Source organism: Salmo salar, chromosome 20, assembly GCF_965601325.2.
Source record: "Salmo salar chromosome 20, fSalSal1, whole genome shotgun sequence".
In the NCBI taxonomy this organism is placed as follows: Eukaryota; Metazoa; Chordata; class Actinopteri; order Salmoniformes; family Salmonidae; genus Salmo; species Salmo salar.
Genome location: NC_138310.1, coordinates 65007974 through 65078672, shown reverse-complemented (window position 1 = coordinate 65078672; position 70699 = coordinate 65007974). Strand labels below are relative to the sequence as shown.

The 70699-nt window shown below is 42.6% G+C and overlaps 5 protein-coding genes and 1 long non-coding RNA gene across 9 annotated transcripts in view; 1 reads left to right on the top strand and 5 right to left on the bottom strand.

Annotated features, from left to right (window-relative positions):
• The window catches only part of LOC106581160 (suppressor of cytokine signaling 5), a 6735-nt gene extending 662 nt beyond the window's left edge, over positions 1-6073 (bottom strand). The window contains exons 1-2 of the mRNA XM_014163031.3: positions 5816-6073; positions 1-1452 (exon numbers count right to left, since the gene is read on the bottom strand). The exon at positions 1-1452 is cut by the window's left edge and continues 662 nt beyond it. Of these exons, the coding sequence (XP_014018506.1) occupies positions 1-1284 (1284 nt within the window). The 5' untranslated portion in view covers positions 1285-1452; positions 5816-6073. The remainder of the gene's footprint in view (positions 1453-5815) is intronic.
• A 1559-nt stretch (positions 6074-7632) lies between these two features.
• Positions 7633-33393, bottom strand: LOC106581162 (protein Smaug homolog 2). Of its 3 annotated transcripts, XM_045703795.2 has the most exons (14): positions 32635-33393; positions 29253-29395; positions 26414-26890; positions 25761-26237; positions 25262-25492; positions 23667-23797; positions 23290-23376; positions 22724-22988; positions 13316-13401; positions 12874-12989; positions 12491-12692; positions 11914-12040; positions 11369-11452; positions 7633-11150 (listed from the first exon to the last, which is right to left on the bottom strand). In XM_045703795.2, the coding sequence occupies exons 3-14, from the start codon at positions 26607-26609 to the stop codon at positions 11122-11124; spliced, it is 2031 nt and encodes a 676-aa protein (XP_045559751.1). In that variant the 5' UTR covers positions 26610-26890; positions 29253-29395; positions 32635-33393; the 3' UTR covers positions 7633-11121. The 3 variants fall into 3 exon arrangements, with proteins under 3 accessions (XP_045559751.1, XP_014018507.1, XP_014018509.1); XM_014163032.3 differs by lacking the exon at positions 29253-29395; XM_014163034.3 differs by lacking the exon at positions 29253-29395 and having other exon boundaries at positions 23688-23797.
• An 874-nt stretch (positions 33394-34267) lies between these two features.
• On the top strand, positions 34268-36229 carry LOC106581164 (glia maturation factor gamma). Its single transcript, XM_082966646.1, has 7 exons — positions 34268-34533; positions 34988-35084; positions 35215-35264; positions 35382-35433; positions 35558-35638; positions 35852-35925; positions 36079-36229. Exons 1-7 carry the CDS (start codon positions 34531-34533, stop codon positions 36148-36150), a joined length of 429 nt encoding a protein of 142 aa, XP_082822772.1. The 5' UTR covers positions 34268-34530; the 3' UTR covers positions 36151-36229.
• Positions 36230-36662: 433 nt separating this feature from the next.
• Positions 36663-41939, bottom strand: LOC106581163 (RNA polymerase II-associated factor 1 homolog). The gene is made up of 14 exons (XM_014163037.3): positions 41548-41939; positions 41316-41345; positions 40728-40820; positions 40426-40547; positions 40244-40310; positions 40028-40129; positions 39807-39912; positions 39326-39394; positions 39016-39119; positions 38787-38903; positions 38420-38548; positions 38081-38186; positions 37764-37845; positions 36663-37642 (listed from the first exon to the last, which is right to left on the bottom strand). Exons 1-14 carry the CDS (start codon positions 41595-41597, stop codon positions 37209-37211), a joined length of 1611 nt encoding a protein of 536 aa, XP_014018512.3. The 5' UTR covers positions 41598-41939; the 3' UTR covers positions 36663-37208.
• A 149-nt stretch (positions 41940-42088) lies between these two features.
• On the bottom strand, positions 42089-44609 carry LOC106581165 (uncharacterized). The gene is made up of 4 exons (XR_001323026.3): positions 44073-44609; positions 43572-43709; positions 43414-43458; positions 42089-43197 (listed from the first exon to the last, which is right to left on the bottom strand). It is a non-coding gene; the product is annotated as an uncharacterized LOC106581165 (long non-coding RNA).
• Positions 44610-45134: 525 nt separating this feature from the next.
• Positions 45135-70375, bottom strand: LOC106581166 (serine/threonine-protein kinase TAO1). 2 transcript variants are annotated; one of them, XM_014163040.3, is made up of 20 exons: positions 69966-70375; positions 65261-65517; positions 65085-65156; positions 60885-60986; positions 60723-60768; positions 60514-60610; positions 60265-60378; positions 60020-60111; positions 59656-59749; positions 59451-59532; positions 56461-56631; positions 55757-55957; positions 54410-54550; positions 53636-53872; positions 53370-53498; positions 52677-52880; positions 52188-52427; positions 51646-51858; positions 51062-51244; positions 45135-50783 (listed from the first exon to the last, which is right to left on the bottom strand). In XM_014163040.3, exons 2-20 carry the CDS (start codon positions 65390-65392, stop codon positions 50250-50252), a joined length of 3084 nt encoding a protein of 1027 aa, XP_014018515.2. In that variant the 5' UTR covers positions 65393-65517; positions 69966-70375; the 3' UTR covers positions 45135-50249. The 2 variants fall into 2 exon arrangements, with proteins under 2 accessions (XP_014018515.2, XP_014018514.2); XM_014163039.3 differs by having other exon boundaries at positions 69852-70374.
• Between the last annotated feature and the right edge of the window lie 324 nt (positions 70376-70699).

The window sequence follows — 70699 nt, the reverse complement described above, 5'->3', positions numbered from 1 at the left end:
CTGGGCTGAGTCGCGGAGGAGGAAGGTGCCCTCTGGCTTGCCCTCCAGCAGAGTCTCGGCCTCATAGCGGTCCATCACACCCCAGTAGCAGGGTAGGTTAGTGATCTGCAGCAGGTCAGGCACCAGACAGTGGATGTAGTCGATCTGGGTGTGGATGCGATAGCCGTCCTGAGTAGGGGGACCCTCAGCCTGGGACACAACAATTTCGGTTGGCTGGAGACTGGCTGTGACCTCAGGGTCAACCATGGGGTCAGGCACAGAAGTAGCCTCACAGACAGGGACCAAGGCAGATGCTGAGGCAGAAGAGGAGGCGGCCACGGCCACCACCTCATCCAGAGTGTCCAGACAGCTCTGCAGCAGGAGCTGGTGCTGCTGCTGCCTCTGGAGAAGCAGCTGCTGTTGCTGGTGAATGGTAGCCCTGTCGTCCCCTGCCAGCTCATTCATACCATGGGCCAGTTTGGGCCCCAGCTTGTACAGAGGGTTGATCTGGGCCGTCACCTCAAACGTGTGGATCTCTGCGTTGGGTGGCGGCTCCACGCCTTGCTCGATGCTGATGCGCCTGCGCTCTCGCAACCGGTCATCCACATCCTCCACCACGGCGGCCATGTTTGAGGCAGAGGCACTAGTGCTGACCACCAAGGTGTCCACTACGGGAGGTGTGGAGATGGGGGCTGTGTGCTGCTTGATGAGGTACCACTTCTGAGCCAGCTCGGTGCCTGCAGCGAAGGGACAGTCGTCCAGCATGAGTTCAGTAAGGTGGATCTTGCGGCGCGAGGAGGACCCAGCCCCGGCAGCAGCAGCTTGTGGCATAAAGACCTGCTGAGTGGAACTGGACGACGATGGAGTGTTGGTCTTTATGGGGAAACACTGCCCCATTGCATCCTGGATCTTTTGGCGGAGTGTGCGACTGCCACCTGCCCCCCTGCCCTCAGCCTCACTGGTTGATGGCTCAGCTGTCCCCTGTGCCAGCCTGGCTGTCCCCCTGTCCTGGCTGAGTGAAGTGACCCCCTCCAGGCCCTGCCATCTCCTGCCCTCCTTCAGGGGAGAGGAGGAGCAGCGGTCCCTGGGCTCCAGACCAGTCAGTAGGTCCCCATACTCAAACCCATCGCTGACAGGCCGCTCCCCAGCTTGCTCATGGGACGTCTGGCCTTTCTTTTTTCCTCTTCGTCCCTTTTGCCCCCCGCCGGCATCTCTTCTCTCCTCAGACCGGCTGTGTCTCACCTTGGGACGGGCGCCCCGCTCCCTGTCTTTCCCACGATCACCCGACTCCTTCGGTTCAGACATGACAGGTTAATTATGGGCTGGAATAATGGTAGTTGCAGTCGGGGTCAGCTGCAGGGAAAAGGTGATTTGTGGCTGTAGTCAGTTCTCAGCAGCAAGCCCTCCCATTCAGAATCTTCCCAAAGGCTGTCAATAGCATGTCCCATGAATCACTGACACAGTCACTTGGGGCTACAAGATAAAAAATAAAAAACAGAGTTTCTCTTAGCTGCAGCAATTAGGGGCAAACGATCATATATATACATTAAATATAACTAAGGCCTATAAGCAAGATTGTTTTAAAGCATGCCAGAAAACAATACATTATATAGAGGATAATAAACCATAAGACAACGTTATACAACACAATTTTTTGATCACACTAGACTTGTCAACTGATTTCTACAAGAATGAGGGGATGTCATTTTTCTTTAAACTAGGATAAAATTCAGAAAATGTCTTTAAATTAACAAAACATGATGTCAACTTTTTTCAAACATTGAAAAAGTATTTTTGCTGCACCCTGACAGCAAAGACTATCGATTGGTACAGTCAATAAACTATATTCATTGTCAATAACCCATCTAGTAGATCAGGGGTTCTCAAAGTGGGGTCCGGGACCAGATCTGAAATGAATATTACTCACAGATTAAATACATTTGGCCAAGGATCAGTGGAATAAGTTGAGAGGGTGTGATATTTTTTGCTTTGTAATTTCATTCCACTATTACTGTAGATTTAGTATAAGGTCATTTCCTGGAACTACAATGCAAAATGTTTACATTTAGCTCCTTTAATCTACAATTTATGTTCTTAACGTTGGGCAACATGGGCCTGGAAGGCTCACAGGGATATTGGTATCCACAGTACTCCACCATTTATACATTTTTCAACACTTCTTGTATTCCCCTTAAAATGTTTTTGAAAAATGTTTTTGAACATAAACGCACTAGAATACCTCACACTCAAATGCCGACTGTCCCAAGAGAATTCTCTTCGGTTATAGCCACAGCCGTGTATATTCCCCCTCAAGCCAATACCGTGACGGCATTCAAGGAACTACACTGGACTTTGTGCTAACAAGAAACCACAAATCCTGAGGCCACATTTATTGTAGCTGGGGATTTTAACAAATCAAATTGAAGGAAAACGCTACCGAAGTCCTATCAACACATTGTCCGTAGAAATCGCGCTTCAAAAACTCTAGACCATTGTTACTCTACCTTCCGGGATGGCTACAAGGCCCTCCCTCGCCCTCCCGTCGGCAAATCAGATCAGGACTCCATTCTGCTCCTCCCTTCCTAAAGGCAGAAACTCCAACAGGAAGTACCCGTGCTAAGGTCTATCAATGCTCGTCTGACCAATCGAAATCCACGCTTCAATATTGTTTTGATCACGCGGCTGGGATATGTTCCGGTTGCCTCTGAGAATTACATTGACACTGAGTTCATCAGGAAGTGTATATGGGATGTTGTTCCCACTGTGACTATTAAAACCTACCCAAACCAAAAACCTTGGATAGATGGCAGCATTCGTGCAAATGCGAACTGCCGCATTTAACCACGGCAAGGTGACTGGGAATAAGGTTGAATACAAACAGTGTGGTTATTCCCTCTGTAAGGCAATCAAACTGGCAAAACGTCAGTACAGAGACAAAGTCGAGTCGCATTTCAACGGCTTAGACATGAGACATATGTGGTAGGGTCTACAGACAATCACGGATTACAAAGGGAAAACCAGCCACGCTGCGGACACCGACGTCATGCAACCGCGGACTGGGATATGTTCCGGGTTGCCTCTGAGAATAACATTGACGTATACACGGACACTGAGTTCATCAGGAAGTGTATAGGGAACGTTGGTCTCACTGTGACTATTAAAACCTACCCAAACCAAAAACTGTGGATAGATGGCAGCATTCGCGCAAATGCGAACCGCTGCATTAACCACGGCAAGGTGCTGGGAATATGGTTGAATACAAACAGTGTGGTTATTCCCTCTGTAAGGCAATCACGCCCGCATTGAGGATAACACAGTGCCACCGACGCGACCCACTCCCAAGGACTGTGGGCTCTCGTTCTCCGTGGCCGACGTGAGTAAAACATTTAAGCGTTAACCCTTGCAAGGCTCCCGGCCCAGACGGCATCCCTAGCCACGTCCTCAGAGCATGCGAAGAACAGCTGGGTGGAGCGTTTACGGACATATTCAATCTCTCCCTATCGCAGTCTGCTGTCCCCACTTGCTTTAAGATGTCCACCATTGTTCCTGTACCCAAGAAAGCAAAGGTAACTGAACTAAATGACTATCACATTGTAGCACTCACATCTGTCATCATGAAGTGCTTTGAGAGACTAGCTAAGGATCATTTGACCTCCACTTTACCTGACACCCTAGACTCACTGCAATTTGCACCCCAATAGAGCCACAGATGATGCAATCACCATCGTACTGCACACTGCCCTATCCCATCTGGACAAGAGGAATACCTATGTAAAAATGCTGTTCTTTGACTATAGCTCAGCCTTCAACACCAATGTACCCTGCAAGCTCAATCATTAAGCTTGGGCCCTGGGTCTGACCCCCGCCCTGTGCAACTGGGTTCTGGACTTCCTGACGGGCTGCCCCCAGGTGGTGAAGGTAGGAAACAACATCTCCACTATGCTGATCCTGATCAACTTTGCAGACGACAAAAGTAGTAGCCCGATTATCAACAATGACGAGACAGCCAACAGCGAGGAGGTAAGGTCCCTGACGGAGTGGTGCCAGGAAAATAATCTCTCCCTCAACAAAACGAAAGAGCTGATCGTGGACAGCAGAGGGAGCACACCCCTATCCAGATCGACGAGACCGCAGTGGAGAAGGTGAAATGCTTCAAGTTCCTCTGTGTACACATCACTGACAATCTGAAATGGTCCACCCACACAGTGTGGTGAAGAAGGCACAATAGTGCTTCTTCAACCTTAGGAGGCTGAAGAAATTCAGCTTGGCTCCTAAGACCCTCACAAACTTTTATAGATGCACAATTGAGAGCATCCTGTCGGGCTGTATCACTGCCTGGTACGGCAACTGCATCACCTGCAACCGCAGGACTCTCCAGAGGGTGGTGCGGTCTGCCCAACGCATCCCCGGGGGCACACTGCCTGCCCTCTAGGACACCTACAGCACCCGATATCACAGGAAGGCCACAAAGATCATCAAGGACATCAACCACCGAGCCACGGCCTGTTCACCCCGCTATCATCCAGGGGTCGAGGTCCATATAGGTGCATCAAAGCTGAGACCGAGAGACTGAAAAACAGCTTCTATCTCAAGGCCATCAGACTGTTAAATAGCCATCACTAGCCAGCTGCCACCCGATTACTCAACACTTCACCTTAGAGGCTGCTGCTCTATGTACATAGAATCACTTATCACTTTAATAATGTTTAGATACTGTTTTACTAATTTCATATGTATATACTGTATTTTAGTCAGTCACTCTGACATTGCTCATCCTAATATTTATATATTTCTTAATTCCATTATTTTACTTTTAGATTTATGTGTATTGTTAGATACACCACTGTTGGAGCTAGGAACAGAAGCATTTCGCTACACCTGCAATAACATCTGCTAAATATGTGTATGTGACCAATAAAATGTTCATTGTAATTCAAGCTTTAAAACTGCAACTTTTGCCATGAGACTGCCTCCTGGCAAAATGTGTAGAATTTCTGGATTTGAGGTTTAAAGCTGCAACAACAAAAAGTCGCTCCGCTCTATGACAAAATATGTAGGATTGCAGAAAATGTGCTTTAAGCATGGAAAACGTGTTAATGTTTAAAAATAAAACTGCTAAAAAAAGTTCCTTCCCAGGGGCCGAGACTTGGTTCGTCCGAACATACAATGCCAAAGTCAAAGTAAAACCCATAGTATGCTATTTTTTCTCACTCCAGTTGTGTTCTGATTATGTGGCGGTTCCTGATGAATTTGCTATCACAAATGGGGTTCCCGGCTCCAAAATGCTTGAGAACCCAAGTAGATAACTAACTGACTTACTCCCTTCCTCCCTTCCTTCCATCCATCCATCCATCCATCCATCCATCCATCCATCCATCCATCCATCCTTCCTTCCTTCCTTCCTTCCTAACGGAGATGACGCAAACGTTCTTTTATAGCTGGATGCGATTGAAGCGGTACCTCTAGCTAGCCAGTTAACATTAGCTAGCTAAATGGCTATGTAGCATTAGCCTAGCATCTCCTGAAACATCTAAGGAATCACTCTTTTCTTTAGCAAGATGCGTTAGCTTACTTAAACCTTACACAAAAACAATATCATATATTTGTTTCATAACAAAAACCCTTTGACAATGTGCTAAAAACGAACTAAACTGGTTAATGATAACGGAAGCACGTTTGCTAGTTGAGCTAACACAGAAGGCAACATCAAAGGGAAAAAAAAGGTTGTCACTCAAAAGTATTACACAGGAATGTTCGTGAAGTCTCTCCTTATTTGACCGTACTCTTATACTGTAATGGAAATGTGATATAATGTTGATCAGATCAATTTACTTACCATAAAAACTTCGTTGTTGCTCTCTCCAAAAGCTAGCGAATAAAACCAGGAAAAGGAAACGTTCACAACCCGGAAGTAAAAAAAATCAACAACAAAAAAAAATCAAAGTAACTCGATGTAATCTAGAACATACGACATTTCAAAGCAAACTTATTAAAAATGTATAGGTGGATTATCCAGACGAAATGTATGAATGTACAGACAGTTCATATATTGTAGTTTGTAAATATTGACTTACTGAGTCTCCTGATGTTGTTGACTAACTGACAAGGCATGTAGTGGTGTACTGGAATGGAATGTACTGATGGCACCATTACATGCAAAACATACACACTTGTAATCCATACTCATAGGTATGATACATCAGAATGACCTATGATAAGACTGTATGTAACTGTTGCAAAGTTTCTTATATAATACAGTTGAAGTCAGAAGTTTACATACACCTTAGCCAAATACATTTAAACTCAGTTTTCACAATTCCTGACATTTAATCCTAGTAAAAATTCCCTGTTTTGGGTCAGCTAGGATCACCACTTTATTTTAAGAATGTGAAATGTCAAAATAATAGTAGAGAGAATGACTTATTTCAGCTTTTATTTCTTTCATCACATTCCCAGTGGGTCAGAAGTTTACATACACTCAATTAGTATTTGGTAGCATTGCCTTTAAATGGTTTAACTTGGGTCAAACGTTTCGGGTAGCCTTCCACAAGCTTCCCACAATAAGTTGGGTGAATTTTGGCCCATTCCTCCTGACAGAGCAGGTGTAACGGAGTCAGGTTTGTAGGCCTCCTTGCTCGCACACGCCTTTTCAGTTCTGCCCACAAATTTTCTATAGATTTGAGGTCAGGGCTTTGTGATGGCCACCCCAATACCTTGGCTTTGTTGTCCTTAAGCCATTTTGCCACAACTTTGGAAGTATGCTTGGGGTCATTGTCCATTTGGAAGACCCATTTGCGACCAAGCTTTAACTTCCTGACTGATGTCTTAAGATGTTGCTTCAATATATCTACATCATTATCCTCCCTCATGATGCCATCTATTTTGTGAAGTGCACCAGTCCTTCCTGCAGCAAAGCGCACCCACAACATGATGCTGCCACCCCCGTGCTTCACGGTTGGGATGGTGTTCTTCAGCTTGCAAGTCTCCCCATTTTTCATCCAAACATAACAATAGTCATTATGGCCAAACAGTTCTATTTTTGTTTCATCAGACCAGAGGACATTTCTCCAAAAAGTACGATCTTTGTCCCCATGTGCAGTTGCAAACCGTAGTGTGGCTTTTTTATGGCGGTTTTGGACCAGTGGCTTCTTCCTTGCTGAGCGGCCTCTCAGGTTGTCAATATAGGACTCGTTTTACTGTGGATATAGATACTTTTGTACCTGTTTCCTCCAGCATCTTCACAAGGTCCTTGGCTGTTCTGGGATTGATTTGTACTTTTCGCACCAAAGTACATTCATCTCTTGGACAGAACGCGTCTCCTTCCTGAGCGGTATGACGGCTGCGTGGTCCCATGGTGTTTATACTTGCGTACTATTGTTTGTACAGATGAACGTGGTACCTTCAGGCGTTTGGTTCATCCTTGGGAGCAATTTCCAGACTTGTGGAGGTCTACATTTTTTTCTGAGGTCTTGGCTGATTTCTTTTGATATAGTTAATGAAGAAATTTGTGGAGTGGTTGAAAAATGAATTTTAATGACTCTGACCTAAGTGTATGTAAACTTCCGACTTAAACTGTATGTGATTATATATATATATATATATATATGCAATACTGTGAATAAAAGAAAACACTGATGATACCACAAACATGAGTCACGTAGCAAAAAAATGTAACTCCTTTATTTGGACTGTCTATCTGATCAATGTTGTAGTTCAGATGATTCAAACAATGTGTGACAGTAAAAAAGTAGAGTGTGTAAGCATGGGATGCAAAATGTTCATTCATAAAACATTAGAAAAATGTTTGGGGAGTCAGAATTAAATATAAATTGTACAAGACAGAGATGCAAAAAAAAAGCCTACAACGTACTGCTTATTTATTATGCCAGGCAGGGACATTGACCACATCTGACAGACCACTGGAGAGGAGGAGTCTCATGTATGACAGGCTGGCTATGTACCTCATAATTCTGCTTGGCATGTGAAAATAATGCCAGACTCATGAAGTGCACTTTCTAACCCATTTCACTGGAATGTAAACATGGGGGTAAACATATTCCTTGGCCAGTTGTTAGTGTTAGGCTAGACTCAAACTCACACATTATGGCTCAGATTGGCCATTTCATCCCCCTCTGCATCCTAAAACCCTGGCATGAACAGACTCAGTTTAGCCTGGCCTAAAGAACTAAGCCTTTTCTACAAGTGGACTGGCTACCTCCTACATGGAGGACTTACTTCAGGTGCCATTGTATGCATTGAGAGAAATTACAACCTGAGCCATATTACATGTCATGCTAGTATGAATGTATTATCAGTTTAATAGCTTAGATTGAGATCATTGGTTGCCTATCTGAATCTGAAATTTGTGAACATTTTTTAAACCATTTGACTCTCTTAGTGAGCATGAATCTATTCATAAAGTCAGATCTATCCAAGAGCCAGCTCAGAGGAAAACCATGACGACTAGGACACTACTCTGGCTCAATAGCCAATCAGAGAGAGAGAGCGGAAGCTGTCACTGTGCATTTCAGGTGACATCAACGGTCTATCAGCCTGTTGCATCTGACAGTTCAAATACACAAGGCCAGGCTATATCAGTCTTCTCTTGTCACTCAAAAACTTCAGGAGCACAGAGCAGAGGGTACACAACATACCCTCATACAGGTCTCACTCACTAGACAGTATCTAGTCTAGTGAGAATGATGATTACAGCAAGTAGATAAGCAGCTGAGGGGGTAAAAGGCATCTGTCATTCTCTACCCAGCTAGCTCGTGTTAGAAGGCTTAGCTACGCGCTTTAGGCCTTACATATTGAGGAGACAGTATATTAATGAGCACTGAAGTGCCAACAGTCATTTTCAGACCCATCATTAGACATCACAGAACATGAAATGGGCACTCCCAGAGGGAGGTAAACAGTGCTATTAGGAGGTATCAACATTGAACTCCAGTCCCATCATCTCTGCTCTCTGGTGGATTTGGAGACATTGAGCACTACTGTGACTGTGCAACACTGCCCTCTCTCAATATCTACAACAATCGTTCAATTAGTGTGGGGGAAAACATGCAATTATAGGAAAAAAGGACAAGTTATTAATATGAAGGGAGAGTAGTAAAAAAAAGTGGAAAAGTTAAGCTTGTAAATAACCATGTTTACTAAACAAATAGACCAGCCATGGCTCTGCAGAAATAAAATGCGAATGGATATCCCTGCCTCGTGATGCAACCAAAAGGTGATCCAAACGTTAAGACCATATACATACATGCACCTCCGCTCTGCCACATTCAAAGACAGAGGTTGTATAGGAGTTTCTGATTCAACACTGATACCACTAAATAAATGTTAGGGTTTTACAATTGGAACACAAAGAGATCCAAACAGGACATATTTCAAGCACCTTAGAAAGTTAGCCAGAATACATTCCCACCCTACGCTTTCTTACAGCTGCACTGGGGTGGGACAGGCTTCCTGTTTAGATGAAGACACTGCGGAGCCGGTGTGAGATGTTGCTCAGAAAACGTACCTCAATCCAGGGATGAGAAATGCGTTGTACACCGAATTGTCCCATTATCCCAACTGTTACAACGAGAATATTGAACCACTGCTAGTTTTGTCCTCGTGGTAGGTAGCAGAAGCCACATCAGCCATTTTGGAATGGCAGTGTCAGCCAATCAGCTCCATTGTTGTTCAACGCGACATGCCAGTCCATAATGGCTGTTGTGGCTATTGAGGGCGAAAACGGCAGTTTACTTAAAAACTAGCAGTCGTTCAATATTCTAGCTGTAACATTTGAGATAATGGGCCAATTCGTAGTACAAACGCATTTCTCATCCCTGGATTGAGGTACGTTTTCCGAGCCATAGCTCACGATGTCTTAATCTGTAATCTTAAACTGTAAGTAAGCGTAGGGCCGAATCTATTCTGGCTACTTAAAAATTATGATTCATCAAATCTCTACACTGGCCATGTTGAGGAGAGGGCAGGGTGAGGAGGTGGGTACTGGTTCATTCTGAGAGGCAGAGACAGCGCTTCTTTTGCATTTTTCAGAGCCAATCATAAATGGGACCTCAGGGTAGAAACGGAATTCATTAAGGTTCCTCACACAGCATAACATAGTGAGGTAACTACTTGAAAACAGATGCACCAACAGCTCCCCTCTTGGAATTGTTTCTTTCATTACCAATGCAATTTCTCACTCAGGCCCCACATAGAACAAACCTCATCAGCCCTTATTCAACCCTATGGGGTTTGCCTCGGCGCTTAACTTGCAAATGAGATTCATCATCATTTTTGTAGTAGGGAACAAAATATCAATGCAGACAAGTTCCAGCCGACACCTTACCGTCAAACCGCCATTCTTTTAACAATTACCATGTATACTGTTGCATTGGCCACTCCAAAAATCATTCTAACATAGGGATTCACACAGAGCCCTTCTCTTTGGCCTAGTAGAGGTGGAGAGGTGTCAGAGCCAGTAATACCCATGTTGGGGGTCAACCCATGCTGGGTACGTGAGGGGAATTAGCCAGGGTGTTGGGTGTCTCTACGTATAGGGCTTAACTAGCTCTGGCTGTAGCTGGGTAGGGTGGTTGTGTAGACAGCTGTAGTTGTGTTTTAGGATCAGAACAGCGCTACAGGCTGGTTGTGTGTGATTAATCGCTGTTCTAGTTCCCAATTCCACAGAGTGTGTGGGAGGCCAAGTGCCTTACTCCTAGTCGGGACACCCTGGCCCTACAGTATCTGGGGGTGAGAGGCGTGTCTCTGGGAGGAAAAGGGGAGAAACATGTAAGATAGAACGCCCTTAAGACAGCACCAATCCTCCATTTTTCTCTCAAAGCTCAACAATCTGAGCCTCATTCTGCTCGTTTTAATGTCACAGTCCTGCAGAAGACATTGAGCATGTTGCACAAGTAACCTCTTCTCCCTCCTGTAATATAATAGTCATCTGTATTCCATTTATAATAAACTTAGTTAAGTATAATAAAGTAGAAAAATATCAGAGAACATATACAGTTGTCGTTTTGTAGTGACCATTTTGCTTTGTTTTTTAAGCATATATTTTTGTGCTGGGCAAGAGAAACTGAACAGGCCTCAGTTGAAGTGAAGTGTCGGTTTGGTTTCTTCTTTTCACTGCTTTTATTTTCAAATTGTTGATGTTCGGTCAATTCCATCTACAGGAAGGAGGATTGGGAAGAAATGATTAATAAATACAAAATGTATTATTTTTTCATTTTGATTTCATATCGTAACTTTATTTCACTCTCTGCCAAATTAAACTATTCAACAACATCAGAAAATTCCAGTTAACCTAAATGTGGTTTTAAATATCAGTGTCATAACACTTCCAAGAAGTTGGATGTGGGAGTGTAAAGCGTGTGTTTTGACTCACCTCCTAAGGCATGCTCTGTCATACTGAGGCACAGTGACTCCAGCGTGGGGTTGATCTCCAGGTCTGCACCTGGAACTTGGCATTCTGGGAGAGACGAGACACAGGTCACTCAGTTATCCCGCTTGTGTGTGTACCATATCTGGACCATAAATCACACTTTTAAAAACACTGACAGATGCATTAGATATGGAGCCGTGTGAATGCGGTTTTTGTAGGGCGATGTGTGTGGGATGTGTAAGCTGCTGTAAAATTGGGTTTAGAAGGCTATGTGGGTGAAATGCATAAAGACCATGTATGATTGGGTTTGGAAGGAGATATCGCTGGGATATAAAAGGAAATGTGAATGAAGGTTGTAGTGAGACATGCACGTGTATGTGTAAAAAGACAGTGGGAATAGAGATTGGAGCAAGGTGTGGCTAGTATGTGTAAAAAGACAGTGGGAATAGAGATTGGAGCAAGGTGTGGATGGTATGTGTAAGACAGTGTATATGATGTTTACAAGTGGTTGGGGTAATGTTTGGGGGAAGGGGGTGCTAGGATCTTACCTTGCTGCTGGAACAGGAGCATGGTTTGCGGGGAGGTGTGGACAGGGAGTGAGTGGGTCCGTTGCACGGAGCTGCGACTCTGGCTTGGCATGCTGTTGCTGCCCCCAGGGTTGGCAAACCACAGGTTCTACAGGGACAACAGAACATCTCTCATCACAAACATGCCACTCATCCTATATGTTCTACACCATGTTAGTCTTCCCAGCACGATGACTACAAAGAGACTTTTCCAGCTATGATAATGAACCAATGCATATCAAAATGCAGTGCTTAACCCACGTGTTGCCCTGGGTATTGCATTGATTAAACTGTCAGCACTTCCTGTGGTTGCACTTGTAAATCTGTCAAAACAAATGTTGTCTAAGGATAGTTCATCACCCTGTGGGTATAATAATGTGTAGTTCAATAGAACAATGTTAAATCTAATGTTGGCTAACTAGCTGAAACCCTCAATGAAAAATACTTCTTAGAAAATAATTTATCTTGTGAATGAATCTGACTTTCCTATAAATTAACTTCAGTGGGTGAATCCCATGCCAACAGGCTATATGACATATGATCCCATTCTATGACTGACCTGTCTGCCCTGGCCTGGCAGTGTGGGGCTGGTGAGGGTGTGGCGTGGGGAGGCAACCCCGATGCCACCTGGACTCAGGAGCCCCATGCGCCCGGCAGGGAGGCCACGAGGGGGCATCTGGAATGCCCTCTGCCCCCTACGTGCCAGACCCCCAGCACTCACAGAGCCTGCTGTGGGGAGGGAGTTGGAACCATATGCCCAGCTAGAGGCAGAGAGAACAGTTGTCAGACAGAGCCCTGGGGGAAATGCAGCTAGAGGAGGCAGAGAGAGAGAACCTGGACAAACTGCATACTAAAGTAGCAGAGAGAGCATGGCACAAAAACTCAGCTGCCATGACAGGAGAGTGATAGATCAAAAGGAGAAGAGAAGTTCAGTGGTCTCACCCTTTCTGTCGGTACACAGGCATGTCCAGCATGGCTTTCCTTGGGAACAAGCGGAGCAGCTTGAGAACCTGCTGCTTCCAGGAGACCAGCCTCTTCCTCTGAGTCTCTGTGAAAGCCTGAGAGACAAGAGAAAATGGTAAGAGACAGACAGAGATAGTGATAGAGAGAGGGTGAGAGATGGTGAGCGAGAGAGAGAGGTAAAAGAGGGAGAGGTAAGAGAGAGTGAGCGGTAGAGAGCACATAGCAGCAAAAAAACAAACAAAAAACAATTCCATTACTTTCTAAGTGCAGTGAAAGTTATCTTTACAACATACAGTTGAGAGGAGCATTACATGTTGTTACACGTCGTTTGCAGCCTTGTCACATTTTAAACCACCAGCTGGCTGAATGTGAAAAAGTTTAAATGTATTTATTTTATAGATGTGGTTTTGCGCGATCTCACCTCATGTGTCAGACATTTCTCAATGAGCTGCAGGTAACAGCTGATATTCTCCTCGTCCGGCCTGGACACCAGTAGCTGAGTGCACACTGCAACACATGGACAGGACAGGAGGTTCACACAATGCTACACAACAAACACACACAAACCTTCCAAAACTCATTCCAAACAAAACACACATCTCCCATCCACAACAACCAAGTGCAACAATTGTCCAAATGCACGATATACAGTGCATTCGGAAAGTATTCAGACTCCTTTACTTTTTCCACATTTTGTTACGTTACAGCCTTATTCTAAAATGGATAACATGTTTTTTCCCCCCTCAATCTAAACAAAATATCCCATAATGACAAAGCAAAAACAGGTTTAGAAATCTAAGCAAAATTATGAAGTAGAGGTCGGCCGATTAATCGGAATGGCCGATTAATTAGGGCCGATTTCAAGTTTTCATAACAATCGGTAATTGGTATTTTTGGCCACCGATTTGCCGTTTTTTTATTTTTTAGTAACTAGAAGCACAAGTCAACTAGGCGAGTCAGATTAATATTAATTAATGAATTAATTATTATTTTCAATGACGGCCTAGGAACGGGGGTTAACCTGTTGGGGATAGGGGGCAGTATTTGCACGGCCGGATAAAAAACGTACCGGATTTAATCTGGTTACTACTCCTGCCCAGTAACTAGAAAATGCATATAATTGTTTGATTTGGATAGAAAACACCCTAAAGTTTCTAAAACTGTTTGAATGGTGTCTGTGAGTATAACAGAACTCATTTGGCAGGCCAAAACCTGAGAAGATTCCAAACAGGAAGCGCTCTCTCTGACTATTTCTTGGCCTTCTTGATCATCTCTAACCAAAACAGGGGATCTCTGGCATAACGTGACATTTTCTAACGCTCCCATAGGCTCTCAGAAGGCGGCAGAACGGTGAATGATGCCTTTGCAGGGCCAGGCTAAAAAACAGTAGCGCATTTGGATAGTGGTCGATCTGAGAACAATGAGACTGGGGCGCGTGCACGAGCCGACACCATGTTTTTATTCTTTCGTCTTTGAACGAAAACAGGGTTTCCCGGTCGGAATATTATCGCTTTTTTACGAGAAAAAAATAAATAATAAAATCGCATAAAAATTGATTTTAAACAGCGTTTGACATGCTTCGATGTACGGTAATGGAATATTTTGAATTTTTTGCTCACGAAACGCGTCGGGCGCGTCACCCTTCGGATAGTGTCTTGAACGCACGAACAAAACGCCGCTATTTGGATATAACTATGGATTATTTGGAACCAAACCAACATTTGTTATTGAAGTAGAAGTCCTGGGAGTGCATTCTGACGAAGAACAGCAAAGGTAATCCAATTTTTCTAATAGTAATTCTGAGTTTGGTGAGTACCACACTTGGTGGGTGTCAAAATAGCTAGCCTGTGATGGCCGGGCTATCTACTCAGAATATTGCAAAATGTGCTTTCACCGAAAAGCTATTTTAAAATCGGACATAGCGATTGCATAAAGGAGTTCTGTATCTATAATTCTTAAAATAATTGTTATGTTTTTTGTGAACGTTTATCGTGAGTAATTTAGTAAATTCACCGGAAGTGTTCGGTGGGAATGCTAGTCACATGCTAGTCACATGCTAATGTAAAAAGCTGGTTTTTGATATAAATATGAACTTGATTTAACAAAACATGCATATAATGTCCTAGGAGTGTCATCTGATGAAGATCATCAAAGGTTACTGCTGCATTTAGCTGTGGTTTTGGTTTTTGTGACATTATATGCTAGCTTGAAAAATGGGTGTCTGATTATTTCTGGCTGGGTACTCTGCTGACATAATCTAATGTTTTGCTTTCGTTGTAAAGCCTTTTTGAAATCGGACAGTGTGGTTAGATTAACGAGAGTCTTGTCTTTAAAATGGTGTAAAATAGTCATATGTTTGAGAAATTGAAGTAATAGCATTTCTAAGGTATTTGAATATCGCGCCACGGGATTCCACTGGCTGTTGAGTAGGTGGGACGCAAGCGTCCCACCTAGCCCATAGAGGTTAACTGCCTTGTTCAGGGGGGATTCGGGGATTTGTTTTTGCAACCTTCTGGTTACTAGTCCAACGCTCTAACCACCTGCCTTACATTGCACTCCACGAGGAGCCTGCATGGCAGGCTGACTACCTGTTACGCGAGGGCAGCAAGAAGCCAAGATAAGTTGCTAGCTAGCATTAAACTTATCTTATAAAAAAACTATCAATCTTAACATAATCACTATTTAACTACACATGGTTGATGATATTACTAGTTTATCTAACGTGTCCTGCGTTGCATATAATCGATGCGGTGCCTGTTAATTTCTCATCAAATCACAGCATACTTCGATAAACGGGTGGTGATTTAACAAGCGCATTTGCGAAAAAAGCACTGTCGTTGCACCAATGTACCTAACCATAAACATCAATGCCTTTCTTTAAAATCAATACACAAGTATATATTTTTAAACCTGCTTATTTAGTTAATATTGCCTGCTAACATGAAATTGTGTCACTGCTCTTGTGTTCATTGCCTGGCTCGTTGCGAACTAATTTGCCAGAATTTTACGTAATTATGACATAACATTGAAGGTTGTGCAATGTAACAGGAATATTTAGACTTAGGGATGTCACCCGTTAGATAAAATACGGACCGGTTTTGTTTTCGAGATGATAGTTTCTGGATTCGCCCATATTAATAACCTAAGGCTCGTATTTCTGTGTGTTTATTATATTATAATTAAGTCTATGATTTGATAGAGCAGTCTGACTGAGCGGTGGTAGGCACCAGCAGGCTAGTAAGCATTCATTCAAACAGCACTTTCGTGCGGTTTGCCAGCAGCTCTTCACAATGCATTGCGCCGTTTATGACTTCAAGCCTGTCAACTCCCAAGATTAGGCTGGTGTAACTGATGTGAAATGGCTAGCTAGTTAGTGGGTGCGCGCTAATAGCGTTTCAAACGTCACTCGCTCTGAGACTTGGAGTAGTTGTTCCCCTTGCTCTACATGGGTAACGCTGCTTAGAGGGTGGCTGTTGTCGATGTGTTCCTGGTTCGAGCCCAGGTAGGAGCGAGGAGAGGGACGGAAGCTATACTGGTAATACTAAAGTGCCTATAAGAACATCCAATAGTCAAATGCATATGAAATACAAATCGTATAGAGAGAAATAGTCCGATAATTCCTATAATAACTACAACCTAAAACTTCTTACCTAGGAATATTGAAGACTCATGTTAAAAGGAACCATCAGCTTTCATATGTTGTCATGTTTTGAGCAAGGAACTTAAACGTTAGCTTTTTTACATGGCACATATTGCACTTTTACTTTCTTCTCCAACACTTTGTTTTTGCATTATTTAAACCAAATTGAACATGTTTCATTATTTATTTGAGGCTAAATAGATTTTATTGATGTATTATATTAAGTTAAAATAAGTGTTGATTCAGTATTGTTGTAACTGTCATTATTACAAAAAAAAAAAAAAAAAAAGGAAAAATTGTCAGATTAATCGGCATCGGCTTTTTTTTGGTCCTCCAATAATCGGTATCGGTGTTGAAAAATCATAAATCGGTCGACCTCTACTATGAAGCCCCCCCCCCCCCCCCCCCCCAAAAAACAATATTACATTTACATACAGTTGAAGTCAGAAGAATACATACACTTAGGTTGGAGTCAAAAACTCGTTTTTCAATCACTCCACAAATTTCTTGTTAACCTGTTGGGTCTAGGGGGCAGCATTTGCACGTCTGGATAAAAAAAATGTACCCGATTTAATCTGGTTACTAATCCTACCCAGTAACTAGAATATGCATATACTTATTATATATGGATAGAAAACACTCTAAAGTTTCTAAAACTGTTTGAATGGTGTCTGTGAGTATAACAGAACTCATTTGGCAGGCAAAACCCTGAGACATTTTCTGACAGGAAGTGGATACCTGATGTGTTGTATTGACTTTAAACCTATCCCATTGAAAAACACAGGGGCTTAGGAATATTTTGGCACTTCCTATTGCTTCCACTAGATGTCACCAGCCTTTACAAAGTGTTTTGAGTCTTCTGGAGGGAGATCTGACCGAACAAGAGCCATGGAACGATGATGTCCCATTAGACACCTGGCGCGCGAGTTCATGTTGGGTACCCTCGTTCCAATACGTTATAAAAGAGTATGCATTCATCCACCTTGAATATTATTCATGTTCTGGTTAAAAAAGGCCCTAATGATTTATGCTATACAACGTTTGACATGTTTGAACGAACGGAAATATATTTTTTCCCCTCGTTCATGACGAGAAGTCCGGCTGGCTTACATCATGTGCTAACGAGACGGAGATTTTTGGACATAAATGATGAGCTTTTTTGAACAAAACTACATTCGTTATGGACCTGTGATACCTGGAAGTGACATCTGATGAAGAGAATCAAAGGTAATGGATTATTTACATAGTATTTTCGATTTTAGATCTCCCCAACATGACGTCTAGTCTGTATCGCAACGCGTATTTTTCTGGGCGCAGTGCTCAGATTATTGCAAAGTGTGATTTCCCAGTAAGGTTATTTTTAAATCTGGCAAGTTGATTGAGTTCAAGAGATGTAAATCTATAATTCTTTAAATGACAATATAATATTTTACCAATGTTTTCTAATTTTAATTATTTAATTTGTGACGCTGACTTGACTGCCGGTTATTGGAGGGAAACGATTTCCTCAACATCAATGCCATAGTAAAACGCTGTTTTTGGATATAAATATGAACTTGATAGAACTAAAAATGCATGCATTGTCTAACATAATGTCCTAGGAGTGTCATCTGATGGAGATTGTAAAAGGTTAGTGCATAATTTTAGCTGGTTTTATGGTTTTGGTGACCCTGTCTGACTTGACAAAACATTACACACAACTCTTGTAAATGTACTGTCCTAACATACTCTAAATTTATGCTTTCGCCGTAAAACCTTTTTGAAATCGTAAAACGTGGTTAGATTAAGGAGATGTTTATCTTTCAAATGGTGTAAAATAGTTGTATTTTTTGAAAAATTTGAATTTTGACATTTATTTGGATTCAAATTTGCCGCTCTTGAAATGCACCTGCTGTTGATGGAGTGCACCACGGGTGGCACGCTAGCGTCCCACCTAGCCCCAAGAGGTTAACAATCTATAGTCTTGGCAAGTTGGTTAGGACATCTAGTTTGTGCATGACACAAGTAATTTTTCAAACAATTGAACAATTGTTTACAGACAGATTATTTCACTATCACAAATCCAGTGGGTCAGAAGTTTACATACACTAACTTGACTGTGCCTTTAAACAGCTTGGAAAATTCCAGAAAAGGATGTCATGGCTTTAGAAGCTTCTGATAGGCTAATTGACATAATTTGAGTCAATTGGAGGTGTACCTGTGAATGTATTTCAAGGCCTACCTTAAAAACTCAGTGCCTCCTTGCTTGACATCATTGAAAAATCTAAAGAAATCAGCCAAGACCTCAGAAAAAAATTGTAGACCTCCACAAGTCTGGAAATTGCTCCCAAGGATGAACCAAACGCCTGAAGGTACCACGTTCATCTGTACAAACAATAGTGCGCAAGTATAAACACCATGGGACCACGCAGCCGTCATACCGCTAAGGAAGGAGACGCGTTCTGTCTCCTAGAGATGAACGTACTTTGGTGCGAAAAGTGCAAATCAATCCCAGAACAACAGCAAAGGACCTTGTGACGATGCTCGAAGGAACCGGTACAAAAGTATCTATATCCACAGTAAAACGGGTCCTATATTGACATAACCTGAAAGGCCGCTCAGCAAGGAAGAAGCCACTGCTCCAAAACCGCCCTAAAAAAGCCAGACTACGGTTTGAAACTGCACATGGGGACAAAGATCGTACTTTTTGGAGAAATGTCCTCTGGTCTGATGAAACAAAAATAGAACTGTTTGGCCATAATGACCATCGTTATGTTTGGAGTAAAAAAGGGGAGACTTGCAAGCCGAGGAACAACATCCCAACCGTGAAGCACGGGGGTGGCAGCATCATGTTGTGGGGGTGCTTTGCTGCAGGAGGGACTGGTGCACTTCACAAAATAGATGGCATCATGAGGGAAGAAAATTATGTGGATATATTGAAGAAACACCTCATGACAACAGTCAGGAAGTTAAAGCTTGGTCGCAAAAAGGTCTTCCAAATGGACAATGATCCCAAGCATACTCACAAAGTTATGGCAAAATGGCTTACGGACAACAAAGTCAAGGTATTGGGGTGGCCATCACAAAGCCCTGACCTCAATCCTATATAAGATTTGTGGGCAGAACTGAAAAAGTGTGTGCGAGCAAGGAGGCCTACAAACCTGACTCAGTTACACCTGCTCTGTCAGGAGGAATGGGCCAAAATTCAGCCAACTTATTGTGGGAAGCTTGTGGAAGGCTACCCAAAACATTTGACCTAAGTTAAACAATTTAAAAGGCAATGCTACCAAATACTAATTGAGTGTATGTAAACTTCTGACACACTGGGAATGTGATGAAAGAAATAAAAGCTGAAATAAATAATTCTCTCTACTATTATTCTGACATTTCACATTCTTAAAATAAATTGGTGATCCTAGCTGACCTAAGACAGGGAATTTTTACTAGGATTAAACGTCAGGAATTGTGAAAAACTGAGTTTAAATGTATTTGGCCAAGGTGTATGTAAACTTCCGACTTCAACTGTAAGTAGTCAAACCCTTTCCTCAGTACTTTGTTGAAGCACCTTTGGCAGCGATTACAGCCTCGAGTCTTCTTGGGTATGACGCTACAAGCCTGGCACACCTGTATTTGGGGAGTTTCTTCAATTCTTCCCTGCAGATCCTCCCAAGCTCTGTCAGGTTGGATGGGAAGCGTCGCTGCAAAACTATTTTCAGGTCTCTCCAGATGTTCGATCGGGCACAAGTCCGGGCTCTGGCTGGGCCACTCAAGGACATTCAGAGACTTGTCCCGAAGCCACTCCTGCGTTGTCTTGGCTGTGTGCTTAGGGTTGTTGTCCTGTTGGAAGGTGAACCTTCGCCCCAGTCTGAGGTCTTGAGCAGGTTTTCATCAAGGATCTCTGTACTTTGCTCCGTTCATTTTCCCCCTCAATCCTGACTAGTCTCCCAGTCCCTGCCGCTGAAAAACATTGCCACAGCATGATGCTGCCACCACCATGGTGGCTGCCAGCTCTAGGAAGAGTCTTGGTTGTTCTACACTTCTTCCATTTAAGAATGATGGAAGCCAATGTGTTCTTGGGAACCTTCAATGCGGCAGACATTTTTTTGGAACCCTTCTCCAGATCTGTGCCTCGAAACAATCCTGTCTCAGAGCTCTATGGACAATTCCTTCGACCTCATGGCTTAGTTTTTGCTCTGACATACACTCTCAACTGTGGGACCTTATACAGACAGGTGTGTGCCTTTCCAAATCATGTTCAATCAATTCAATTTACCAATCAAGCTGTAGAAACATCTCAAGGATGATCAATGGCAACAGGATGCACCTGAGCTCAATTTCGAGTCTCATAAAGGGTCTGAATACTGATGTAAATATGGTATATGTTTTTTTATTTTTAATACATTTGCTAAAACTTATAAAAACCTATTTTTGCTTTGGGGTATTGTGTGTAGATTGATGAGGAACATTTTTATATCATCAATTTTAGAATAAGGATGTAACGTAACGTCTGCTGCCTCAGTTTGTATGATGGCAATTTGCATATACTCCAGAATGTTATGAAGAGTGATCAGATGAATTGCAATTAATTGCAAAGTCCCTCTTTGCCATGCCAATGAACTGAATCCCCAAAAAACATGTCCACTGCATTTAAGTCCTGCCACAAAAGGACCAGCTGACATCATGTCAGTGATTCTCTCGTTAACACAGGTGTGAGTGTTGACGAGGACAAGGCTGGAGATCACTCTGTCATGCTGATTGAGTTCAAATAACAGACTGGAAGCTTTAAAAGGAGGGTGGTGCTTGGAATCATTGTTCTTCCTCTGTCAACCATGGTTACCTGCAAGGAAACACGTGCCATCATCATTGCTTTGCAGAAAAAGGGCTTCACAGGCAAGGATATTGCTGCCAGTAAGATTGCACCTAAATCAACCATTTATCGGATCATCAAGAACTTCAAGGAGAGCGGTTCAATTGTTGGGAAGAAGGCTTCAGGGCGCACAAGAAAGTCCAGCAAGCGCCAGGACCGTCTCCTAAAGTTGGTTCAGCTGCGGGATCTGGGCACCACCAGTACAGAGCTTGCTCAGGAATGGCAGCAGGCAGGTGTAAGCAGAGGGCACGCACAGTGAGGCAAAGACTTTTGGAGGATGGCCTGGTGACAAGAAGGGCAGCAAAGAAGCCTTCCCTGTGGCTCAGTTGGTAGAGCATGGTGTGTGCAACGCCAGGGTTGTGGGTTCGATTCCCACGGGGGGCCAGTACAAAAAAATGCATGAAATGTATGCATTCATTACTGTAAGTCGCTCTGGATAAGAGCGTCTGCTAAATGACTAAAATGTAAATGTAAGCCACTTCTCTCCAGGAAAAACATCAGGGACAGACTGATATTCTGCAAAAGGTACAGGGATTGGACTGCTGAGAACTGGGGTAGTCATTTTCTCTGATGAATCCCCTTTCCGATTGCTTGGGGCATCCGGAAAAAAGCTTGTCCGTAGAAGACAAGGTGAGCGCTACCATCAGTCCTGTGTCATGCCAACAGTAAAGCATCCTGAGACCATTCATGTGTGGGGTTGCTTCTCAGCCAAGGGAGTGGGCTCACTCACACTTTTGTGAGTGAGCTATGAATAAAGAATGGTACCAACACATCCTCAGAGAGCAACTTCTCCCAACCATCCAGGAACAGTTTGGTGACAAACAATGTATTTTCCAGCATGACGGAGCACCTTGCCATAAGGCAAAAGTGATAACTAAGTGGCTCGGGGAACAAAACATCAATATTTTGGGTCCATGGCCAGGAAACTCCCCAGACCTTAATCCCATTGAGAACTTGTGGTCAATCCTCAAGAGGCGGGTAGACAAACTAAAACCCACAAATTCTGACAAACTCCAAGCATTGATTATGCAAGAATGGGCTGCCATCAGTCAGGATGTGGCCCAGAAGTTAATTGACAGCATGCCAGGGCGGATTGCAAAGGTCTTGAAAAAGAAGGGTCAACACTGCAAATATTGACTCTTTGCATCAACTTCATGTAATTGTCAATAAAAGCCTTTGACACTTGTGAAATGCTTGTAATTATACTTCAGTATTCCATAGTACAATTTGACACTGAAGCAGTAAACTTTGTGGAAATTAATATTTGTGTCATTCTCAAAACTTTTGGCCATGAATGTACATGTAAACCTACTCAGCCCTGTAAAAGCCTTGTCCTCTCTTACCTTTACCCATGACACGCGTGAACTGGCCAGCAATGTCGCCGTCTGAGATGGGTGTGGCTGAGGACTCTCCGTCGCAGGGAGGGGGGTTGTGGGGCTGGAAGCCCTCCTGGGCCAGGTCCTTGTCCTCTCCAGGGTTGGTGTGGTCTGAGGGGGATCCTCTGTGGGAAACACTGGGAGGACTGTAGCTGTAGACCTTGATAGGGGTGATGATAATCTGCTGTAGTTCCTGTAGGGCGTTACGCAGGTTGCCCCCCTCCAATATATCCTGTTGGATCAATCATAGCATTATCTTATTAGCAAAGCGGTCTTGAAGTATGACAGGAAATTTTCACGGAACTTGCTGGTTAACTTTTAATTGAAAAAAAATGTGAGTCGTATCATATCTAAAATATTGGTGATTATTATAGTGGATATTTTCATTCACATTTAATTGGATTTCTCCATATAAGCCACAGGGATCCAAATGGAAACTAACAGTTAAGTTGTTCAGAACAGCATGCCTATCATAAGATAAAAATGAATCTGAAATGCTTTTAAAATAATAGTGATGACAGCATGTGATTTACCTTCTCTAAAGACTTGAGAACGCTTGGCCTCTCTCGTAGCTTCTGGACACTCAGGGCTATCTTGTGCCGCGCACCTTTGGTCACATTCTGGAAGAAGACGACAAAGAGTTAACAAAAGGAGGAATCATTGCTCACAGAAACATGGACATCCAGATATCCAGTTACTAAATAACACTTCTGATCACCATCTGTTTCATTAAAGCTATGGAGCAGAGCCAAGACATTTATCTGTGCTGGGAGGCTGTGTATAACTGTAGGGTGCAGCGATTATTAATTTCATGGCTCATTGAGGCATCACTATGCTGGAAAAAAAGCTGGCCGTAACACTGATGAGGAGGGCAGGGGAAAGAGAGGACTAACGAGAGAAGCTGACCAACCTGTGACAAACGATGACAAACCTGTGACTCCAGGTGGTGCTCTGTCAGAATCATCATCTCCTCATAAGTCATCTGGGAGAAAAGTGCTGCGTACTTATGAAGACGGAGGCTCTTCAGCCACATGGGCACATCTGAAACAGAAAGTAGAAAAACAACATGCTCAGAAGTTGTTATTGTTCTCCTGCTGAGTCCTTGTAACTCTAGTCCATAAACAATGAGAAGGATAGAGCTCTAACGAATATTATACAACGGGTGCGTCTAATCCTGAATGCTGACTGGTTAAAACTGAATTCCAGCCGGTGTCTATTCCACAAGTCGCCACCGGCTAAAATCTATGACATCAAAATGCCTATTTACTCTGTTCCACCTGACTGTGCAATCCACTGTCATCGGCCCAGCCAGGCAACTTAGAAACTTGATCTCCACTATAAAAAGCGTCAAGATATTCTCACATTTCTTTTAGACTAACATTTCGTTTTCAACAGCGGAGATTTGTATAAACCTTGCTGTCTGTCTCTCCGACATTTGCAACATTGTTTCAATATTCAAACTGAATCTCCTGTTGTCCCATAGTAATGAACGAGTCGGGAGTCGACGAGACAGACAGGCAGGCAGAGTTTCTCAGCCAGTCGAAATTATGAATTAGCTGGCATAATCTTTATGGATATATACAAAAAAATGTAAATTGAAAAAAGGTACAACAAAAAGCAGCTAATTTGCAGTCTTTCCAGCTTCAGTTTGAAGGGATTGTGTTGCTGTAGCTGTGTTGTTGGCTAGCTCCTCTGAACAACAGTGTCCTGACGAGTGAGCACATTATCTATGCCAGGTGAAATTGCGCCTCATTAGCTCATTGTTATGGATGTATCCAAATAAATGTCACTAGAAAACAGCTTAAACAAATGCAAATACTTTGCTGTTACTCTGGCTGACTACGTTAGCCGTAGTTGGCTAGCTAGCAAGCAAGGGATAAGAACGTTGACAGCCAGTATGGCAATGGAACACTTAGAACGAACGACTGGGTCGCGTCCATTGATACAGAACAAAAAGACAATGACTGGGTCGCGTCTTCAGCAACCATAGATTTGTGTCGGGTCTATATATTGTGGAAGGATGAAATAGTATGAATAAATTAATCAAAATAATGTTTCGTCATGAAAATATGTCAGTCATTATTTGAATATGTTGGTAACACGTTGTATAAAAGTGATAATGCCCTCGAAGCTGGTGTTTGGAGACTAACAACACCTGTGCCAATATATCCTCCAAACACCGGCTTCTCAGGTATCACTTAAATAGATACTGCTGTGGAATGCTTGACGCATCCGTGCAGTGCATGTCAAAATAAACACTTCAGATCTATTAGTTGGAGAACGCTGTCCTACTTCATTGTCATGGACATCTGGAGCACACGCAAACAAAAAAAACTGAAACACGAGGGGAGACAAAAAAATAACATCCCACTGACTGGGCAATTCAACCATTGCCAAGTGCAGTAGCTGTTGGCATGTCATGACTTTTGCCAGAGTGAAATACCAACAACAGTGTGGCCTGTTGTTAGCTTTGAACCCCTGGCGTATTATGGTTGACCTCCTGACCTTTCATGCCACTGCCATCCTCCTGGAAGGTGTTTCTGGAGCCCTGGTCCTCAGTCTGCTCGCTGCCTGAGGATGCCACACTACTCTGGGGGGACAGGGGGGCGTGGTCAAAGGCCTGTCGCCCCCCCAGGTCATCCTGGCTCAGCCAATCTGCGCCACAGACCTGGGAACTGGAGGGGATTAGGGACGAAGACCTCTTCAGAGGACTGGGCTGGCCCATCTGACCCATGCCTGGCAGGGGACACAGTAGGGTCAGGATGTTAGAGACAATCACAGTAAAGCATCCCTTTAATGAAGGCTAGGCCTAAACAGAGAGATTCTTTAGATGGGACAATCATTAAAAAGATCACGGACTAAATAGTTGATTAATAGCATGATTACATAACCACATGAAGAAAAAGTTGTATTGTATCTTGGTTATGTTTAGCATATTCCTCTTCACCCAAACATGTCCTTACTCTCACTCAGTCTGTCTTGGTAGGAGATGTGAGCCACTGACCTGCGTTGTTGCTGTTGATGGGCGAGGGCATCCCACCCTGGAAAGACATGTGTCCGTTCTGCCCTGCAGGGGAGGAGCTAGAGGAGGGGGGCTTGTCCAGCCAGCCATGGCCAGGGTCCAGGACCTCTGCGGAGCCCGGCCACTCATCTGAGCCCTGGCGGGGGTGGTAGGGGCCAGAGGGGGGCCGGGAGGGCGCTGGGTAGCCGCTGGAGAGGTGCTCCTCCAGGTGGTTGAGCCACATGGCCAGCGAGGTGCGGTCGTCCAGGGTGGTGGCCGGGTGGATGAGGGCGTAGGACAGCAGCTGTCTGCTCTCCTCCACAAACAGACTGCTCTCGATGGTGTGGCTCAGCACTTTCTGCAGCAGCTTCATGTACTCACACTTGGCCTCGCTGTTGCGGGGCTGCAGCAGGGGCAGGTGGGACAGCAGCAGGGACACCGCCTTTTCCATGGGCTCCAGGTGCCACTGGCTCACAATGTCTGGAGAGGTGAAGGACAGAGGGGCAATTGTTTACAAGTAAATTACATTTTTACAGGTTGTAGGTCTATCTGTTACATGGTTTTTAAACGATAAGATAGGGTGTACCGGTAATACAATATGACTAATCCAATAGGGTTTCAAATGTGTTCTTCAGAAATCTGCAGTTATTAGCTACCTGCATTGTTTGCCTCTGCCTCCAGGATGTGGATCTCAGTGCAGTCTGCCAGCCAGTGCTCCAGGCAGATGTGCAGGAAGCGGGCCTGGGTACGAGATGCTCTCTTCAGCAGGGACAACAGCGCCACCGTCTGCTCACACTCGTTCCAGCCCTTGAACCAGTCCGTCAGGATGCCCACCTGGTCTCGGAACATCATGGCGCGTTCCCAACGGGAAGGGGGGCGGGTATATGTGGGTGGGGGTTAGGGGGAAGACTGCTTGCTCACACACAGGTTCACTCTGGCCCCGCTCAGCGGCTGCTTTTACACAACAGTCCTGGGATCCCCTCAAAGTGGAGCGAGGGGCCCTCACATGGTTCAGGTGCAGGAGATGGGGGTGCTGAGGGGAGGGCTGGGAGAGGGTGTGTTAAATCCAGCTGGCTGTGTCTTAGACAGGAGGGTTCTCTCTCAGGTACATCAGTATCAGCATCATCCAAATCCTAACAAATCAACGGAAAGGAAAACTACATAAGATACACTGAACAAAAATATAAACATGTAAAATGTTGGTCCCATGTTTCATGAGCTGAAATAAAAGATCCCAGAAATTCATACTCACAAAAATAGTATTTCTCTCAGATTGCGCACAAATTTGTTTACATTCCTGTTAGTGAGCATTTGTCCTTGCCAAGATAATCCACCCACCTGACAGGTGTGGCATATCAAGAAGCTGATTAAACAGCATGATCATTACACAGGTGCACCTTGTGCTGGGGACAATGAAAGGCCACTAAAAATGTGCAGTTGTCACAACACAATGCCACAGATGTCTCAAGTTGATTGACATGCGGACTGCAGGAATGTCCACCAGAGCTGTTGGTGCCAGAGAATTGAATGTTCATTTCTCTACCATAAGCCGCCTCCAACGTTGTTTTAGAGAATTTGGCAGTACGTCCAACCAGCCTCACAACTGCAGACCACATGTATGGTGTCTTGTGGGCAAGCAGTTTGCTGATGTCAACATTGTGAACAGAGTGCCCCATGGTGGCGGTGGGGTTATGGTATGGGCTGGCATTAGCTACGGACAACGAACATAATGCTAAAAAAATACAGTAATGAGATCCTGAGGCCCATTTTTTTTAAGGTATCTGTGACCAACAGATGCCCATCTAAATACGCTGTGAAATCCATAGATTAGACCCTAATAATTGTATTTCAATTGACTGATTTCCTCATATGAACTGTAACTCAGTAAAATCTTAGAAATTGCATGTTGCGTTTCTATTTTTGTTCAGCATAATTTAACCAGGAATTTGATGCTAGTACTGAACCCTGATCATGACGATGAAATCCCAATACCAGAAATGCTGCTCATGCAATAAATTGAACTAACCAATATCAACATGGTGGCATGACTACCACAGACCACAGGCTTAAGTCAGGGCAGTCTACAAAACACATTTTTTGTGGTTATTTCAATATACTGTGGCTCCAATATAATAACCATAATGTGAGGCAAACACAAACTTACAACAGGGGCCAATCACGAAATCTGACAACGTTTCCATACAGTTTCAGAAATGTTGACAGAATGTTTGTTCGGCATGGTGGGATCTTTCTGTGTCTGTAAAATTAATGGGACAAATTGCGGTGGAAACTATTTATTGCGCATTTGTTGATTGAACAACCATGTCAAGGTATATTTGCAGTCACGCGATGCTATGTTGTGTGATCTTCCCACTACTACTTAAAAAAGCATTCAGTTTATTAGGCTACAGATGCAATAAGTTATAATGAACTTAACGGGGTGGTGAAAGTGCACGGTGGTGAGCTTGAAGCTCCTTTTCAATAAATATGGAGGGTCTTCATTTGTACACTACCGGTCCAAAGTTTTAGAACTACTCATTCAAGGGTTTTTCTTTATTTTTACTATTTTCTACATTATACAATAATAGTGAAGACATCAAAACTATGAAATAACACATATGGAATCATGTAGTAACCAAAAAAAGTGTTAAATGAAATTATATTTCAGATACTTTAAAGTAGACACCCTTTGCCTTGATGACAGCTTTGCACACTCTTGCCATTCTCTCAACCAGCTTCCTGAGACCTGGAATGCATTTAAATTAACAGGTGTGCCTTGCTCAAAGTTAATTTGTGGAATTTCTTTCTTAATGCATTTGCACCAATCAGTTGTGTTGTGACAAGGTAGGGGTGGTATACAGAAGATAGCCCTATTTGGTAAAATACCAAGTCCATACATGATGAAACTGGCTCTCATGAAGACCACCATAGGAATGGAAGACCCAGCGTTAACTCTGCTGCAGAGGATAAGTTCATTAGAGATACCAGCCTCAGAAATTTCAGCCCAAATAAATGCTTCACAGAGTTCAAGTAACAGACACATCTCAACATCAATTGTTCAGAGGAGACTGTGTGAAACAGGCCTTCATGGCCAAATTACTGCAAAGAAACCACTACTAAAGGACACCAATAATAAGAAGAGACTTGCTTGGGCCAAGAAACACTAGCAATGGACATAAGACCAGTGGAAATTTGTCCAAATTGGAGATTTTTGGTTCCAACCATCGTGTCTTTCTGAGACGCGGAGTGGGTGAACGGATAATCTCTGCATGTGTATTTCCCACCGTAAAGCATGGAGGTGGTGTTATGGTTTGCTTTGCTGGTGACACTGTCTGTGATTTATTTAGAATTCAAGGCACACTTAACCAGCATGGCTACCACAGAATTCTGCAGCGATACGCCATCCCAGTTGGTTTGGGTTTAGTGACACTATCATTTGTTTTTCAACAGGACATTGACCCAACACACATCCAGGCTGGGTAAGAGCTATTTTACCGAGAAGGAGAGTGATGGAGTGCAGCATCAGATGACCAGCCTCCACAATCCTCCGACCTCTATCAAATTGTGATGGTTTGGGATGAGTCGGAATGCAGAGTGAAGGAAAAGCAGCCAACAAGTGCTCAGCATATGTGGGAACCCTGTTGGAAAAGCATTCAATGTGAAGCTGGTTTCGAGAATGCCAAGAGTGTGCAAAGCTGTCATCAAGGCAAAGTGTGGCTATTTGAAGAATCTCAAATATTTTGATTTTTTAAAAACCTTTTTGCTTACTACATGATTTCATATTTTTGATGTCTTCACTATTATTCTACAATGTAGAAAATACTAAAAATAAAGAAAAACCCTTAATGAGTAGGTGTTCTAAAACCTTTGACCGGTAGTGTATGCTGTGAAATAATGATCGGCGCTTAGCTACCAATTAACAAATAAGAATGATCTTGCTCATATCCCTCTCATAATATAACCTAACCAGTTCAATTTATCAGCGAACTGTTGTCTAGAGAGCATGCACGGAAATACGTTTTTTGCCATTTATGGTAAAAGTTTGCTTGTGTGACAAACTTTCTTTTTTTATTTATTATTACTTAAAATAAATCATTGATAGAGTGTAAAATGTATGTTTTTTTTTATTCAGTACATGAGAATTATTGCGCAAAAGTGTTCATGTGCACTAAGTCATCACGCACAGCCTTTCACTCACAAGTCAGTTTTGATGGAAACAAACCGGTGGGAAAAAGTGCATATTTTTTATGCATAATTTATAATATTCGCATGAAAATCTGTCACAAATTGGATGGAAACCTAGCTACTGTTCGCTTTAAAATGTATGTCAAACAAAAAACAATGATTGCAAAGTAAAACAAACCATACAACTCTATGCACAATGACTACTTTTAACAATTTACACTGAACATTTCACCAAAACACATTTACTTGGAGAATAGAATGACGGCACAGACATTATGTTAACATATTTTGCATATGCACAGTTCTTCATCAAAAGAAATTGCGTCCCTCTCGTGACAGCGAAGATAAAAAAAAAAGAAAGAAGTTGAAAAGTACATTGCCTGCAATTCTGTTCATTTTCCCATGGGGCATAGAGAAAAAGATGCCATTTTAAAGCAAGTTTGTTGCAATTCTACACATTTTGCCATGGGGCACAAAGAAGGTTTAGCAATTTTATAACTCATGTCATGCAATTGAACTTATTTTGCCTTAGGGCGGAGAGAAAAAAATAGCAGTTTTACAGCTAACTCACTGCAATTCTACACATGTTGCCATAGGGTGTAGGCAAATGTTTGCAGTTTTTAATATAACTAATGGGCCCTACCCTGGTCGGTATTTCGACAACGCTTACTACAAGTTTAGATAGCTAGCCGCTAGACTAATTTACCAATCTAAAAACATTTTGTTGACATGGGCGGGCTAATTGAGTAACTGCTGTGATGCACAACCAAATTCAAAATGGCACCTTGTGCATTATATTATTCTTTCAACAGTAAGTTGAGACCCCGACTGAGTAACTAATTTTTTGTAATAATTGTTTTAATTTAAATTGGTCTGCGGGCCTACAAACAGGGGGGCCATGCGCGCCAGTTGTCCATCCCTGATCTAGGCTACACGTGTGCTCAAGCCAACAGCTCGAGGAAGGCGCTATTAGCTAGAGTGCACGTGCCAATACCAGAGTGGGCACATGCTATATAAAGCATAACAAATTTGACTGAAAATAATCAGTAGAGTTGAAAATATGATGGAAACCCATTTATCTTGTATTTTTTATTCCTTACATGAAAATAAATACCTTTTGTGGTAAAATGATGTGCACTACCTCATCACGTACTGCTTTTGATCTGCAACAAGTCAATTTGATAGAAACATCTCTGGTAAAATGTGCATATAGTTTTTATGCTCATTTTAGAATATTCACATGAAACTTTTGCCAATTGGATGGAAACCTAGCTAGTGTCACTCTGTTACGGTGGAATTGCCAGAGTAAAGATGGTCTCTGTACAACACGCTAATATTTAGGCCAGCTAATCATAATGCAGGATAATCAGCTTCATGGTGCAGTGAAAGTAGAGCACATTATTGCCAGCATCATCACTTCAGCATCAACACAGAGAACTTCCATGCAGTATGCATGCACATTTCTATTGACCATTCAGCCAACATCTGTGAATGTTTGATAAAGCCAACATCTAGGCCTAACTGCCGAGTCAATGCATGAGTTTGTTTGACTTGAAGCTAAAAACAAAGAGTACATTATCTCCATGGCTGTCATGTATTCTTAGAACAATAAATACTATGTGATGACTTGCAATACAGCTTGCTACAGGGTAAAGTAATGGCGTCACAGGTTGCCAATAGGCCTGATCAATCAAATCTGAAACAGTCATCCAACCCTCCCAGTATTGCAATGACCACCTGACTTGTGGGTATAGAACTTGCAATGCCTAGTTGTTATGTAGCTATGTTTCATTTACATAATTAGAACCAGCCTGGCCTCATAGGCTAGACGTAACATGGTAAATGTAAGTCCGGGCGCTCAAACTATAATATGTTACGTTTGGTATGGTTACACAAGACAGATGTTAACTTATGGTAAAAACGAAAGTAGGGTGGTTGGTCGTAGGGTGGGCGTATAACGAGAACTTCTAGCAACCCAAAGGTTGCGAGTTGGAATCTCTTCACGGACAACTTTAAGTAACTTTTCAACAAATTACTTTTTAGCTACTTTGTAACCCTTCCCCTAACCCTTTAACCTAACTCCTAAACTTAACCTTAACCCCTAATTCTAACCCCTAGCTAACGTTAGCCACCTAACCAGAATTCATAACATATTGTACGTTTTTGCAAATTCGTAACATATATACGAATTGTAATTCGTAACGTATCATACGAAATGGGTGTTGGACATCCACAAATTAATACATACCATACGAAACGTGACATATCACACTAAATGGAGTGTCTCGGATTTACGTACAGAATAATACGAAACGCTCTGAGACCAGCCAGCAACCTATAGATATTTGTCCAAGTTTTTAATAACAGAACTTAACGTTAGTATCTAAATTCTGGCCAGGATGGTCTGTATTAGTAGTAAGTAGCTAACAAATAGGAGGGGTATGTTATTCTAACTAGGCTAACGTTCGCGTAAGACAGTCCAGAAACAAGGGCCTATCTACATAGCTAACGTTACTCATTTACGTTAGCTAGTTTGTTGGTAGACGTAGCAAGTTTGCCAGTAACTATGTCAAACGTAGCTAGCTAACGTTAACTCGCAGCCTTAGCTGTGCAAGTTAGCTTGCTAGCTACGTTTCACCAGGTCATACATGTAGTTAGCTATGCTAGTTAGTCAGAAAACGTAAAAACAAACCTGTGTGACAACGGTGACGTTTCCAGGGTACGGCTGTTGCCAGGGTGGATTTGATGGGCTAGGGGCCAGTTAGCTAGCTAAAAACTAGCACCAGGCCTTCACCGTGTAAATAGATGAGGGATTCAGGAATGGTAACGTTACTGTTTTTCAGTAGCGATGTTGGAATGTCTCTCTATTTTTCATCTCGTTAAACGACATTTGAGTCCTCGCGTTGCAAAGGTCCTCCATGGTCCATTTAGCAAAAAACACGTCAGATTACATACATTATATCCACATCCCACCCTCCAACCTCTAGCGGTTGGTTTGTTTACCTTCTTTGTAAATTGTCACTTGTTAGCTAGCTAACGTAGCAGGTAGCTATTGCTTCATTTATAAACGCTGGATGAGACGAAGATTTCGATCCAACAGTTGTCGTTGGTTGCTTTGAAAATAATGATTTTCTGATTATTTCAAAGGTAACATTTAAAACAGTCTAGCTATGTACAACATGTTTATTTGAACACAGAGAAATAGGGAAAGTACGCTTGGCTCAATCTAGCTAGCCAACTTCGATTCAGAGTTGACGCAACGTCGGAGACGAACGTAAGGCGTTTGGGAGGGGTAAACAAAGACAAAAGTTCCCCATCTAGTGGATTAAACGCAAACACCCACACCACTACTAAACTGAACTTGATCGATATGATCACAGAGTATCCATTATATTGACCAGATACTCAAGTGGCCACTCTAACAATGGAAATAAATGTCTTAAAAAATGGAAGGCAGTCCGGAGGAGGCAAGATCAGGTGGGACGATTCTAGCCAATGAGAGGGCAGACGCGTATGAACAACGGGCACAACTCCGATATAAAGTGTTTTTTCTCAAAGTTGCCGGCATATCACGTGTCCTACCTATATCAGTACAGTTGTATCAATCTAAGCATTACGAAACTTCTATTCGATCAAATAAGCCACACGTAGCAAATAAGCCATGCAATGTTTGTTGCCCAAATTCAACACCCTCATGACCTCCATACAAAAACACCACCTGCGGGAGAAGAGAGATTTTGGGCCCAATTATCCCTCTCGCTTCTTCTCTTCCTCTTTGATGTGATGCATAGCTGCTGTCAAACCAAGCACCCTGTTCATTCAAATTCAACTCCTTAGTCTCAAACATATTTGGATTGATTGCATTTGATCTGTTAGATTAACGTTTGAGGAATGAAGATAGAAATGACAAGAGGGCACACACAGACAGTTCCTTGGCAAATTGGCCGTTTCTTGAAATAAAGGCTGAAAACACTCATGTAGAATTAATCACAATATCAAAAAATGCTCCGCTTTCTCTGACTGCACCCATTAAACAAATGTGAAAAGAGAATATCACTTTGTTATTTTATCTTGTTGCAACACTAAGTATTCTGGTTATTTGTTATTTAACTAGGCAAGTCAGTTAAGAACACATTTTTATTTACAGTGATAGCCTAGGAACAGTGGGTTAACTGCCTTGTTCAGGAGCAGAACACCAGACTTTTACCTTGTCAGCTCAGGGATTTGATCTAACAACCTTTTGGTTACTAGCCCAACGCTCTAACCACTAGGCTACCTGCCGCCCTGTATACAACATTGTATTATTAAAAATGCACGATTTCCTGTCGGATACAGTGACAAAGGATTGCAGATAGAACTAACGATATCCCTAACAAAAAGACTAGATCTGACACAGTGCGGGTAGGGGGTACTTGGGATGGTCATATGTGTACATGTCTGCCCTCCCCTACTGTATGTGCTACTACATAAAAGGAGGATCTTGATAGTAAGACAGCATCCTGTCACAAGCAGTTGGCAGAGGAGTAACTAGCTCAACAAGAAGACAATATCTTTGCAGACAAGAAACCAAAACAAGACCTCTTCTAGAATGGTATGAGAGACCGTTTATTTTTACGATATTGCACTTTACCTGGAAAATGTATTTCGGCATGGACGGTGATGTCCTAGTTTATGTTGTAAAGCTTTTTAGGCTGGCGTAAATGTATTTTTGCTACTTCCCTCCCTTCCCCCCATACCATCTTGACACAGGAAGCTGTGTCGTTCCATGATGCAACAAAAGTACTTCATGGCCTCAATATGTCACTTTAAGATTTTGTTATGAGCTATGCGTTCATGGAAACTTGCACTTCAGATATCAAGTTGCTCTAAAACCTCTTTCTCCGGTTCCCTCCCTCCCTCTTTCTCTATTCTCTCTCTCTCTCTGAGTGAAATATGACAGAACTTTCAATGATATAGCCTGACAGTAGCAATATGACCAACATATACAATTACAATGTGTCAAAACTTCCCATGGGTGATGAACTTGTTTCACATTTATATTCTAGTCAAGCTCTCTGGTTGTGTGCGAGGTGGATGAGAGTCTGAAAGAAAAACTAAAGAAGTTCAGATTTCGAAAAGAGACCAACAATGCAGCCATTTTGAGTGAGTAAGACTTAATCGAAAGCGTGTTCCAATTGTCATCTGTTTCACCTCATTTAAAAAAAACAGAAACCCAGAAACAGAAAAACATATGTTAAAGACTCAATATAGAATACATATCCTATTCCCTCAGTGAAAATTGACATGGCAAAACAGCTTGTGATCCTGGAGGAAGAGTATGAGGCAAGTCACAATGTCTACCTGAGATGTTGAATATCCCATACTGAGTTAATAATTACTCAAATCCATCCACACCTGTATCAATACCAGTTAAACTCAAAACATGCTCTCACATTTCAGGACATCTCCCTGGATGACCTGAGGAATGAACTTCCCGAGCGGCAGCCAAGATATCCTTTTATAACATGTCAGAATGATACAGCAGAAATCTTTTAACCTCATATTCACCAGAACTGCCAGTGTTACAGTTGTATCATTGACCAGTGATTGGATCTCCTTGACAATATAGTGTACATTCATTGTTTACAGCTACAAATACGTCCATACAGATGGCAGGGTGTCCTACCCGCTGTGTTTCATATTCTCAAGTCCAGTTGGTGAGTAAACCACCCTAATTCAGTGAACAGGCAATTGAGTGAAGGATTAGCATTACTGTACTGCAACATCCCTGTGCACAAAATACTTTTTGAAGGTAATAAGGGTTGATAATAGAAAGTAGAAATGAGATACAATCAGTGTTTACCATATGGAGATCAAAAAGGTTCAGTGGACAGACATCTTTAGCTTATACACCCTCCTCATCTCAACAGGGTGCAAGCCTGAGCAGCAAATGATGTACGCAGGAAGCAAGAACCAACTGGTCTCCGCAGCAGAGCTCACAAAGGTCAGGACTATTGTCCGTTTCGAGTATTGACTGATAATAATGATCTGAACATAAGCCCAAACCTAAACTCACAAAATAGAGAAGTTCTAATAGAAAATGTTCAGAAAATAAGCATGTTAATCCTGATCCTCCTACCCCTTTTTATCTCAATAGGTTTTTGAGACGCGAAACATAGATGACTTGTCTGAAGAGTGGCTGATAAACAAACTGTCTTTCTTTCGCTGAACAGACACGTGTGTTCATGTTGGCAGAAGTGCAACATGAACTTCATTACCAGTTTGCAATAAATTGCTTTTGTCACTTATGTTATTGCATTCTTATTCCTTAGTTATACTCAAACCAGTACTACTAGCCTGGTTGCCAGTTTCTGCTCTCTTAACAACTCCTCGTGGAATTGTCATGCCAATGAGTGACAAGGAGTTGATGAGAGGCCAAACAGATCTAGGACCAGGCTACATTATTACTACATCAGAAGGAAAATGTTTCCAGGAATGCATTTTCATCTAAAAACAGGGGACTATGGAGAGGGTAACTGTTAGCAGTATAAGAAACATACAGGCATAAATGTTGTAAAGTCTGCTACTACCATTTATTTACAATGTCTAAATCTTAATAAGTTTCCGTCACAACTGAACTCATACAGGTTCATTGTAATAGTTTCTGGGGGGGAAACAAGAAATGCGCAGAAAAAGAATGTTCTTTTGAAAGTTAACTCAAACATTTAAAGAAAAAACACATTTCCTTACAAAACTATCCCACATTTTATTGACTGTTCCAATTACATTTATAATGCATTGAATCCTCAAATGCAAAGGACAAAAAAAAAAATGTAATAGATTTATGCACAAGAAAATTCTACAGAATTTTTAAATTTTTTTTTATCTGCTTCACACCACTAAGTGCCTCATATTGAGTGAGACAAAAAAGAAAAGAAACTCAGGCTTAAAAGAACAAACTAAATATGTTGTTGGTAGGAAATAATTGTATTCAATGAAGCATGTCCTGTACACAAAACTACTAAGATAGTGGCTCCAACTATATCTATGAGCAAAAGTCTGACATTTGAGTAACTGGCATTTACAGGTACCCAAAAGCCTCGTAGAAGTCCCTTAGAGATTGTGTCTCTCCTAAAGAAAAGTAGCAGACTAACTCAACAGGAATGAGATGCTGGCCTCTGTAAAGACAGGGCTGTTCTGAGGGTGGGGCTTGTGAGCCTGGGCTGGCTGGAGCTCGGGGGTGAGGCATGGAGTGCCAGCGTTGTCACAGTAAGAAGGCCTAGGCTCTTATTCACTGTCATCGCTAGAATCTGAGGCCTGCTCACTGCCACTCCCGCTCTGGGCACGGCCACCCTCTGAGTGGTCACTCCCACTACTGTGGGCCGGAGACGCGCTGCCACTCCTACTCCTCTCCCTATGGCTCTCCTTCTCCTCCTCCTCACTCCCACTGCCCTCCTCCCCACTGCTCCGGGCTGCTCCATTCTTGGGCTCGTTATCATCGTTATCACTGTCGTCATCGCTACCGAATATCTCCACCTCATCCGCCAGCTTGACCTCCTCCTCGCCACTCTCACTGCCGCTACCACTGGCCTTCCTCCTCCGTTTCGCTCCCTCCTCGTCATCATTCTCAGCTCCACTCCGCTTTCCATCCTCATCCTCCCTGTCAGAGTCACTGTCAGAGTTGTCTGCCTCACTCTCGCTGCCCTTCTCCTTCTCATCACCTGGGATTGGAAACAAACAGATACAGATAATTAGTTCATAAGGATCTAAGAAGCAGTGGTAAACAGAGACTCTGCAGACACAGTAGTAAACATTGGGGAGGACAGAGGGGGGGAGACTGACCAGAGTCCTGCAGTTTACCCAAGTCCATGTCCTCTTCTTCATCCTCTGGTTCATGGTTCTCCAGCTGAGCCTTACGCGCATCCTAATGGTCACAAAGACAGATGTCGTTATTGCTCTGATTATTTAGATGTTTGCAAATGTACACTTTTCTGCTTATGTCCAGCACTACCTGTTCATCTCTATCAGCGTTGAGGTCCACTTATTAAGTAAACACAGTAGTTCCCACAGATTGAAAGTAATGCTCAGTGTAGAAAACAGAAGTAATCAAAGGAAGGTGACCCCCCCACCCCAAAGGAGGGCCTGACTAGCAGTTTCACCTGTGCTTCCAGCTCCTTGTCGTTCATGTCTCTGTGCTTACACACCAGCACAGCGTTTGTAGTAGACTGGGCTCCAGCCTTAGCTCTCCTCTTACTCAGCCTCACTCTGCAATCCAGGACAACACAGTTAGAACAACAGTCAGAACAACACAGTCAGAACAATAACCTTCACAGGTGGTGTCCTCAGGCCAAAACAAACTAACTAAACCCACCCTAGAAAATACAAATCTACCAGAATCATGTGATTCTCTCTTCCAAGAGAAACCCACGTCACCTCCTGTTACAGTAAACCCAACAGACCCCCACTTTGAGACCCCCCCCACTCAGGCCAGTGGTTACCTGGTCTCCAGCTCGTTGTAGTAGACTCCATCACCGTCTCTGAAGATGAAGAAGTAGTTCTCCTCGTAGCCCTTGCTGGCTTTGTTCTTCACGTTCCAATTGTACTCCCTGGCTATCTTATAGTCATACCTAGAACACACAAAGCCACCATACTCATCACATCTAGTTCAATGTTACAGTAAGTGTGTTTCAGAGATTCCAACACCATAAAGGTTCTGTACTTGGACAAGGTGAACCAAGTAGGTGTGAGGAAGTAGACAATGACAACATGAAAACTGAATATTATTGAGATAGTATAGTTAACATATCAGTAGAATTGTTGGTGTCCTGTCTACTCAAGTGTGTAAATGCTTGTTGGATTACTCACAGATCATCAGGCATGTAGTCCAGCTCCTCATCCACGTCTCTCTTGCGCTTGCGAATTGTTTCCTCATTGGGCAGGAAGTAGGCCACAAACTGGTTTCCTTCCTCATCCATCATACCTCTGCAGGTCACAACAATAAACAATTCAGAACCTGATGTAAATTGTCATAGTGCAGGACGGTCACAGAAAATCACAGACACACGCACACAATGTGGCAATGTTTTCTCCTCACCTAATCATGGCCTGTGACATCATCTCCACACCCTGGGGTGCTGACATGTCTTTAGGAGCAGGATCAGAGTCGAAGATTACCTGAGCACACGGGTTGATCCACATCTGGGGAGCAGAGAACAGAACATACTAATGCTGACTCTTTACCACAACACACTTGGGCAAGACAACAAGAGTTAAACACATTCAGCTTGAAACAGATAAAGGAACCAATGACTCCCCAGGAACAAAGACCATGGGCATAATGCAGATAGGTAGCCAAGACCAGTACAATGATACTGTATATCCTGTTGAGTGTTATGGGTGCTCACCTTGAAGTCAGGGAACACAGGCATCACCTCCACAGGAGTGACTCTGGGTTTACTGTAGTGCTGGGCAATCTGGGGGAAGAGGAGGTACACAGCGTGTGATGTACAGATACTAGGATCTTAATTTGATCACTTTTGTTGCTGAGAATTTTCCTGTTATATTATACAGATATATTAACAGTGTACCACTTTTCATGTAGCCTCATTTTGACCAGCTAATAGCCTAACCACCAATCAAGCAACATTATGGACTAAACATTAAAATCCTGTTGCTGCAGGATTATTTTGCTGCGACAATTTAGGTACAAATAAGATCCAACATTAACTTTGTTTGTGATGGAATTAATCATATTAGAAGGAGCATACAATGAACTGTGTCATCTCTGTGTAGCTGGACACTGACTTTGAAATTGTTACTGAAAAACCTATTTGAACTGAATATCGCACAGTAAATTGTGCAGAGCCAAAAACGGGGCACTCTCACCGGTTTCTGTGCATCCTCAAAGGTCTTTTCAATAGCAGCAATCTGGCTGTCCCTATCCTTGTATATCTCCTCCTCTGTGAACTGCTGTTTGACAGACACACCGATCCTAAGGACAGAACACATAGGTTATAGAAGGGGTGGGACAAACAGGGAAAACACTACAAAATGGGAAGTGTGTATGCTGAATTTGGTGGTTAGGTAGCCTGTTAGGTCACACTTACTTGACTTCCACTTTCTCATTGGAGACACCATATCTGTTGAACTCTGTAGAGATGTACTCAGTCTTCCTCATCCACGGGACCACCTTGGCGTGCTGCTGAGATCTACAGGAAAACAAACAAAGAGCTCATAACACAGATTCCAAGTCATTCTTAACATTTTAGCTGAATTTTGTCACACAGATACTGTATTGACTGGTACACAGTTTGTATCCAAACCTTTTCGAGCTGGATGGAGCTGTGATGTCTTCTTCCAATAACTTCTCATCAGCTGGATCCAGAAGAACTAGAAAAATAAGGATGGGAAGATTCTAATTCAATACTACACAAGCTTTAAGCAACCACCACAAAAATATACTGACTGTGTGGTATAACAGTGTGTATGTCGTTCAGAAACGTACTGCTGGGGTCGACACGGTAGGTGTCTGGGTTAATGAGGTCGATGGTGACGCCAAGGTCAGGCTCAGTCAGCAGCTCATGTTTGTGTTGCTTCTCTAACGATGTAGCCTTGTACTGCACAAACCTGTTAACACCAGACAGCGCAACATCCAGTCACATCAGAGGCAGATCGGTATTTATGGGAGAAGGCTTAGAAAAGAAAAGCTGCACACTGTGGGTCCAACAACAATACATTTAATAGACATAGCAACATCTGGACTGACCTTAATAGCAGAGGAAACTTGGTAGGAACAAGGGTGTTTACCTGTGCTGGTCAAATGGATATGTGATGAATTTGGGATCAAATGGGATGTCAGGCAGGCTATTGCAGTACTTTACCCGACAGACCACGCCAGACCTGGGAGAATGGTTGGGACAAACATGGAAGCACACATTTAAAAAATGTACAGAGAAGAAGTCATCATCAAATACATGTTCTATCAACCACTGATGCCGCATATCCTCATAACCTAAAGATCCTCATAACCTAAAGATCCTCATAACCTAAAGATAAAGATAACCACCTAATGGTCATATGGGTTTTGATCTGTCAATGACGGGGTGGGCGGCAGGCAGCCTAGTGGTTAGAGCGTTGAGCTAGTAACCGAAAGGTTGCTGGATAAAATCCCCAAGCTGACAAGGTAGAAATCTGTCGTTCTGCCCCTGAACAAGGCAGTTAACCCACTGTTCCCTGGTAGGCAGTCAATGTAAATAAGAATTTGTTCTTATCTGACTTGCCTAGTTAAGTAAAGGTTCAAAAATAGAGATCTCCAACCCCCTTTGCATTTAAAAAACACAATAACTTGAATTGTAACTGAATCTCTTTTGTTGAAACATCAAACTGCAAGCATACCTCTCTGGAACAGTTCTGTGTGATGAACTCCTAGACATGTTGATAGAAAAAGCAAGTGTTGTTAGCTACACACTCAGCTGAGACTGAATAAATAGGAAGTAACACAGCCCCCATTTCAATAGTAACTTATGATGGCACAGTCAGAACATATGTAAACTATGATGATCGCTAACTAGCCATGCCGTCATTAGCTAGGTTGCGGAAAAGCAAATACATCGGAGAGAATATTTACCTGTGACCCTCTGAGTCTCGCTGGGCTTGTGTCTGTATAGTTGGAGCCATTATCTTAAAATAATGATCACGACTGGAAGCACAGCTTCACGTAAATCCAGACAACCGATCAAGTAACTCCTTACTAAAACACTTTACCTGAAAGAATAAGAAACTCCGTCGACTACCTAGCTAACTAGCTAGCTAGCTATTTACTCCAAAGTACTCAGAGCTTGTGCTCTTTTTGCTTTTCTGTCTTGGCTGGCGGCATCTTACTACTAGTAGGACCCCTAATATTTTCATGGGTAGCTTCGGAGCGGCCTGAATATAATTGCGTAGCAGATCTACCGTTAGTTGTTGCTATATATCGTATGTGGATTTGTGGTAGGCAGTTGTACCTTAAACTGGCCAGTATCAATTTATACGATTCTCCGTCGGAAAGCAAGCTACAAAAATAAAATATCATCGCCCTCTACTGTATTGGAATATAAAATGGTGAAATGACATACTGACAACCAATCTGTAGCAAAAAAACTGTTTGAAATAGAAGTGCAACAACAAGCTTGGGAAATGTTAGAATTTATTCTGTCTTCGGATGCAAAGAAATAAAAACAAACGTACCATTGATGTCACTGCCCAGTTTAACACCTGACATGTCACTTTCCTAAACAAGAAGTCGACATTAAAGACAATACTTGTGTTAGGCTATGCCTGACATTACAGAAGGACAATCGTTCAATTAAGACAATTTACATGTTATGAACAGATACAAATCTAAATGTGGAATTAATCTATGGATTCTAATAATTTTCCTCATTTGCTATTAGAGCATTCATGACATTATTATTGAGGTGTGAGCTTTACAACAGCAACAAAAAACAAGAAAACCCAGATCTATGGTCTTCATCAAAAAAGCTACATTCAACATTTTAGTTTGAGAGCAAATTAGAAAACACTGATGAGTGCAAATTATATTTTCATGTTGTAACATTTCCAAGAGTAAAGCTTTTCATTAAATATGTGTGTCATGTCAATAATGTTAGTGTTTTACATAACAAAACAATCCAGTGACACTGTCATGTAAGTGCCCAGATTGAAGCAGATTATGTATATAGACAGATTTGTGAAAACAAACAAAGGTGTACAACCATGAAAATGCGCAAGTCTGCTGAAATCCACAAAAATGACATTGACTATGGACTAAACCTCAGTTAAAAATATTTTTTCAAAGCATCTGCCAAGTGTTTTTCACATTGTTTGACCTATCACATATTAACACAGACAATAGAAATAGAACATATGTATGATGGTTCATGCTTTGGTGGGGAACACTTAGCAGCCTCACTATGCATCAATTCCAGTTACTGCAGGACCCCCTTCCTGGTTCTTCCTGCCAAGCTGGGTGTCTCTACCCATATCCAACAACAATCCAACTGCATTCAATGCAGTTTGTTCATGTTGACAAAGACCATGCGCTAAATCTAAGAGGGAACCAGTAGCAGGGAGGTAGAAAACAACTACTTGTTCTCATTATTTTATAGGAGTGGCTCAAACATACAGCTCCTATCATTTTATATCTGGAGAGATCCATGAGATCCATCCAACAATCCATGATGTGCTGTTCCTCATTCTTTCCCTATCTCAGGTCTGCATCTGTCCAGAGGGATCCACTCTGTGGAAAGAGAACAATGGAGACTTTATTCATGAGTGTCAAAAACTCAACCGGATGATGCCTATTCACTTGCCAGTATCTGTAAACACATTCTTGTGACATGCTACATGGTAATAGCTATTAACAGTATAGTTTCCCCATTTCAGATACAAGTTATAGTACTGTATTTAATCTGATCACACCTAAGAACAGATTGAAATCAAAATTAGGACTCACCTGCTCAACATGTACAGCATTTGGCCAGGGTCATCTGCAAATACCCTGTAGTAACACAATGAGAAAGGAAGGTCTGTTTGATACTTCATCTGGATATATGTAAGACGATTGAAAATCAGCAAGTTGCCTGTGTGTAAAATATGATTAGATACTCATACCCATCTCCCCAGTGATAAAATGCCTGGTCCTGGTAGAAGATACATAGGAACAGCCACACGCTTATGGTCTCCACCCAAAATATTACAAAAAGGAACCATAGTGAGGAGACTAGCAGCTCACACACCATCCTGGGGCTTCTACAATGAGACAGAGCAGAGAGGAGAGTTAAACCAACGCTACAGTCCTATACAGACAAATAGTGAAGGTACTGGTGGGAGCAACATGAGAACTGCTAGTCCTGAAGAAAGATAACAATATTAAGCAATGCCAATTTTAGATCTTGATTGCAAACAGGGTGTTTTTTTGGTTGAAAGCAAGGACATTTCGGGGATTATTAACACTAGCACATGAACTCAAGCCCAAACCAAATAAGTAGAATGTTGGTCTAGGGAGGAACGTTGATCAGCTGTGTTCAGTGAGAGGGTAGCTAGCTGCCTCTCAATCTTGGTGACATGCATCATTGCCAGCTAACAAGAAACATTGGAAATAAAGTATCTTACCTTTTAATCGTGATGGGAGCAGATTTAATGGTATCCAAGTCCGTGAATATCAATAACATTCATGGAGGCAAGATGTTTAGCTAAACTTGGTTGGTCTAGCTAGCTAACGTTAGCTATACGCAATGCTACAGCTAGATTGCAATTAGCACCAGCTGACTGAGTTTTTTTGTATTGTTGGCAAGCTAGAACATTTAGCTAGCTTGCTTAATAACTTATTTGAGAAGTTAATATGATTTTACTTTATCAAATATAACATTGTATAGCTATTTAGCCAGCTAACATGCATGTTTTCATTGTTCAGGGGCAGCTTTGCCTGATTGCCTGCATGCACCAGCAAAGTTACTGCGCTACCAGTGAGTTTCCGGTGTTGTGCCGAAAAGCCCGTTGTTGCTCCTAGACGTTTCCACTTCACAATAACAGCCCTTACAGTTGACAAGAACAGCTCTAGCAGGGCAGAAATTTGACAAACTGATTTGTTAGAAAGGTGGCATCCTATGACGGTGCTACGTTTAAAGTCACGGAGTTATTCAATAAGGCCATTCTTCTGCCAATGTTTGTTAATAGAGATTGCATGGCGTTGTGGTCAATTTTATACACCTGTCAGCAACGGGTGTGGCTGGAATAACCAAATCCACTCATTTGAAGGGGTGTCCACATACTTTTGTATATATAGTGTACCATATTGCAATTTAATATATCAATATTGAACTGGAATTACATTTAAATGGAATAAAAAAACAGAACGCAATATTCATTCAATTGATTCAAATCAAATTATGAATTCAAATATTACATTTTTGCATTACAAATTCTAAAAATATTACATTCAAATGCAATATCCTAATATAAATTCAAAAATTATGGAATTAAAATACAATGTCTGTTGGCACTGAAATTGCATGATACATATGCCAAATTTGGCACATGACAGAGTACAGGTAGTGGAATGTAGTAACTGAACAAAGAATGGCAAACCAGGCTCAATGATTCTGTACAAAGTGAACATTTTCTAACACAATGTTCAAATGTCTTATGCTCCAAATTGAAAAGACAGGACACAAGTTATATACTAAAATTACTTTATTACAGCTGATTTCTGTTCAATATCCCTCTGCCAGCACAATAGTCATTATAATACAAACAAAATAGTACATTTGATCCTAGTTTTATTCTTCTGTTTCATGAATCTTTTTACACATTTCAATTCACTTTTTTGTATATTGTTTTGGTGAAAATGTATGTATAATCTTCATAATCTTTCAGACATTCAATAACAGGTTTCACAATTTATACATTTTAATACAGGTTATATATATGAGTTGTAGTGGTAATGCTGTGCCAAGGAAGAATACTGACATCCTCATAGAAATGGACCCTCTTTTTTCATAAGTAGCCTATCACCACTCAATCTTTTCAAGCCTCTACATTGGCCATCTGACCAGAACCAAATGGCTCACATCATGCTATTAAAAAAAAAAAATCATGCCATCAGCCCAAGCCAAAGGGAACTCTGGAGATGAAACAATGCAGTGGTGTCTGGGCTTGGCAGCTCTGGGATGGCACAGTGTTTGACCAGAGGGAGGACCTCCATTTTTCTTTAGCCTGTTTCTTACTCAGTATCCCATACTTTCAGTCAGTAGAACAAAAGTTGACACCATCAATGTTAAATTATAATTAAAAACATTATCCAGGTTGGTGGAGAAGCCTTGACCATGATTAAAACGAATACGAATACAAATATCTAAGTAGTCTCCCTCACAAAAAAAAATATTAAAAAAACATGAACAAAAAGGTGTGACGGGTTGGTAATCGATCTCGTATGAGATGAGGTTTCATTGGCGGTTAGTGCTATCCGGGATCCTTGGGACATTCCTACCCTGAACCCTAAGCATTTTAAAATGTCAACTCCAATGGGGTAGGGACGTCCCAAGGACCACAGATAGCAAGGACCTTTCATTGGCCTGACATGTGAATGAACCATTGACCTAAGAAGCTGTTGACCTGAACATGGGCTAGGTCCCAATAATCAGAAATACCTTTTTTCCCCTGACCACTGATCATAGAAGACTTGGTGGGTATAAGCATTATAGTGGTAAATTAACCTATTGAGGCGTTTCAACTCTCTGTGGTTACAAATGAAAGGAAACATGAGGTGGAAGGTTTTGGAGAGTATTGGGACACACTCGCAGCCCTATGTACTGTAACATAATGAAACCCATGCCTGCTTTTTGGAAAGGACAGTTGGATATGATTCTGAGGCAGATATTGGAGAATTGTATTTGGGGATTAGAGTCTGCAACCATTTAAAACAAACTTCTCCTGCATCTCTTTGTGCCCCTAAAATCAAACAAGGTTTTACTGAACAATTGTAGCATCACATTCAACAAGAACAAACTTCAGAATAGGTACTAATCTGGTGGATGTGAATGTAGAGAGGGTGGAGTAGAAGGAAACACAGGAGGTACAGACTCACTGCAATGACAGGTGTCATGAAGGGTGCAATGACTAACAAAGTGTGTGACAGTAAAGGAAAATGACAGTGTAGGCTATGCATGCACAGAAAGCAGTAAGAGTCAGTGTACACACAACCAAGCTCACTTTTCATCAGTTACTTTTACAGACCTCCATACCAATCTCAACGTTGTTTAATATTTGGTTAGTGTCTATCAAGTTAAATAATGTTAGTCTTATAGATTCTTTTTTTTTAAATGTTCTTCGTCACAACGCAAGTTTAGTTAAAACGTTTAATCTCTTAAATTGTTGATATACACAATATGAACATTTCACCCCACTTTAATTTCCTAAGATATCTGCAACATTAGGTATTTTTAAGCCTTGTGGCCTTTTCAATAGATATGTTTTTAAAGTGTTTTCCATACAGAGATAGTTACCCTCATAGTAAATGCAGACTTGGTGATTGAGGGAATGGAGGTTGAGAAAATAAAGAGGGGAACCACAATGGCATAAACTCACCCATGAAAGAAACAGTTTCATGGGTGAGAGAACGCGCTCACGGATAGAACCCACTGTGGGTGTCCGAGTAAATAACTACATAAGTGCTTTGCCACCTTTAAAAGATGGAATCTGCAATTAGGGGAAACAGTGCCACTGTCCACCCCAGCACCTTGGTTATTAACGTGTGGCCGAAACAGGAGAGGTGCGTTGAGCAGTGTGGTAAAAAAAAAGCGCGTGCATTGATGTCCGATAGGAAAAAAAACAGTGTTCATTGTTTGCAGTAACTTCTGTTGTTGTAACATCCCAAACGGACGTGGCAGTTTCACCATTAAGGATTCCAGCTTTAACCACTTTTTAACCACTCAGCAACATAAGTGTAGAATGATAATTTAGTGCGAGTGTTATATTTACATGCCGAACACCAGTAACTAACAAGTATATGCGCTTCATTTATCTGCCATTGTTACTTTTAGGTTGATGAGATGGTCTCTTTTTTCCTGATTGCAGTGTTTAGTGTTGCTCAAGTTGTGGACCATTATCATTTTAAACACTTTGACTGCATTACATTAACCAGCTCCCACAACATGAACTCCTTGCCAAGCCTGCTGTCATGGTCAAAAACAGCCATTACATTGAGATTAAATCTTTCCCTTTCAAACACATTCTGAAATCATATTTTATTCCTACTTATGGAAGCTCTGCTCTACTGTGCCCACTTATTTTATGTTAAACCTGGCCTGCAACATTTTGTGCAAAAGGTGTTTTTTAACCAAGCATACAATATAAGTCCTTTAACTATCCCTGTCACCATACTCCATAATCTGGTTCGTTCTTGTCCAACATGAATCCTCCACAGCGCCATAGAAATACGTCTACATACTGGTATGACTCTGCTAACTCACTTGTAATTAACCCCAGGTAATCAAATCCTGACTACGTATCTGACTTTAAGGTCAACTATTAGCTACTTTTCAACTTCCCCACCTCAACCACATAATACAGACACACTATATTCATCCCTCAGGTTGCTGTGCCTAAAATAAAGTCAAACTACCATCTGTTTTACTGTATACATTGTATGTACTGTATAAAGTGCTTTGACAAGACAGCAGTATTTAAAGGCACTAAAATAAAATCAAATGATAAATGTCAGGGTTCTTATTAAAGGTATTAGAGTCTTGGCTCTTGTATCGGACAATCATGTAATAATTATACTGATCCCCCTCCTCGATCATTCAGCCAACTAAGATGGAACTCACAATCTGTCATCCTCCGCACAGCAGACACCCAGAACCAGCCCTCAAGTACCTGTATGCATGATATTATCACCTTTAGAACTTCTGCTCAATTGATCACTTCACAAAACTCATGATATGGACATCATTTTCATAGGTACATGAGGACAGATGTTAGGATCCTCTCTTCCTGAAGTACACAATTTTCATTGAATGATGCCAAATGTAATACAAACTTGGTAAACTATTTAATCAATCTGAGCTGAACTAAAACGTAAACAAATATGCCAGTTTTACACTGAGAATAAATCATCAGTATCATGGCATACAAAGGCACCACCTTACTGAGTATTAACATACATATAAACTTTTAGCTGTTAGCTAAGCCTATAGTTTATTATGGCTCTGCCATGTCCCTCTGGTTTTGGCTGATGTAGTAATGCTATGAGACACACCCACCCACCCACTTGGAAACCCTAAACAACAGTGAAGATTTGGATCTACTGTAGGTGGGCTATTATGGCCTAAGGAACGGTTGAAGACTGCTGCCTAGTGGCCAGTGCCACACACTACAGAACAGCTGAATATGGCCATAGTTGAAGCTATGGTCAGCCTGGACCCCTAGCATTGCATCCGAAACAGACAAATAGAAAGAATAGCATCTAAAACATTCATATTCTGCTTTAGTGTTCTTATTGGCAAATGGATAAATTAGCAGCTTAAACTCCCACAGGGAGGTGTAAAATAAAATGCAGATCACTAAATGTTGGCAAAATGCTCATTGATATAAAAAGGTTCACTGTCTGTTACTGCTTCTTCAATATATTAAATGTAAACATTTAAATCTTTCAAACTGCAAGTGTAACTGTGAAATTCACAACAAAAATCCTACCTCGATGATATGACATTGCTAAAAACACAACTTCTCTTGCTCTTACGAGCTGCAATTCCAAAAAACTATTATCTTTCTTTCTTAATAAAAAACAGACAAATAAGAACAGCCAAAATATAATTGATCTAATTCTACAAAACTCTCAGATTCTTGTATGTAAAAACTTATTAAAAAAATCCTATTCACAAAATGTCACCACATTCCTGCAACGGGGGTCGATAGTAACTAAGTTTGTGAGATGTTTAATAACAACTGCCTGGCTTAAAGTAGCTTTGGCTACAACAACAAAAGCCAGTTTTATGGAAGCTGACCAAAATACAAGCCAACAACATTGTGTCCCAGTGTCCCTCACAATCTCAAACCTAAAAGATAATGTCAAACCAACTCTAATTTGTTTCAGATATTGTCAAGCAGCTCTATACGGTATCTGAGCAGTTTATTAAACCTCTCCCTGTTAAAACATTTTAGAACGCAAAACTTTCTTCAGATTTGGAAAGAGAAACAATCTCTGTGATTTAAAATGACCATAAAAGCAGGCTAGCATAAGGAGAGTAAACAAATAAATAATAATAAAGTAACTGGATAGATAGATGGGCCAATGTATTATCAAATTTGGAGCAGGGGCATTTCCTGGGCTGTCTTAGTTTGCTGTGATTGGTAGACACTAAGCAACTTTTAAATTAAAAGCAGTTAGCAGATGTCAAAAGGCTTTTTGACAGTGGTCTCAGTGGTGAAAAAGGAGAGCAGTGGCTATGGATAACACATATATATGTACATGAAAATGATTTCTAAGAGAGAGAACACTAAATAATAAGTATTTAGTGTTGACACTGAAAGGTTTCTATAGAAACAGAAGAACTGATCTGTATGTGTGCTAATAAACTGCTGTGTAGAGGGGGTGTGCCTCTTTCAGCCCTTTTGACCTGAGCAACATTTATTTCCACACGCATTCACATCTGTACACAGGACAGGAGAGGAATAGGAGAGAGGGGATGACAAATGTGTGAAAGAGAGGTGGAGGTGTAGTAGAGCTCAGCCCATACTGTCCCACTCTGCTCTGTGGACTTGGCAGCATCCTACTCTGACTCTGGGAGTCTATGTGTAGGACAGGTGCGACCCGTTGGATATCTGAGAGTTGACGCTGGTGCTCCTGCTCATAGCCTGCTCACTGCGCCCCCCTGAGGCTGTCCTGCTCAGTGCCTGGGGGCTGTTCTGCACTCCTCCACTGCCTCTGGCCCCCAGGGGCACTGCCGAGGGGTGGCCCCACGGCTGAGGACCCCCGCCTCCCTGCATGCCTTGGCCCCAGGCTTGCTGCATGGGGGACCCTCCTTGACCAGAGTGGTAGTGGTGTTGGTGATGGCTGCCTTGGTGCCCTGACCCTCCACTGCCCCAGTGTGGCCCTTGAGAGCCCCCAGAGTGGTGCTGTGTCTGGGGGTGGGCCCAGCTGCCTGGGGCCCCTGGGAAGCTGTGGCTAAAGGCCTCTGGGGAGAGGTTGGAGAGCACCATGTTGTTGAAGCCTAGACGCATGCTCTCTGAGTCGAACGCTTCGATCTCCCTGGCCTGGCGCTCCAGCAGGCTACGGATCCTCTCCGAACGCTCGTTCTGAAGGGCCAGCATCTCCTCCTCAATCTGAAGATACAAACATACACACAGCTGCTCAGTATCATAATATTTTCGTGTCAAAATAGCACTGGTTTAGCAATGATAAGAGCAAACTCTGGAGCTTGAAATGAAATAAAGCCTACATTTCAATTGAAGCTTTTTTCCACTAATACACCATTACTACATCCCAAATGGCACCCTATCCACTTACAATGCACTACTTTTGACCACAGTGCACTATACAGGGAATAGGGTGCCATTTGAGTCATTTATGTAAAAAATGTTCCCAGTATGGAAGATCAGACCTTCTGCTCCAGTAGGGCCCTCCGGAGGGACACTCTCTGCTCCAGGTCCTTCCTCTCACGGTCGTGCTGGGCATCCGTCTGCATCTTGATCTTGCTCTGGTAGGCATTGAGCAGCTCCAGCTCCTGCTGCAGCTGCATCCTCAGCACCTGGCACTGAGCCTCCTGAGCCTCATCCAGACGCAGCTAGAGACGAGGGGAGCCAGACAGGGAGTCAGCACAATATTAAAGTGATACTTCGGGATTTTGGCAACGAGGCCCTTATCTACTTCCCCAGAGTCAGATGAACTTGTGGATACCATTTGTATGTCTCTGTGTCCAGTATGAAGGAAGTTAGAGGTAGTTTCGCTAACGAGCATTAGCACAATGACTGGAAGCCTATGGGTATCTGCTAGCGTGCTAGTTAGCAACTTCCTTCAAACTGCACGCAGAGACATAAAAATGTTATCCATGAGTTCATATGACTCTGGGGAAGTAGATAAAGGACCTCATTGCAAAAAGGCCCATCATCAGTAGTCAGCTTTTAGAAACTTATCCCTCTCCTGCCTCCCTTCCTGCAGTGTTTTTAAGGTCCCTGTGTGACTCACAGCCTGTGTGGAGAGCATTTCGTTGATAGAGTGGTCGTACTGCTCAGCCAGGATGGCCAGCTTGCGGGTCTGCTCCTCCTTTAGACGCTTCAGGACAGCCTTGTGGTCAGACTTTGGTGTGCTCTCCAGTAGGTGGTTTCTCAAGGCCTTGTACTGTCTGGTCTGGATCTTACATGTGTCTTGGAACTGTTTCTTAATCTGGAGCTCTTTGGACTGGGACAGAGGAGGGAGGAAGAGAGGACAAACAGAACAGTGAGGGGTCAGGTCTGGAGCTCTTTGGACTGGGACAGAGGAGGGAGGAAGAGAGGACAAACAGAACAGTGAGGGGTCAGGTCTGGAGCTCTTTGGACTGGGACAGAGGAGGAAGGAAGAGAGGACAAACAGAACAGTGAGGGGTCAGGTCTGGAGCTCTTTGGACTGGGACAGAGGAGGGAGGACAAACAAAACAGTGAGGGGTCAGGTTCCTACATCCTACAGGTTCCTACATCGTTGACAGTAACAGAAAACAACAATTTGTCTGTTAGAATACAATGTGTGCTCACCTTGAGGCTCTTGGGCTGCTGTCGGACCTCCATGACGTGTTTGCGTCGGAGCTCTCTCTCCCTCCTCTTGTTGTACTCCTGCTGGTTGGTGAGTTCTGTCTGGTGCTGCAGGCGGATCAGCTCAGCCCTCATCTTCTGGATGGTGTTGACCTGGCGGAACTCCAGCTCCTGCATGGACTCATGGTGCCGCAGCAGCATGGCATGCTCCAGGTCCTTCTGCGTCTGACGCTTATTCAGCTCCTACACACAGACGGACAGGCAGGGAGGAACAACCATACAGGTTAGGAGAAAAGTGCATTTTATAAGACAAAGGGCAGTATTCGAAAGGAATGTTGGAACTATGTATGGAAGTAAGAAAATGAGCAGAACCCACAGCTGAGCCATGGTTACAAAACCAAGACCGAGAGCAGGCAAGGGGACCCTCTTTTGAGGAGAGTGAGAGGAACAAGGGACTGTATGAATGAGGAGAGCTGAGTGATTACAGCTGACCTCTCTCACTAGGTCCTGCTCCACGTTGTGGCGAGCGATGAGGATCCTCCTCTTGAAGCGTCGACACTCCAGCTCTAGGTATTGTCTCTGTCTCCTCAGCAGGTTGGCCTCCTCCTCAGCCTGGAAGTGCTGGAAGTTCTCCTTCTGCTTGGACAGCCACTCCTGCTTCTCCTTCTTAGGGGTCGACTGGTTCTCATTCAACTCCTGGGGGAAGAACAAGGGCGGACATTAGTTTAGTTCAACTGTCGTACCCCATCATTAACCAAAATATAAGCTTGTTTTTCCAATGTTTGCAAACAACGTAAATGTAAACAAACGCTGTATAGCCTCAAAACACGGTTAAAACTATAATTTAGATATCATGGATGGTCAGTCCTTGCATCCATAACTCTGTCTATGAACTTAAGTGTGGTTACACTTTTTCCAGACACATCCCTCAACCTCAGTGGGAGTATGCTTTGTTATCGTTTCAACTGCGGATTGCCGCTTTAAGCAAGTCGACATGGGAGCTTGCTGTCCACATTTGCACATTTTCTGTAGAGGCTTAGTCATTCATTGAGTCCGTCTGACATGCTGAGAGGAGTATGTAGGCGAGCAATGGTGCAAGTCGTGTTTTTTCTTGAAATGATATAGCAATGATTGAAGCCTTTGTATAATGTGTGTTCATCTGTATGACTGCGTGTGATTCTCTACCTCTTTGAGCTGCTCCTTGCGGAGTTTGTACTCTCGTTTCTGGGACTCTAGGAAGCTGTTCAGCTCTTTCTTCTGCTGGCTCTGGATGTGCTGCTGGAACTTCTTCTCATCATTGGAAAAGGTCTTCGCCTGCAGAAATACACACAAATTAAACATTTGAAAATTTCAAACAAGAATATTCAACAGAGACCTAGGGAACAGTAGTAGAATCTAGACAAAGTATGAATTATGAAGTAAGTATGGCGTAAGTGAGCAAATGACCGTACATCTTTCTCCATGGCGGCCTGGTGCTTCTTAATGAGTTTCTCCATCTCCTGAGCGAAGCTGTTCCTCTGGTTCTCCAGCTCTTTGTCCAGACGGAGCCGGTGTTCGTCCATCTCAGCCTTCAGCTTGTTCTCCAGGGCCATCAGGTGCTTCTGGTGCTGCCTCCTCATCCTCTTATAGCCTGACATCTGCTCTCTCAGCTCACTGTCCTGCTCGTGCTCCTTCATCTGACGGGTCACCTGGGGGAAACATAGGGCTTATCATAGAACTCTAGGTTCAGCTTATTATATCCTACAGGAACAGACACTTAAAAAACAGCTGAATTGGGCCTTCATCTCAATATCAAATGATTTCTGGGTAACAATTAAGTACCTTACCGTAATTGTTTTCAATTAAAATACCCAAAGAAAAATAAAACAGCTTCTTAGCAAAGAGCAATTTCTCAAGCAAGAATTTTGCTAGGACTGTCTGGGAGTGGTCTGAGTGGGGAGAGGAAAAATAAAAACTAGCTGTTATTGGCAGAGACGTTTGGAACTCTTTCTTATTGGTCTATTAATCAATTTACCGCCTGGTGATGTCACCAGGCATGCCAAAACTCCATCCCACCCGTCTTTTCAAACAGCTCTTACACTAAAAGGGCATTATAAGCATTATTCAAATTTTACAGTATTATTCCAACTTCATAGGAAAAATCAAGTTTTGACTGCACTGGGCCTTTAAGGGTCCATTTTAAAATCATGTTATATACAGTATCATTGTATTTCTAGGGCTCTTACCAGGGAGGCTGTGCGTATTGTGGCAAAGTGCTCGCGGTTGCGGTGGTGTTTTGGCCGTGGAGTGTGTGCAGGGGGAGACTGGGGCTCAGTGGGCGGCCGGCTGTTAGGTTCCGACTCTTCGCGATAAGTCGTCTCCTCCTCCTGAAGAAACAAATACAACGCAGCACATCAACAGCAGAAAAATACCGCTTACACATAATCTGTGAAAGGCACCAGGAAACACTGTCTTGTATATCACTGAATCATCTCACTATTATTAAACGCAGTGTCCAGTTATCCTGCGAGCAATGTTCCCTCTAAGTTCCCCCGGGACTGCAGCGCAGAAGAAATATCAGCCCGCGCAGAGAAGCACGAGATTGAACTTCACTCAATTTTCTAGTGTTCCCCTTATGTTGGCACTATCAATGTTTCCCACTATTGTGCGAAATGTGATCAAATCAATGCAACATTCCCGAAACAAAACAAACTATGTAAGAGATACTCTACACAGACCAGTGCACCATAACCAATCAGAGCTGCAGTATCCCTATTTGCAAATTATTTGTATTTAACTAGGCAAGTCAGTTAAGAACAAATTCTTATTTACAATGATGGCCTACCCTGGCCAAACCCTCCCCTAACCCGGACGACGCTGGGCCAATTGTGCGCCGCCCTATGGAACTACCAATCACGGCCGGTGGATCGTACCAGTGTCTGTAGTGACGCCTCTAGCACTGATATGCAGTGCCTTAGACCGCTGCACCACTCGGGAGTTAAAGGGGCAGTGTTGTATTTTGAGACAGGCTTGAATAAGCTAAGTAGCCAATAGGCAGAGGGTAGTATAATTTGTCTGATTCTCTGTAATAATGGTATGGGAATAATAATGCATTGTTTGAGGCAAGTGGTTTCCTGCATCAAACAACATTTTCAATCACCTCCTTGCGTGAAGGACAAGTGGATAAACAGGTTGTCAATCCTTACATGTTATTTTCATAAATCTCATGGAATGTAGGCCTACATTGAACACCACACATTGGCTGCTACTGTAGGCTGAATGATGGAACAGCTATTTCCATGTTAAAATGTTATAAGATGCATTTTCTCCATTGTTTTTTAATGGTAGGCCACTCTGATAGGCTTACATTATGATAAACAGCCACAGTAGCCTACTTGGTCACTGTAACTAAATGCGGGTACAGTCTCAGTGTTCACAGTAAACGCGTGCCAGAAGTTGCACAGACTTCTCACAACGTTCAAGTTTGCACCCAGCAGACCAGAAATCTGCTTAGTACCCCAGATAAATTGAGGGAACAGATAAATTGAGGGAACATTGCCTGCGGGTCCAGCTCTAAGATCATCTCTACCCACCGGTTTGAGGTGAATGACGGAGCTGTTAGACATGACCGTGTGGTCTCCCTCCATCATGTCCAGTTCACTCTTGTCATCTCCGGCGTCGGTCAGGCTGTTGACAGAGCTGCTCTGGGAGCTGGCGCTGATCGACATACTGGGGATAGACTGGTTACTGCCAACGCTGCTCACTGTGCCTGTCCTGCCACTGTTCTCCGGTTCCTGGGGACAACACCATAACAACAGCAAGACACAGGTGAGTGAAATACTTTCTGAATGACAGTGTGTCAACTACAGCAGGTTATGAGCAGAAGATAAAAAAGGAACAACTGAATATTGAGAGAATCTTTAAGACCCACCAGGCCTACCTTAACCGTAATATTATAAGGTTAAGAGTGCATTTAGAGGAACTTCTATTAAATAATTTCCTTGTTTTAAACACAACTGAAGACCTACCTATTCAAGCTAGCTTTTAATGTTTGATCGCTTAAAGTGGTTTGATGATTTGTGATTGTTTTTTCTACTTGTTGATGTACGGTTGCTGAATTTTTTGAGTGTCTTGTTTTCCACCTTATTGAGGAAATAATCGTTTACAAATGAAATATTATTATTAATATCATTATTGTCCTACCTAGGCTTTTTTCAAAAGACTACGATGGTTCTGGTATAAACCATGCTCTCAAACTAAGCTCCACAGGAGAGCAGAGCCAGATTGGGCGACTGACCTCCTCGTCTCCGTCCTGTGCCTCAGCTGCAGGGCCGTTGTGAGCCTCCTGGAAGAGGATCTTCTTCATCTTGCGGTACTGCAGGTTGTCTAGCTCCCGCACCGCAACCTTGGTCCTCAGGATCAGGTCCATCAGGACAGAGTCGGGCCGCTCCCGCTGCACAAACGCATGCTAAAAAAGAGGGAGGCAGAGGGACCAATCATTTTCTTTTGAGTTGAGGGTGGGTATGATTCATGTTAATTTAAGGTAAACTCAAAATCAAGTGAACAGAGCTCTGTATCGGTCTTGGCATTGGTAGATCATGATAATCATAAATAAGATAGACACACTATACAAAGCAGTCGGGAAGTATTTAGACCGCTTTTCCACATTGTGTTACATTACAGCATTATTCTAAAATTGTTGAGAAAAAAATCTATTTAATCAATCTACACACAAAGCCCCATAATGACAAAGAAAAAACAGAGTAAGACATTTTTGCTAATTAATTTTTTAAAAACCCAGAAATATCGCTTTTACATAAGTATTCAGACCCTTTACGCAGTGCTTTGGTGAAGCAGCTTTGGAAGCTATTACAGCCTCGAGTCTGCTTGGGTATGACACTACAAGCTTGGCACACCAGTATTTGGGGAGTTTCTCTGATTCTTCTCTGCAGATCATCTCAAGCTTTGTCAGGTTGGATGGATGGCGTTGATGAACAGCTATTTTCAGGTCTCTCCAGAGATGTTCGATCGGGTTCAAGTCCGGGCTCTGGCTGGGCCACTCAAGGACATTCAGAGACGTGTCCCGAAGCCACTCCTGCGTTGTCTTGGCTGTGTGCTTAGGGTCATTGTCCTGTTGGAAGGTGAACCTTCGCCCCAGTCTGAGGTCCTGAGCGCTGTGGAGCAGGTTTTCACCAAGGATCTCTCTGTACTTTGCTCTGTTCATCTTTCCAAACATCCCCACAGCATGATGCTGCCACCACCATGCTTCACCGGAGGGATGGTGTCAGGTTTCCTCCAGACATGACGCTTGGCATTCAGGCCAAAGTTCAATTTTGGTTTCATCAGAACAGATAATCTTGTTTCTCATGGTCTGAGAGTCTTTAGGTGACTTTTGGCAAACTCCAAGCGGGCTGTCATGTGCCTGAGGAGTGTCATTTTACTGAGGAGTGGTTTCCATCTGGGCACTCTAACATAAAAGCCTGATTGGTGGAGTGATGCAGAGATGGTTGTACTTCTGGAAGGTTCTCCTATCGCCACAGAGGAATTCTGGAGCTCTGTCATAGTGACCATTGGGTTCTTGGGGACGAATCAAGTTGTAGTAACATCAAGGATAAATTTTTTATTTTTTTTACCTATATTTAATTAGGCAAGTCAGTTAAGAACAAATCCTTATTTACAATGACGGCCTAGGAACAGTGGGTTTTCCCTGTTCAGGGGCAGAATGACAGATTCTTACCTTGTCAGCTCGGGGATTCCATCTCGGGGATTCGATCTAGCAACCTTTCGGTTACTGGTCCGATGCTCTAACCACTAGGCTACCCGCCGCCCCAAATGATCAATGGAAACAGGATGCACCTGAGTTCAGTTTCTAGACTCCAAGCAAAGAGTCTGAATACTTATGTAAATAGGGTATTTCTGTTTTTAATTTTGTATAAGTTAGTAAAAATGCAGAAAAAAAACTATTCGCTTCATCTTTATGGGGTATTGTATGTAGATTGATGAGGGAAAAAAAACAATTGAATCTATTTCAGAATAAGGCTGTAACGTAACGAAATTTGGAAAACGTCATGGGGTCTGAATAGTTTCCGAATGCATTGTATACACAAAAGTATGGGGACACCCCTTCAAATTAGTGGATTTGGCCATTTCAGACACACTCGTTGCTGACAGGTGTATAAAATTGAGCACACAGCCATGCAAAATTCATAGACAAACATTGGCAATAGAATGGCTTCACTGAAGAGCTCCGTGACTTTCAACATGGCACCAACATAGGATGCTACCTTTCCAACAAGTCAGTTTGTCAAATGTCTGCCCTGCTAGAGCAGCCCCGGTCAACTATAAGTGCAGTTATTGTGAAGTGGAAACGTCTAGGAGCAACAACGAGTCAGCCGCGAAGTGGTAGGCCACACAAGCTCACAGAACGGAACTGCCACGTGCTGTAGCGCGTAAAGATTGTCTGTCATCGGTTGCAACACTCACTACCGAGTTCTAAACTGCCTCTGGAAGCATCTTCAGCACGATAACTGTTCGTCGGTAGCTTCACGAAATGGGTTTCCATGGCCAAACAGCTGCACACAAGCCCAACCTCCCCATGTGCAATGCCAAGCGTCGGCTGAAGTGGCATAAAGCTCACCGCCATTGGACTCTGGAGCAGTGGAAACGCGGTCTTTGTCAGTCCGAATGACTAATCTGGGTTTGGCTGATGCCAGGAGAACGCTACCAGCCCCAATGCATAGTGCCAACTGTAAAGTCTGGTGGAAGAGGAATAATTGTTCGGGCTAGGCCCCTTAGTTCCAATGAAGGGAAATATTAACGCTACAGCATACAATTACATACTAGACGGTTCTGTGCTTCCAACTTTGTGGAAACAGTTTGGGGAAGGCCGTTTCCCGTTTCAGCATGACAATGCCCCCGTGCACAATGCGAGGTCCATACAGAAATGGTTTGTCGAGAGCAGTGTGGAAGTACTTGACTGGCCTGCACAGAGCCCTGACTTCAATCCCATCAAACACCTTTGGGATGAATTGGAATACCAACTGCAAGCCAGGCCTAATCGCCCAACATCAGTGCCCAACCTCACTAATGCTCTTGTGGCTGAATGGAAGCAAGTCCCCGCCGCAATGTTCCAACATGTAGTTGAAAGCCTTCCCAGAAGAGTGCAGGCTGTTTAAGCAGCAAAAGGTGGACCAAGTCCATATTAATGCCCATGATTTCTACAATGAGATGTTCGACGAGCAGGTGTCCAGATACTTTTGATCATGTAGTGTACATCAGAGGTCTTACATTTAAAAGTTCCTCAGAGTTGGGCCTGTCTTGGGGGAATTTCTGAAGGCAAGAATCTACAAAGTTTCGGAAGTAATCCGTCCTGAAGTGAGAGATGTGGAAAAGAGGGAAGAGTTAGTTTCGTTCTCACCATGACACACTTTAAAAGCGGACAAATGCCTTCTCCTAAAGAGTAAGTTAACTCCGACGAAGCTACATGACGTACCATTCACTTGACTGCAGTGTGGGGCTTTCATTCTGCGCTATGTGATACAAGGCACTCATCGCATTCATATTGAACAGTGGAGGTTTTCTCTCAGCTAGAAAAAAAGATCAGAGAAAACAATAGGTTACCAGGATCCACTAAAAGCCAAACATAACAAGGAGGACAGTGGGGAGGAGAAGAACTAGGAAGACAGACAAAACCTAGCACATGTATTATTTCAACCAGTATGAAAAAAATAAAAATAGGTATACTTTCTTTACTGGCCAGATATTGGTTTGAGATATGGAATGAACAAAGGAGAACATTAAAACAACAGGAGAGCTAGAGTTGAACCAGAGCAGAGTACATGGACTAGAGAGTTTACCTAATTCAATGCAGGTTATTCCCAGAGACCAGATGTCAATCTTCCCATCGTATTGACCCTCGTCCATAGCCAGGATTACCTCTGGGGCCATCCTGAGGAAACATAGCCATGTTAATGACCGTTACATCGCTTTTGATTTGATGGAAAATATTGAATGAGACTATAGAGGGTGAACCATTTCTAAATTCTTCCCCATATTTCAAACACCATCCATTTTTCTTGTACATTGGAATTCTGCCACTCACCAATATGGCGTCCCCACAAAAGAGTTGGCTGGAGAGACAATGGAGGCAGAACCAAAATCTGCAAGTTTCACCTGGCCAGGCTCTGTCAGCAAGACATTCCCTGCCTTAATATCTCTGTCAGACAGACAAACAGAGGAGAGTGATTATGGCATTAGAGCTTTGTTCCACTGGCACAGGCACACTCTCTCCCTAAGGGCACAAAGAAGTCAGTCTAGCACGTTCACACATACAGCTACTAGCACTACTCACCGGTGAATCATGTTGTGGGAATGAAGGTAAGCCAACCCCTGTAGAGCACCGTGGGTAATCGCTGCTATTTCCATTTCTTGTAGAGGTTTCTTGTGAACTACAGAAGATGTAGAGATAGAGGGGATGAGAGTGCTGCAAATCATGGTGAAAACCACAAAGAAGAACTCATCTTATAAATCATCACAGTGTCATAAAAACTCCCATCTTACCTTCCAGGACATCAGAGGCAGAGCCTAGACAGTACTCCATCACCAGCTACAGAGACAGAAAGAGAGAGTGTTATACAGGGTTAATTAATGTACCTGTTTCAGAGTATTCAACATAGCATTTTGACCTATTGTTTATATTTTCCATTCAGATAACACTCTTACCCAGGCAGTGTGCTCTCGCAGATAGCATCCTTTATACTCTATGCTGTTTGGGTGCTGTATTCTCTGCAGAAACTTCACCTCCTTAATTATGTCTTGCCATTTCTGTAAGGTAAAACAGTGGAACGATTACATCATGCTTGCGTAACAAGCTCTAAAAGGGCCAATCTGCAGTTCAGGCAATTAGCAGTCACCCATCCTCTTGTTTTGGTAAAAAGCTGAGGGATGCACCTGGAGAAATGTAACCACTCAAATTCATAGTCTGACCATCCAAGATATCACATCTATAGTTTTAAGAATGTTTCGACGCTATACAGTTTGTTTAAAATTACAATGCTTACAAATACTGGAGAAAAACAAGGTTATATTTGGGGTTCTAATGGGGTACGACAGTTTAACTAAGCTCATTAAGTATTCATAAAAGTTATATTCTTCAAGAATCAATAGGTATATCATTCATTTATAAGTCCAAAAATGGATGTAGCAACTGCAGATTGCCCATTTCAACAATAAGGACAGAGACGCAGGCTGGAACTATTAGGTGTTCTACATTGAACTTTAGTTACTTCCCTTTGAGTTCCACTCCACTTCTTTGGGTTAATGAATTACCCAATCCAGTCATTTTGCCAGATTCAAATCTGATTATCAACTGTTTTTAGACTGCGCTTCAGGGAACAGGTTTGCAGTTCCACTACTTTAAGCAAATAAGCTAGATGTTTTAATTCGAAACTGCTGAGAAACACAACAAATCCCTTTGAAGACCAAAATTTAGAGAAACTATAGGCCTAAAGCTCCAAACTCACTGAGGAAAGGATCTTGAAGGAATAAGTCTTGTTAGATTAGATGCTATTGAGCCTTTTCACGGTAAACCGATATTGAGACAACAAACAAAACATCTGTAACAGCCCTGCACTGTCTCAACTCATTGAAGTTGCGTAACCTTTAAAACGAGGCAACTGTTTCCTGGAGAACACGATGTGTCATCACACCACTGATTAAATACAATGTCATGGGATTAATAGATCATATTGTTTGTACTCCGTGCCGACATTGTCACACAATTAGTTGATTTACATATTTTTTAGCTAACTGTGCACTTTTCAGAAAAAAATTATGCTGTTTGCAAGTAAGTGAGAGATGCTTACTAACAAAACTAGAATTATGAAAGGTGCTGGATTATATCTATAACAAAGTAAGCTTCACCTGGTAACTGATAACAAGTGTGACATTTTTGGCTGAATCTGTTGTGTTATAACTAGTGTTGTGACGATACCATGTGGAGAAAAAAAAAAATCTGTGGCCTAGCATCCCGTTTCCCCATGTACCCCAACCCCTTGTTCACGTTTTCACTGAAATTCACACTTCTACTCAATACAACACATATTGAATTTAACTTCACACTTTCAGTGTATAATAGAATACTGCATAGACTGGCTGATTAGCTCATATTTGCAAAGGCCTACCTGTGATTTGGCTGGAGGAATGGGAGGAAGGAATACAAATGCATAATGATCTGCATGTCACTGTGTCAGTAAGGGGAAAACACTGCATAATGATCTGCATGTCACTGTGTCAGTAAGGAGAAAACACTGCATAATGATCTGCATGTCACTGTGTCAGTAAGGGGAAAACACTGCATAATGATCTGCATGTCACTGTGTCAGTAAGGGGAAAACACTGCATAATGATCTGCATGTCACTGTGTCAGTAAGGGGAAAACACTGCATAATGATCTGCATGTCACTGTGTCAGTAAGGGGAAAACACTGCATAATGATCTGCATGTCACTGTGTCAGTAAGGGGAAAACACTGCATAATGATCTGCATGTCACTGTGTCAGTAAGGGGAAAACACTGCATAATGATCTGCATGTCACTGTGTCAGTAAGGGGAAAACACTGCATAATGATCTGCATGTCACTGTGTCAGTAAGGGGAAAACACTGCATAATGATCTGCATGTCACTGTGTCAGGAATGGGAAAACACTGCATAATGATCTGCATGTCACTGTGTCAGTAATGGGAAAACACTGCATAATGATCTGCATGTCACTGTGTCAGTAAGGGGAAAACACTGCATAATGATCTGCATGTCACTGTGTCAGTAAGGGGAAAACACTGCATAATGATCTGCATGTCACTGTGTCAGTAAGGGGAAAACACTGCATAATGATCTGCATGTCACTGTGTCAGTAAGGGGAAAACACTGCATAATGATCTGCATGTCACTGTGTCAGTAAGGGGAAAACACTGCATAATGATCTGCATGTCACTGTGTCAGTAAGGGGAAAACACTGCATAATGATCTGCATGTCACTGTGTCAGTAAGGGGAAAACACTGCATAATGATCTGCATGTCACTGTGTCAGTAAGGGGAAAACACTGCATAATGATCTGCATGTCACTGTGTCAGTACGGGGAAAACACTGCATAATGATCTGCATGTCACTGTGTCAGTACGGGGAAAACACTGCATAATGATCTGCATGTCACTGTGTCAGTACGGGGAAAACACTGCATAATGATCTGCATGTCACTGTGTCAGTAAGGGGAAAACACTGCATAATGATCTGCATGTCACTGTGTCAGTAAGGGGAAAACACTGCATAATGATCTGCATGTCACTGTGTCAGTAAGGGGAAAACACTGCATAATGATCTGCATGTCACTGTGTCAGTAAGGGGAAAACACTGCATAATGATCTGCATGTCACTGTGTCAGTAAGGGGAAAACACTGCATAATGATCTGCATGTCACTGTGTCAGTAAGGGGAAAACACTGCATAATGATCTGCATGTCACTGTGTCAGTAAGGGGAAAACACTGCATAATGATCTGCATGTCACTGTGTCAGTACGGGGAAAACACTGCATAATGATCTGCATGTCACTGTGTCAGTACGGGGAAAACACTGCACGAAACCTTCTTTACTCTTCAGTTAACACAGACACACACTCTCTCTCTCTCCCTTCCTCACAGTCTCCCTCACTCTCATAAACACACACTCTCTCCCCCTTACTCTCATAATTGTTTTATTTAACTAGGCAAGTCAGTTAAGAACAAATTCTTATTTACAATGACGGCAAACACCAGCCAAACCCAGACAACGCCCTATGGGACTCCCAATCACAGCCGGTTGTGATACAGCCTGGATTCGAACCAGGGTGTCTGTAGTGATGCCTCTAGCACTGAGATACAGTGCCATAGACTGCTGCGCCACTTGGAAGCCCAAACAAAACACACACCACTCTCTCTCTCTCCCAACTTTTAAAACATTAGGCACTAAGCAGAATTTAAGGAGCACCAGAAAGAAATAGGTTGTTGATATAGTTTATTCTTACATTAGGCCTATATGAATCCTACCTTTGAAGCACACCTCATGAGTAGCAGAACCTTTTGCTTTCTTCCTGTGCCAATCAAATGAGCTTAAACCTACAGTCAAGTTACCAGGTTATTAGCTAGCTAGGTAACATGACTGAACAACGTTGTTTGTTATCAAACCAATAATTAGAAACCCAGGATTAGTTAACAACAGCCCGCGACATGGTTTGTGAAATAATTTTAAATGCGCGTGAATCCTGATAGAAAGAAAAACCGGTAATATGGGTGATATTTTTGAACCATTTAGGCTAGAGACAAGCCGTATTCGTTGCTGTAAAGCTGCAAGCATGCCTGGGGCGAAGCGCTGCTCCATTCCCCTCTGACACTCAGAGGCTGCATGACAGTGAACTTGCAAAGTCTACTCAGACTGGTCTGTGTGCTCTTGGTCATAACAAGGGATGAAATTATAGAATGTACCAACATTGCTTGCGTTGCATGCTGCTCCAATGTAACAAATGTACAAATCTAACAAAAGACTCATCAGGGTCTGGGTCAGCATCCCCGCTTGCCATCATGGCTAAATTATATTTCAAAATCCTTACGGAGGAATAGATGTGCATGGAGGGCGGACGGAGAGAAGCAGGTGACAGGGCTGGTAGAGGATGTGGCTGGCTGATTACAGCTGCTACGTGATATGCGCATGAAAGTGAAGTGGATATCATTGGACCAGTAGTATCATATGAAACAGTACTACGGTATTCTAAAATGAGGTATCATAACGTTTTGGTGCAGTGATATTATCATAGTACCGGTATACCGTACAACACTGGTTATAACTGTTTGTTGTAACATCAACGGCATTTGATGCACAGTCACTCTCTTACCTCATTGGATTGTTTTCCACTGTACGACATCTTCTTGATGGCCACCACCTCAGTGGTCCGCACATCTCGTGCCTGAAGAAAAACACAAAGTCAACACCCTGCCCTATATCTTAAACAGTTCTGAATGGAAGTCCAGCTCTGTTACTGAGCACAGAGTGGCGGGTCCAAGTACTCACAAAGTAGACTGCACCGAAGCTGCCATGTCCGATCTCTCGCAGGTCTGAGAACAGTTTCTCAGGGTCCTCCTTGAAGAAGAGCTCAGCAACATCGGGGTCTTTCAGGCTCCCCGCCCGACTAGTGTTGGGCATGCTGAGGGGGGGACGTGCCAGTGCCGCCACCGCCGCGGCCAGGGATTATCTGGATATGCGACAGCGACGTGACAGCCCCCACCGACGGTTCATCTGCAGGACAGTGGCCTCATACGTGTACACACCTGGGGGGGATGGAGAGGACAGAGAGTGAGAACTAGCAAAGTAGCACTAAGCGAGCACATTAATATCATACTTTTTCCCCGCTTTAGTTATTTAGCAGATGCTCTTATTCAGAATGATTTACACTAGTGAGTGCATGCATTTTTCATTATTTTTCCCAGTGGGAATCGAACCCACAACCCTGGCATTGCAACATGCTCTACCAACTGGGACCCAAAATCAATCAAGTTATGATATTGAGAGGGGGTGAATGGTGAAATTGATTCTCCGGAACACAGAAGATACAACAGCATAAACAGAGAGAGTGAATAGGACTTTTAATACTGATTATCTAATGCTGAAAAGCCTACATGGGGGACGGGGCAGCCCTACACTCAGAGTAAGCCTCCTTTCAACCCTTTTCCTGCACAGTCAGCATCGGTCCATGTAACCATGATAACTAAAGAGGCACTATTCGGAGAAAAAAAAAAAAACACTGTCTCTAGCTAGGTTTCCATCCAATTGGCGACAGATTTTCATGCGAATATTCTAAAATCGGCATAAAGAAAATATGCATTTTCCCACCAGTGGTGTCTCCATCAAACTGACTTATTGAGGATAAAAATCAGCGTGATGACATAATGCACACAAAATGTACTTTTTCCACTTAAGTTTTCATGTACCGAATAAAAATCTAAAGTTGAATGTGTTTCCATCACATTTTCAACTCTACCAATAGTTGTGTTACTCTGGTCTTGTCACTTGTGCTTAAGCCAACAGCTCGCAGATACAGTGCGGGTAGGCTAGTCTACATAAGATTATTATGGATACGAGCAAGAATATTTATTAGTCAAATTGCAGTCATGCATCGATCATCATGTCACCAGAATCAGACCCTCGATACTTATTGGAAAGGAGCATCAAGATCATTGTGCACTTTCATGACCCTGTGAAGTTCATACATTTTTTCATCTGTAGCTTAATAAAATCTACGACTCGACACCATATCATCGCCAAACTCCAAGATTACTTCGATATGATGGTTAATATTGCCCATAAAGGTGTTTCCACCACCATTTCTCACATAATATATTTTACAGACACAAAAAGATCCCACCATGTCAAACGAACAAATTATGTCTGCATTTATAAAATTGTACCGAAACTTCCTGTTCCCATCACAGCTGTCGTAAAAAATATATAATTATATATATGGTATGACTTTACTCGCATAAAAACTGTAGATGGAAACATGGTTCATGTCATTATTATTTATGCATCAGGGAGAGGAAGTGCAAAGGAGACACCCTCGAGTGGCAGAGTTGTGTGCAGTCTTCGGTCTGAAGGGTTTCCTCAGGTGTACAAATTCAGTTGTGTCATCAATGGTTTGAGAGAAAAAAAAACACCAGTGCTGTGCTTTCAACTTTTTGGCTCAGTCTAGTGTTCTCTCCCTCGGATATGACGCACGCCATGGGCTGCTTTAGGCAGACGATGAGAAAGAAACTAGTGTGCCTGCCATGTCCAGCCCATTACTGTAGGATCATGGCCCTCTGAGCATCCCTGGCTGCCACAGGAGAGCCTAATAATAGGAGCGAGGGATGGGCACATTGGCCAGTGACGTCAGGCTGAGCTCTGGAGAGTGGCCAGTTATAGCTCTTGGTCCATTCTGGCAAACGAAGTAGGAAGAGACCACAGTCTCCTGTTTCCATAGAAACAGCAACTACTGTAAGAAAGCCAGTGGGCTGTGTCCTGGCTGATAGACAGAGGTATGCAGACAGACAGATGTAAGGAGGAAACAAAGAAAATAGCCCTGCAGCTGATAACCTCACACAAAGAAAACCCAACATTACAACACAGTAGGTGACTAAGGAATGGATGATATGAGCTATGCACCATACCATCCATAACATAAAACTGGCTAGTTGTTAGACCTGTACGGCCAAGACAGACATTTCCTCAGTCAATTGATTCAAATATATATTTAGGGGGTATTTTCCATCCTCAAATAAAAAAACAAAACTCTGTTTTTTACTAGGCCTATTCCAACATTGCCAGAGGAAGACCAACAAGTGTGGTAGTAACATGTTGCTCCTATAGCTGCATAGCCACTCCTCGACAACACCAGAAAATTGAGTCGGCTACAGTGCCAATTTTTTTTTGTAATTCAAAAACATTTCTGGCAGTAACACAATATGTCACTGTCTGTATGCCTCAATAAACATGTAACTTATCGCTGGATCTTAAACATGATGTAATTGTTGATAGCTAACTAGTTATCTGAGGAAGGTTGACTGTGCCCAGCCAGCTCAGATGATCAGCTGCACACAGACACACTGAGCAACACTCTCCCTCTCTGACGCCAGAGTCACAAGACTGTTCCTCTCCTTCTTGGCCTGGGAGGAACAGCACAGCCGGACTCCAGTCCCTCAGGCACAGCAGGCAGACATCCTTTGTCCCACTGGACGACTCACTACCCTGCTGTACAGATGCAGCCACAGCCCTGAAATAAAGTCTCATTAACGGCATGGGACTGTGGAGTTATTGCCATTGTTGTTTACTACATTGTTGTTCATGAATGAGCCTTGTTGTTGTAGCCTATCTCTCATGATGATGACGTTTTGAACGGCAGGATGCATGTGAGAGCAGTAACAGCGATGGTAACTGATACATTTAATGAAACACTTCGGCGTGCCACACACACACACACAGAGAGAGGCAGCAAGAAGACAGCCGAACAGGACAACAAGCTGGAGGGATGGAATTCCCTCTGCATACTGTCACGGCACTGCATTTCTCAGCATTTCCTGTTCGCTCAGCTATAGGCCCTGCTGGGAATTGTTTCAGGCAGTAAGACTATTCTATCGTAGCTTATACAGCCCTAGCAATGGTGTTGCTTTGGAGCTCTTAGAGGGGAAAACTGTATTGTATTATCTGTGTAAGTGTAATGTGGTCTGTGATAGGCTAATCAATCATGTCATGTATTGACAATGCAAGGGTGTGGATACAAACATGGCCATCCTTATTGCCTATCCCTGGGACCTATTTGTGTCTCTCTCTGGAGTATGCAGTACACTGTTTGCGAAGTGAATTGAAATCCAATTCATGAATTGATCATCATAGTAGAAAACAATTAGCAATATTCAATTAACTTGCTGATTTGAAAACTGAATTGACCCAACCCCTTTATTTTCATGATTATGTAAAAGCCCCATAAACAAATGAAATGAGTATGAACACATAGCCAACTCATTTCAGTTCACAAGGTAAAGTGGCACCCATTTAATTGACCAAAACACCACACACACACACACAAACTAAACCAGGGAAATGACAATTATTAATCAATATGCAAGGAGGACATCAGATTTAATGTGCCTTCCAGCATTTATGGAGCCTTTTAGGCCAACGTTAATGGATTGGGGCATATGAATGTCACAGCTAACAAATCCAATCATAGAGGGGTCTAAACTAGGGTCATAGCAGCTGGATGGGAATGCAAGCTATTGCCAAGTGTTGTCTCATTCTTAAAAATAATAATTGCCAGGCTTGTGCAATTTTAGGTTTATTCAAATGCATTTAGTAGTGTTCTGTTCTTATTAATGATGTGTACCTATTGCATAAGGACTGGAACACCCAGCATTTGTAAACAAATGTTGTGTGGATCAAAGAAACAGATAACATAACAAAACAGACTATTGTTTACCATCTGATCTTTGCGAGAGATGCAACATACACCTAATATGTACCCTAGTTAATGTGACAGTACAGTAGAAAGATTGTAAATTGACGAATGACGTTCAAGGCAAACTCATCATTGAGAAACGTCCCTAGACTCCCTAACCATTTGCTTACTCGCTGGCAAGCTGCCCAGCCAAGGCTAGTAGTGGCATAGCTAACACATACCTAGCTAGCTATAGCCAAGACATTGCTCAAAGTTCTGTCAGAACTCCCCAAAATCCAATCGACAAAACATTTAACGTTACTACGAGACAATGCAGCCAACTTTAGTAGCCAGCTAGCTAGTTGCTTTACTAATGTCAACAAACTGGAAGTTACCGCTAGCTAGTTACCTACACCCCATTCGAGTAGTTTGGTCGATGCAGCCAAGAAAACGTGAAGCAGCTAACTAGTACTACTGTTAGCTAACTTGATGTTACTAGTAACGTTAGCTAGCCATAGAAGCCAACTTTCTTATGTGGTGAGCAAGCAATACATGGTGATATGACAAGTGTCGTAGGTATAAGTGCATTTTAGGGCAACGTTGCAAGTACTGTTTACCACCGTATCATTCACATTTTAACCCGTTAAAAATGTGAGGCTAGCTATCTTTAGCTGCTGCTAGCCAGTTTAAACTCACCCTTCCGACGGGCCTGGCTGGTTTGAGCCGAGCAGAGAATGTCGTGTGGTTCAACCAATTGTGGACAGGAAGAGTACTGGACGTGTGTTTTTTCCTGTATTATATTTTCCTTACACTGATTTCTGATGTTTTTCAAAGTTGCCAACCGATTTGTTGATTTAGGTTGGCTGTGTAGAGTTGGCAAAAAATCTCCACCCTTGCCTTGGACTAACGGGGGCCCAGATTGTCGAATCCCGTACTACAGGCAGATCCCAAAGATGGCGGCCGTGCTTTCCACCGCCTCCCTCCGTGACAAATACGGCGGGGAAAAATGTGAGGGAAGCTCAGGGAACACCACGAAAACAACTACACTGAAAGCGACCGCACCCTTGATATCGTCGGAAAATTGGAGAGGCCTTTTCTTTGAATGAGAGTAGGAATATGTTCAATATTTCACAGTGTTTATGTTGGGATTCTCTCCCGTCCTCTTTCAATTCAGTCTGTTCCTGGAACGCCAGTTCCGCCCTATCGCTGTAAACTCCCTCTGACCCATTCATAATTATACAGTCATCGCTCTGACCCAATACTCTGACCTAAACGCATGAAACAGCAAAGCTACCAAAACCCAATGAGCGGTGACAATGCAGTTACTGGTCTGCAGACTAAATAGTTTCTCTAATTACCATGGACAAAATAAAATGGCATGCCCATAGCATAACAAGTTACTGAAGCTATGGACATTATTTTTAACAACTTTTCCCCAGTATTGCTTAGCATGATGTAGCTCTTTTAAAATTGTATTTTATTTCATCTTTATAAAAAAAATTCTTATTTACAATGACGGCCTACCAAAAGGCAAAAGACTTCCT

Bases quoted from the DNA above. Each gene is read 5' to 3' on its own strand.
- LOC106581162 (XM_045703795.2), bottom strand. From the start codon at position 26,609: ATGATGTTCCGAGACCAGGTGGGCATCCTGACGGACTGGTTCAAGGGC. The intron at 12,041-12,490 runs GTCAGTCATAGA...TTGTCCCTGTAG, and splicing joins TGCCAGGCCAGGGCAGACAG to AACCTGTGGTTTGCCAACCC. The intron at 11,151-11,368 runs GTGAGTCAAAAC...TCCTTCCTGTAG, and splicing joins GACAGAGCATGCCTTAGGAG to ATGGAATTGACCGAACATCA.
- LOC106581164 (XM_082966646.1), top strand. The intron at 35,434-35,557 runs ATCCTTTTATAA...TATAGTGTACAT, and splicing joins TCCCGAGCGGCAGCCAAGAT to TCATTGTTTACAGCTACAAA. The intron at 35,639-35,851 runs GTGAGTAAACCA...TCATCTCAACAG, and splicing joins CATATTCTCAAGTCCAGTTG to GGTGCAAGCCTGAGCAGCAA.
- LOC106581163 (XM_014163037.3), bottom strand. From the start codon at position 41,597: ATGGCTCCAACTATACAGACACAAGCCCAGCGAGACTCAGAGGGTCAC. The intron at 41,346-41,547 runs GTAAATATTCTC...CAACATGTCTAG, and splicing joins CGAGACTCAGAGGGTCACAG to GAGTTCATCACACAGAACTG. The intron at 37,846-38,080 runs GTGAAACTGCTA...TGTGACCATTAG, and splicing joins ACAAGGAGCTGGAAGCACAG to GATGCGCGTAAGGCTCAGCT.
- LOC106581166 (XM_014163040.3), bottom strand. From the start codon at position 65,392: ATGCCCAACACTAGTCGGGCGGGGAGCCTGAAAGACCCCGATGTTGCT. The intron at 60,379-60,513 runs GTGAGTAGTGCT...TCTGTCTGACAG, and splicing joins TCCCACAACATGATTCACCG to AGATATTAAGGCAGGGAATG. The intron at 51,859-52,187 runs GTGAGCACACAT...CCTCTGTCCCAG, and splicing joins AGCAGCCCAAGAGCCTCAAG to TCCAAAGAGCTCCAGATTAA.